Source organism: Procambarus clarkii, unplaced genomic scaffold, assembly GCF_040958095.1.
Source record: "Procambarus clarkii isolate CNS0578487 unplaced genomic scaffold, FALCON_Pclarkii_2.0 HiC_scaffold_118, whole genome shotgun sequence".
NCBI lineage: Eukaryota > Metazoa > Arthropoda > Malacostraca > Decapoda > Cambaridae > Procambarus > Procambarus clarkii.
The window spans coordinates 1-72089 of record NW_027189151.1 but is presented as its reverse complement, the minus strand read 5'-3'; the positions used below and the strand labels follow the sequence as shown (position 1 = coordinate 72089).

Sequence of the window (72089 nt, the reverse complement as noted above, 5' to 3'; positions counted from 1 at the left end):
TGAGGTGATTGGCCTGCACTAGAGGCCCACTCTGTGGCACAGCGTGTAAAATTGGGATCATGTACACCTGCCAGCTGATGTAAGTGGGCAGGTAGAATTTCCTTCACAAGGTCGTCGGATGCTGATAAGGAGGACAGGAAGGCTGGAACAGCGATTTGCGTTGCTGTTCGAACTCCGAGGCCCCCAAGTCTTACGGGAAAAGAGGCTTGTTTCCACTGTAGGTCATCGAGAGAGAGGTTAAGGGCTTTTTCTAGCATTGATTTCAGTAACCGGTCATACTCACTTAGTTTTTGGCTACTGTAAGATGGTGAACACCTCAGAAAGTAGGTTAACCTGGGGAGGGACAGACATCTGGTGATGAGGTAGAGTGCATCATGAGCATCAATATCCTCAATCCTCCCATCCATCCTCTTAAGGTCGGCGATTTTCTTATCAAGGACCTCATCGATGGCTTTCAACCCCAGGGGAGCTCCTAGGAGTGTGCTGCCTTCAGGTTTAGTTTTATGGATATTTGGCAGAAGACCCTCTATTCTCTCTACGATGCCCTGGTTGGAACATATTATTTCACATTTAGAAGGGTTCAGGGTGAGGCCTAAAACTGCACCTTGCTCCTGGATTTTTCTGATGTCCTCCAGGAGGGAGTCTTGGGAACCAGCTAGGGTACCATCTTCCAAGAACCAGATGTTAAGCTCGCTGGACAGGACCTCTGTGACTTGTTTGATGACTAAGCAGAAAAGGAGAGGAGCGAGGGGGTCACCCTGTTGGACGCCTTCTCGCGAGTCAATTTCATGTTCGCCAAAAAGTAGCTTAAGATCCATACTGTAGCATGAATGTACAAAAGGGTAGAGGGAAGGGAAATGACTATGAACCGCACGGAGTACAGCATCCCTCCGCACCAAATTGAAGGCATTTTTGAAATCTAGCTTGATAAGGGCCTTTTCGTCTGTGATGTTGGCGATGAAGGCTCGAGCTGCATGGGCTGCCGCCTCACACCCTTGTGGAATGCCAAACCCGAGCTGTTTGGGCTTCAGCATGTTGGCCGCTGCATCACTAACTGTTCTTGCAGCTGCCTTTGCGACGAGACGCCGGAGAGAATTGCCCACAGCTATTGGCCTGATCCCTCCATCCTTTTTCTTTAGAGCACAGAGAGATGCTCCAAAAAAGATAGGTCTTATGGACGATGGTATGTTGCCAGCTAGACATGTGTTGGTGAATCTGGTTAGTTCCACCAAGAGGTTCTTCGCAATGTCACCCAGTGCAGGGTTGAGCATTTGCTTGAGGTGGTTGGGTTTTAGTCCTGTGAACCCACCTGCTGATCCTGTAGGGAAGGACATGGCTGCTTTATGGACCACAGATTCAGCCACCCAGAGAGGTTCTGCTCCGGTAGCCCCCACTTGTACAATGTCGTCCTCACGCGGAGCCCTGGGTGGGTGTTTCTCCCTTAGGGCTTGAGCTGTTGCGGCATCTCTGTCGGCAATTGAGTCTTCACTGGTGATGACTCGTATTGCGCCAATAGTGTTTCCTTCTTCTATTTTCTTGGTGACTGATGTTCTGATTAGTAATGAGAGAGAGACGGAACACTCCGGCCAGCTTAGCTCAAGCAGCGCCAACATCCGGCTAACTTGGGGTCTAACCGGCTGCTATTAACTTGACCTAATAAAATGTAAAATGGCCTCATAAAATGTGAGGCCATTTATATATATATTTATTTATTCATTTATATATTTATAAAATATACCAACAAATAGGGGACACCTTTGTGTATATATCCTTGAATTTGTGTACGTTCTTCTCCTTTATGTATTTGCATAAAGTTATACAAATATATTATATGAAGTTATTTGTTTAAAGGCATTTATAATTATAATGGGTAGAATGTTCATTTATATATTAGTATCTTTTTTTGACGGGGTCGAATCGCTATTTCTCTACAGAAGATGAAAGATGATTTGATAACTTCTTAGATAATTCTTGTACAGTTACAAAACCAAGTCATTTTAATAATTGAGTCGTAAATACACAACAATTATCTAATTATCAAAATGACTTAATTATTGTACATTTACAAAACAAGTATCTAAAGGAGTTATGAAGTAAACACAAGTTTCACCACTATGTCCCCAGAATACTGTCCCAATACACAACTCTGTTAGGGGCTTAAAGTTGGAAACAAAAATTCAATATATTCAACTCCAAATCGATCTAAAAGCTAGATAATATAAAACTGTTAATTGGTGCTGGGCAAAGGGAGTTAGTTACCCCTGAAAATAGCAATGTGGGTTATCACAGAAAATGGGAATGCGGGTGAAAGGGTGGTCACAGAAAATGTCAACGGGGGGATGCCATAAAAAATAGCAATAGGGGAGATGGTAGAACCAAAATAGAAAACGGGGGTAACCACAGAAATTAGAAATGGGGGGTAACTACAGAAAATGTGGAATGGCCTCATAAAATGTGAATATTAGTAATGAGAGAGAGACGGAACACTCCGGCCAGCTTAGCTCAAGCAGCGCCAACATCCGGCTAACTTGGGGTCTAACCGGCTGCTATTAACTTGACCTAATTGTAACTTAGATTGGTTGCCTCCACCTATGTAATTAGTGCAACTGACATGTTCCTACGTAGACACAAAAATCTATCATGATTATTAACAATTATAAATATTATTAATTTAATTGTACCGATTTCCCCTCAATTTGCTGGAGAGAGAGAGAAAGAGAGAGAGAGAGAGAGAGAGAGAGAGAGAGAGAGAGAGAGAGAGAGAGAGAGAGAGAGAGAGAGAGAGAGAGAGAGAGAGAGAGAGAGAGAGAGAGAGAGAGAGAGAGAGAGAGAGAGAGAGAGAGAGAGAGCACAAACCAGACTCCACAACACCAACACAATACCTGGGTCTCTTAACACAAATGGTCGACAGGAATTTAATTTTGAATTTTAGGAAGAGAACACACACAAAAAATATTGCTCAGCTTTAATTATTATTTCCTGAAGCTGAGAGATTAGAGAGAGAGAGAATGAAATTTGGGAAATATGGATAGAGGAAAAAAAAATCTCGTAGAGCTTTTGTTTATGGGTTTCGATTGCTGTTGTGGATCCGTTGCTCCTCCATTGTTTCTGATCGTCTTTTGTTACATAGTAAATTAGTGTTTATGGTATTATGAGGATACGACCTATATCCTCATATAGCATATAGGCCAGAACTATACTGCCTATATGGCAGTATAGGCAGTATAGGAAAACCTATACTGCCAGACCATACTGCCAGACCTATACTGCCTATACCTATACTGTCTATACTGCGTATAGACCAAACCTATACTGCCAGACCTATACTGTCTATACTGCCTATAGACCAGACCTATACTGCCAGACCTATACTGCCTATACGGCAGTATAGGTCTGGCAACGGACGTGTCGAATGCTGATGACTTGATTAAATAAACGTTAGTTTTTGTATTTAATTGATAGTCCATTTGACTATGTTCGAAGCTATGACTTGAAACATGCTTCGTTCACTTTCAGCCTGTGTTGTAAATACTCCCATAAATCAACGCTCACTATCAGCCTATATATATTGTAAACGCTCCCTATATTGAAAACATTTTACAATACGATTATATATGAAACAATTGCGTTTGTTATTGACACTTAATATATCTTAGAAGCAAATATTCTTGTAGCCCTATGTTAGTGAATGTGATAGATAGGGTTAAATCAATCATCCTAGAACGATTCTGCTCATTATTGACTTTCTTCAAGAATTGGGAAGGAAGTTAAGACACTATATAACTCTCCAAACATCACTTTGCAGTTTTAATGGACTGGAGACAACGTGTCGCTTAAAGAACACGTTCCGCGGAAGTGATTGTGTTTACATCTTCAGAGACAGAATGAATATGAATGAAAATAGGCAGAAGTGGGGATATATAATCCAGATAGGATGTAGAGAAACGACTTGTTTGTCATACTGCACAAACACTAACCACACGCACAAACACACACCCCAAATACAATCACTCATCACACAAACACAAGCATACTCTACTCTTCACACACACACACACACACAAAGATTAAAACAAATATGTGTAAAATGTCTATGCGATGTTTATCTAAAGGAATGCCTAAGATGGTCCGCCCCACCATCTCTGAAAACGCCAAAGATATTTTATATTCCTTTCTTTTTGATGACAAGGCGGCGTTTAAAACGTAATTCCACTTTATAACATTAACAGACATTCATAGAACCTTTTGTATTTGTGATGACATGGACCAGGGCGCTCTCTCTCTCTCTCTCTCTCCCTCTCTCTCTCTCTCTCTCTCTCTCTCTCTCTCTCTCTCTCTCTCTCTCTCTCTCTCTCTCTCTCTCTCTCTCTCTCTCTCTCTCTCTCTCTCTCTCTCTCTCTTTCTCTCTCTCTTACAATAGCATGTAAATGAATAAATTATTAGTGTAATTACATTGGCTGGAGGCACAACGTTACTGGGAGTTATAATTTTAGTTTTGTTCGTAAAAATTGGAAGGTGGGAGGCTTGGTGGAATGCCAGAGATGGGAAGTGGGAGAAGAGGAATGGAATAGGAAACGTAGGAAGAAATGTAGGAGAGGGCAAGACTGCAGTGATGGTAGAGAGGAAGGGGAGCCACAGAGGAGAGAGAGATATGCGAGCAAGGAAACAGGGAAGGGATAGGAGAGAGAGAGAGAGAGAGAGAGAGAGAGAGAGAGAGAGAATCTATGAGTAGGTAAATGGGGGGGGGATAAGGAGAAGAGATAGTATGAATGGGAAGAAGAGATGGGGAGGGTTCAGCGTACAGGCCAGGAAAGGAAAGGAAGGGAGACTGGTAAAGAGATGAGGGAAGAGTAGGAAAGGAGAAAGGGAGAAATAAGGAAGAGAATGATGGTCATTTTCGCAGTACAGATGGCGGAACATCACTGAATGCCTCAGGCCAACATCGTACCACATAGCAAAGTGGCTAATCTGTGCCACAAAGCGAACTAGCCAACACACACACACACACCACGAAAGTGAACTAGCTAAGACACACACACTACAAAAGTGAACTCCCCAACGGTACAAACAACACAAAAGTGAACTCCCCAACACACACACACAACACAAAAGTGAACTCCCCAACACACACTCAAGACAAAAGTGAACTCCCCAACACACACACACCACAAATTGAGCAAGGTAACTCTCTGTAAATCCTATTAAACAATAATGCATTACATCAGCATGCAGCATGATTGCTCTGCCTCCTTTTCAAAAGATAAATTTACCTAAAAAGTTCATTAATTTAACAGTGCTTTAATACCCTATACATGTTTTGTACAAAGTGGTGTTAGAGCCGGCTTCTGAGGTCACTGGATTGTAATTATTACGGCTTATAAATAGTGCTTTGTGATGGACAGGGGAGCGTTCATTCGCTGGGATAGACAGGAATAGCTGTGTTGTGAATAGCTGTTGAATAGCTGTGTTGCAAATGCCACTTGATGTACAATAACGTAACCATTCGCTGTGGCGTAACTTAGTCTGTGATATTTTTCTTTGTTTTGCAATATTGCGTCATCAGTGGGCACACCTGTGTTCAGGTTAGTTCAGTATGCAGCCTCACAGCAAGGGTTGCTATTTTAGCTGTTTGTTATCGTGCCACTGGATTGACATTAACGTAATGTAAACTCGGTAATGTAGTAGTTAGTCTCTTGTTATTAATAAATTGTTATGTTATAGAAAACGGTCTTTGATGTCAACCCTTCAACCATATTATTCCACCATATTTCTGCATAATATTAAATGTTGATGTGATCTTGATACGGCGGCTGTTCTTGGGAATTCGAATTCCAATTCATAGCGCCACATCATATATAAATATTTGATTGTGAGAACCCGTCGGTTACCCTTTATTAGTTTTAACGTCCTGTTTAACTAGGAGGAACCAGCGGCCTATTGTGGACAGGTTTTCCTTGGTGGTGGAGGCCTGGCGGTTTGCTCCCGCTTTTTCTTTTTCTACTGGACTCATGCTTAACTGCCGTGAGCAGACTTTAAACTTGTAGTCCACCTCTTAAGGGAGGTAGGCGTAGAGAAAAATCTCACACTGAGACCCTGCAAACCACCTCACAGATCCTCTCACCGACGGAACAGCTTCCCACACCAGCAGAATGCTCGCCAAGAAAGGGACATGAAAATGAACAGAAGAAAGTGAGCTTCAAGGCGATGTACACTAACATAGATGGGATTTCAAATAAAACAAGTGAACTTGGAAAATGGGCACTAGAAGAAAACCCAGACATAATAGCACTCACAGAAACAAAGTTAGCGAAAATCATAACAAATGCAGTGTTTCCACAGGGCTACTATGTAGTGAGGAAAGAGAGAGAAGGGAGAGGAGGAGGTGGTGTAGCTTTGCTACTAAGAGAAGGTTGGAGTTTCGAAGAGATGGTAATTCAGAACTGTGAAGGTTTCAGTGACTACATATCAGGCACTATAGCAACTGGAGGACAGAAAATTATAATAGTAGTCATATATAACCCCCCACCGAATGAGAGAAGACCCAGACAGGAATATGATAGAAACAACTTGGCCACCATCAATATAATAGAGAGAGCAGCTTCTGTGACTAGCAGGAACGGATCCAGACTTATAATCATGGGAGACTTCAACCATGGGAAGATAGATTGGGGGAAGAGAGACCCACATTGAGGCCCAGACACATGGAGAGCTAAGCTGCTGGATGTGTCAACAAGAAACTTTCTAAGTCAAAACGTCAAGAGACCGATAAGAATGAGAGGAGGGGATGAACCAGCCTTGCTTGATTTGATATTTACCCTAAATGAGTCGGATATAAGGGAAGTTAAGTTGGAAGCCCCCTTGGGAATGAGTGATCATAGTGTATTGAGCTTTGAGTACCTGGTTGAGCTGGGAATTATCACCCCCAAAAAAGAACTGGGAACCAAAGGGCTGGCGTAAGGAAAGGGAAACTATGAGGAAATGAATAAATTCCTATGGGATTATACATTGGGACACAGAACTCGGAACCAAGTCCGTACAAGACATGATGGACTATGTCACCCAAAAAGTCAGGAGGCTGTAAGCAGGTTTGTCCCAGCCCGACAGGAAAAAACAGAGAAGCAAAGGAAGAATCCGTGGTTTAATAGGGAATGTATGAAAGCAAAGGAGCTGAACAAAAGGGCATGGAGGAACTTTCGTAATAACAGAACACCAGAAAGTAGAGAGATATACCAGAGAACCAGGAATGAGTATGGCAGTGTGAGAAGAGCAGCTGAGAAAAGGTATGAAAATGATATAGCTAATGAAGCCAAGACTGAACCAAAGCTACTACACAGTCACATCAGGAGGAAGACAACAGTGAAGGAACAGGTGATGAAACTTAGGGTGGGCTAGGACAAGTACACAGAGAATGACAAAGAGGTGTGTGAAGAACTCAACAAAAGGTTCCAGGAGTTCTTTACAATAGAACAGGTGACCTTGGATAGGTTCGAAATTACAAGAGATGAGGTCAAGAAGCACCAATTGGAGCTGGATGTGAGAAAAGCTGTTGGGCCGGATGGAATCTCGCCATGGGTATTGAAAGAGTGTGCAGGAGCACTTTGCTTACCACTCTCCAAAGTGCATAGTAGGTCACTGGAAACGGGGGACCTACCAGAAGTATGGAAGACCTTCTAATGTAGTACCAATATACAAAAAGGGCGACAGACAAGAGGCACTGAACTACAGGCCAGTGTCCTTAACTTGTATACCATGCAAGGTGATGGAGAAGATTGTGAGAAAAAACCTAGTAACACATCTGGAGAGAAGAGACTTCGTGACAACCCATCAACATGGGTTCAGGGAGGGTAAATCTTGCTTTACAGGCTTGATAGAATTCTACGATCAGGTGACAAAGATTAAACAAGAAAGAGAAGGGTGGGCGGACTGCATTTTTTTGGACTGTCGGAAAGCCTTTGACACAGTACCCCATAAAAGGTTGATGCATAAGCTGGAGAAACAGGCAGGAGTAACTGGTAGGGCGCTCCAGTGGATAAGGGAGTATATAAACAATAGGAAGCAGAGAGTTACAGTGAGGGGTGAGACCTCCGATTGGCGTGAAGTCACCAGTGGAGTCCCACAGGGCTCTGTACTTGGACCTATCCTGTTTCTGATATACGTAAATGATCTCCCAGAAGGTATAGACTCATTCCTCTCAATGTTTGCTGACGACGCCAAAATTATGAGAAGGAGTAAGACAGAGGAGAACAGCTTGAGGCTTCAAGAAGACCTGAACAAGCTGCAGGAATTGTCGAACAAATGGCTGTTAGAGATTAACCCAAGCAAATGTAATGTAATAATGATAGGGGTAGGAAGCAGGAGACCAGATACAAGGTATCACTTGGGAGATGAAATACTTCAAGAGTCAGAGAGAGAGAAAGACCTGGGGGTTGATATCACGCCAGACCTGTTCCCTGAAGCTCATATCAAGAGGATAACAGCAGCAGCATATGCCAGGTTGGCTAACATAAGAACGGCCTTTAGAAACTTGTGTAAGGAATCTTTCAGAACATTATATACCACATATGTCAGGTCAGTCCTGGAGTATGCGGCTCCAGCATGGAGTCCATATCAAGTCAAGCATAAGACTAAAATGGAAAAGGTTCAAAGGTTTGCCACCAGACTAGTACCCGAGCTGAGAGGTATGAGCTACGAGGAGAGACTACGGGAATTAAACCTCACCTCGTTGGAAGACAGAAGAGTTAGGGGGGACATGATCACCACATTCAAGATCCTCAAGGGAATCGACAGGGTTGATAAAGACAGGTTGTTTAACACAAGGGGCACACGTACTAGGGGACACAGGTGGAAACTGAGTGCCCAAATGAGCCACAGAGATATTAGAAAGAACTTTTTTAGTGTCAGAGTGGTTGACAAATGGAATGCATTAGGAAGTGATGTGGTGGAGGCTGACTCCATACACAGTTTCAAGTGTAGATATGATAGAGACCAATAGGCTCAGGAATCTGTACACCTGTTGATTGACAGTTGAGAGGCGGGACCAAAGAGCCAGAGCTCAACCCCCGCAAGCACAACTAGGTGAGCGCAACTAGGTGAGTACACACACACACACATACACGCACACACACACACACACACACACACACACACACACACACACACACACACACACACACACACACACACACACACACACACACACACACACACACACGCACACACACACACACACACACACACACACACACACACACACACACACACACACACGCACACACACACACACACGCACACACACACACACACACACACACACACACACACACACACACACACACACACACACACACACACACACACACACACACACACACACACACACACACACGCGCACACACACACACACACCTGGACAGGCAGGTGTGACGCTCCCACAGGACTTATTTTTATTACCACTGACCCGACCATGTTCACCTGCCTGAGCTGCTGCAGGTGAGAGGCACAGAGAGGGAGAGGAAAGCTTGGGAGAGGCGTCGAAGATGGAGAAGATGGGAAACAAGGAGGACAGTGATAGGAAACAATGACGACAGTGATGGGAAACAAGGAGGACAGTGATGGGAAACAAGGAGTACAGTGATGGGAAACAATGAGGACAGTGATGGGAAACAATGAGGACAGTGATGGGAAACAATGAGGACAGTGATGGGAAACAATGAGGACGGTGATGGGAAACAATGAGGACAGTGATGGGAAACAATGAGGACAGTGATGGGAAACAATGAGGACATTGAAGGGAAACAAGGAGGACAGTGATGGGAAACAATGAGGACAGTGATGGGAAACAATGAGGACAGTGATGGGAAACAATGAGGACATTGAAGGGAAACAAGGAGGACAGTGATGGGAAACAATGAGGACAGTGATGGGAAACAAGGAGTACAGTGATGGGAAACAAGGAGTACAGTGATGGGAAACAAGGAGGACAGTGATAGGAAACAATGAGGACAGTGATGGGAAACAAGGAGTAAAGTGATGGGAAACAAGGAGTACAGTGATGGGAAATAATGGAGACAGTGATGGGAAACAATGAGGACAGTGAGGGGAAGCAAGAAATGAAGGGAAACAAGGAAGAAAGTGAGGGTAAACATGGAAGCGCGTGGGAGAAAGAAGACAGAATGTGAGGGGAAACAAGATGCAGTGAAAGAAACAAGATTGGAGGGAGCAGTGAGAGAGGGATAAAGGAGTGGTGAGAAGTGAGGACTAAGAGAGGGAGGGAGGGAGGAGGGAATAAAAGAAGGGAAAAACAACGCTTATGCAATATTTATTGGATTTAAAAGAATTCTTTGGGTGTGTGAATGTGTCATGATGGTGGTGTTGTTGGGCTCCCATTATCTCCTCTCTCTCTCTCTCTCTCTCTCTCACACACACACACACACACACACACACACACATATATGTATATATATATATATATATATATATATATATATATATATATATATATATATATATATATATATATATATATATATATATATATATGTATATATATATATGTATATATATATATATATATATATATATATATATATATATATATATATATATATATATATATATATATATATATATATATATATATATATACTCCATACTCCCAGGAGCAACGCAACTGGTAACTACAGGGTGCCTTAATCCACTTGACCATCACGGCCGTCAAAAGGAAGTGATAGCCGAGGCTATTTGAGCCACTTCCCCGACGACAACTCGGATGGTAATCTTGGGCATAGCATTTCACCAAATCACCTCATTCTTTGGGGCACACGTGAGGAACACAAATGCGAACAAGCCTAAATGGTCCCCAGGACTATATGCGAATGAAAACTCACACCCCAGAAGTGACTCGAACCCATACTCCCAGGAGCAACGCAACTGGTAACTACAGGGTGCCTTAATCCACTTGACCATCACGGCCGTCAAAAGGAAGTGATAGCCGAGGCTATTTGAGCCACTTCCCTGACGGCAACTCGGATGGTAATCTTGGGCATAGCATTTCACCAAATCACCTCATTCTTTGGGGCACACGTGAGGAACACAAATGCGAACAAGCCTGAATGGTCCCCAGGACTATATGCGAATGAAAACTCACACCCCAGAAGTGACTCAAACCCATACTCCCAGGAGCAACGCAACTGGTAACTACAGGGTGCCTTAATCCACTTGACCATCACGGCCGTCAAAAGGAAGTGATAGCCGAGGCTATTTGAGCCACTTCCCCGATGGCAACTCGGATAGTAATCTTGGGCATAGCATTTCACCAAATCACCTCATTCTTTGGGGCACACGTGAGGAACACAAATGTGAACAAGCCTGAATGGTCCCCAGGACTATATGCGAATGAAAACTCACACCCCAGAAGTGACTCGAACCCATACTCCCAGGAGCAACGCAACTGGTAACTACAGGGTGCCTTAATCCACTTGACCATCACGGCCGTCAAAAGGAAGTGATAGCCGAGGCTATTTGAGCCACTTCCCCGATGGCAACTCGGATAGTAATCTTGGGCATAGCATTTCACCAAATCACCTCATTCTTTGGGGCACACGTGAGGAACACAAATGCGAACAAGCCTGAATGGTCCCCAGGACTATATGCGAATGAAAACTCACACCCCAGAAGTGACTCAAACCCATATTCCCAGGAGCAACGCAACTGGTAACTACAGGGTGCCTTAATCCACTTGACCATCACGGCCGTCAAAAGGAAGTGATAGCCGAGGCTATTTGAGCCTCGCCTATGAATCTATGCCCAAGATTACTATCCGAGTTGCCGTCGGGGAAGTGGCTCAAATAACCTCGGCTATTACTTCCTTTTGACGGCCGTGATGGTCAAGTGGATTAAGGCACCCTGTAGTTACCAGTTGCGTTGCTCCTGGGAGTATGGGTTCGAGTCACTTCTGGGGTGTGAGTTTTCATTCGCATATAGTCCTGGGGACCATTCAGGCTTGTTCGCATTTGTGTTCCTCACGTGTGCCCCAAAGAATGAGGTGATTTGGTGAAATGCTATGCCCAAGATTACCATAGGAGTTGCCGTCGGGGAAGTGGCTCAAATAGCCTCGGCTATCACTTCCTTTTGACGGCCGTGATGGTCAAGTGGATTAAGGCACCCTGTAGTTACCAGTTGCGTTGCTCCTGGGAGTATGGGTTCGAGTCACTTCTGGGGTGAATATATATATATATATATATATATATATATATATATATATATATATATATATATATATATATATATATATATATATATATATATATATATATAAATATATATATATATATATATATATATATATATATATATATATATATATATATATATATATATATATATATATATATATATATATATATATATATATATATATATGCGGAAAATCCACAGAGAAATATGAAATGAGGTGAACGTTTCGGCTTTGTTAAAGCCTTTGTCAACACCAGACTGACTGTCAGTCTGGTGTTACAAAGGCTTTAACAAAGCCGAAACGTTCACCTCATTTCATATTTCTCTGTGGATTTTCCGCATAAAATGATCAGTGTTTTGTGATCGTCAATTGCATATATATATATATATATATATATATATATATATATATATATATATATATAGCAACTAACATTCAGGTAAGTTTGTATAAACGCCGGCGGAGAGTTGGTAGTGATCATGTATTAAAGTCAACAGAGCAAGTAACAACCCCCCCACACAAGCGTTGGTAATGGTGGTGGTAATGGAGTGGTAGTAGTGGTGGTGCTGGTGGTAATAGTGGTGCAGCTAGAACTGTCAAACGAGGTGGTGATGGTGGCATGGTACGATATGGCGTGATGTATAACGACCTCGGGGAGATATTACAGTGTTTCAAGGTCTGATACTGTCAAGTGTTTAATCAAATGTGCATTCACACAGATATGTTTATACACATTTTATAATACATATATTTATATGCGTATATTTATACAGACAACACTGCGAGATTTTCAATACCCAACCACTTGGAATGGTCGGTACAAGTGACGGTCTGGCTTCTTGCATGGGTCGGCGTTCGATGCCCCAAAGATAGTCCAAGTTTTTTTTTTTTTTTATTATTTTCTACCACAAACGTGATTGGACAGTATACCTTAACTCTGTCCGACTATCCTAACTCTTATCCTGTCTTCATAACCCAACACTTAATCTATCCTAATATCCCACATCCTTCTCATAGGATTCCTTCCCATATGGTCATACTGGCAACACTGCCTCCTGGTCTTCAAGAGTCAACATTTTAGGAAGAAACATACAGACTCAGATTAAAATCTGGGGAAAGTACAGGAGAAGTCGGTCCAATATTACAGTTTACAAGCGTCAACTTGGTCCTTTTAAACGAGCCGGTGGGAGGCCAACAACAGCAGGAGACGCAGCAGTTTTAGAACTAACAGCAGCTGCAACAGCAACAACAACAACACCACTGGTAATAACACTACACATAGATTAGAGAGTAAAGCAACAATAGGACAACATTACCCTCGGCCCTTCCTGTGTCAAAGGCTTTCCCGACAATCCAAGAAAATACAGTCCGCCCAGCCCTCTCTTTCTTGCTTAATCTTTGTCACCTGGTCGTTGAATTCTATTAAGCCAGTCAGACAAGATTTACCCTCCCTGAACCCATGTTAGCGATTTGTCACGAAGGCCCTTCTCTCCAGATGTGATACCAGGTTTTTTCTCACGATCTTCTCCATCACCTTGCATGGTATACAAGTCAAGGACACTGGCCTGTAGTTCAGTGCCTCTTGCTTATTGCCCTTTGTGTATATTGTGACCACATTCGCCTTCTTCCATATTTCTGGTAGGTCTCCCGTCTCCAGTGACCTACTTTACACTATGGAGAGTGGCAAGCAAAGTGCCTTTGCACACTCTTTCAGTACCCACGGCAAGATCCCGTCTGGACCAACAGCCTTTCTAACATCCAGATCCAGCAGGTATCTCTTGATCTCCTCTCTAGTAATTTCGAACCCTTCCTGGCCGCTTGGTTTACTTCCCTTTTTCCTAGCACAGTGACCTCACCTTGCTTTTTTTTTTTTTTTTTTTTTTTTTTTTTTTTTTTTTTTTTTTTTTTTTGAGATATATACAAGAGTTGTTATATTCTTGTACAGCCACTAGTACGCGTAGCGTTTCGGGCAGGTCCCTGGAATACGATCCCCTGCCGCGAAGAATCGTTTTTTCATCCAAGTACACATTTTACTGTTGCGTTAAACAGAGGCTACAGTTAAGGAATTGCGCCCAGTAAATCCTCCCCGGCCAGGATACGAACCCATGACATAGCGCTCGCGGAACGCCAGGCGAGTGTCTTACCACTACACCACGGAGACTGTGTATGTATTGTTCTGTTGTGAATACCTCCTGGAACCTCTGGTTGAGTTCTTCACACACCTCTTTGTCATTCTCTGTATACCTGTCCTCGCCTGTTCTAAGTTTCACTACCTGTTCTTTAACTGTTGTTTTCCTTCTGATGTGACTGTGAAGTAGCTTTGGTTCGGTCTTTGCTTTGTTTGCAATATCATTTTCATAACTTTTCTCTGCTTCTCTTCTCACTCTGACATACTCATTCTTGGTTCTCTGGTATCTCTCTCTGCTCTCTGGTGTTCTGTTATTCCGGAAGTTCCTCCATGCCATTTTGTTCAGTTTCTTTGCTTCCATACATGCCCTATTATACCATGGATTCTTCTTTTGCTTCTCGGATTTTTCCTTTTGGGCCAGGATGTACCTGGTTACTGCCTCCTGACACTTTTGGGTGACATAGTCCATCATATCTTGTACAGACTTAGCTCTAAGGTCTGTGTACCAAGGTATTTCCCTTAGGAAACTTCTCATCTCATCATAATTTCCATTTCAGTATGCCAGCCTTTTGTTTCCTAGTTCTTTTTGGGGGGAGATAATTCCTAGCTCTACCAGGTACTCAAAGTTCAATACACTGTGATCACTCATTCCCAAGGGTACTTCCATCTTGACTTCCCTCATATCCCACTCATTTAGGGTAAATATAAAATCAAGCATTGCTGGTTCATCTTCTCCTCTCATTCTTGTTGGTTCCTTGACGTGCTGGCTTAGAAAGTTTCTTGTTGCCACGTCCAGCAGCTTAGCTCTCCATGTTTCTGGTCCTCCATGCGGGTCTCTGTTCTATCAATCTATCTTCCCATGGTTGAAGTCTTTCATGATTAGTAGTCCAGATCCATTCCTGCTAGCAACAGAAGCTGCTCTCTCTATTATCTTAATGGTCCGGCAACCAGGAGGCCTGGTCGACGACCGGGCCGCGGGGACGTAAGCCCCGGAAGCACCTCAAGGTATGGTGGCCATGTTGTTTCTATCATATTCCTATCTGGGTCTTTTGTCATTTGGTGGTGGATTATATATGACTGCGACTATAATTTTTTGCCCTCCAGTTGTTATTGTACCTGTTATGTAGTCACTGAAACCTTCACATCCCTGAATAACCATCTCCTCAACATCCCAGCCTTTTCTTACCAGCAGGGCTACACCACCACCACCTCTTCCTTCTCTCTCTTTCCCCATAACATAATAGTCCTGTGGGAACACTGCATTTGTTATAGTTTTTGTTAGCTTTGTTTTTGTGCGAGCTATTATGTCTGGGTTTTCCTCAAGTACCCATTCTCGAAGTTCATTTGCTTTATTTGTAATTCCATCTATGTTAGTGTACATTGCCTTGAAGCTCACTTTCTTCTGTCCCTTCTCAATTCGCCTCCTTGTTGAGTGTTCTGCTGGTAGGGGAAGCTGTTCTATGGGTGTGAGGATTTGTGAGGTGGATAACAGGGTCGCAGAGGATACTGGGATGAGGGGTGGGGGTTCAAGTGAAAGGGGAGGGACAGGGAGGGTATGGGGTGAAAGGGGAGGGAGGACAGGAAGGAAAGTGGGGGAGGAGGGGGACTCGGCAGGATGAGGGGAGAGGTAGAAGGGTGGGGATTAGGTGTGCGGGGAGGGAGATTTGGCCGAGTATTTGAGTAGTAGCAGGAAGGGTTTGGGGTAGGGGGTTTTCAATGCAGAGGGTGGTGGGGTTGCCTTCCCCGCTGGTGTTACTGGGTAGCTGGTTGTGGGTCCCCCCCCCCCTAGCCTCTGGGGATGATGTGTTGGGAGCTGTGATTTCCTGGTTTTCCCCTCTCGACCTGCACTTTTTCCTTGTTTCTGCAGCCATTGCCCTTTCCTCCCTCGTTGAGTCCCTCTGAATGAATACTTTTTTTAATTCTCCCACATGTTGCAGGTGGCTTTTCTTTGTTAGAATCATCTCCTTTATGTTCATGTTTGCAAACACTATCTTTAACACATGGTCTTGGTCATTTTTGTACCAGCCTAACCTGAAAAACTTCTCAATGCTATGCTCAGCCCCTTACATGTCTAGTGCCTTCAGTATTTCTTTCACTGCCGCTTTGTCCGTATCAATCCACTCTGTTCTATTAGATCCTTCCTGCTCATTAATACCCACAGCTACCACTGATCTTTTCCTTTCCAGCAGATGGCTAGTGGAGCGTGCTGCTTCCTGTGAGGTGGCTGCTTTCATGGCTACCTCCATCACTGCAGACATTACTTCAGAGTTGTTGTTTTTTAGCATTTCTGCAAATGTTGCTTCTATTGTGGCATTCTCTTTCAAAATACTGTTACCACCTTCTCCCTGGGTGGTTATCTGAGTCTCAGGAACGATACTGTTCTCTTTGAGGGCTCTAATCTCATCCTTTACTGCTGTCAGCTCTCTTTTTAGGTTGCGTATTTTATTCTTCATTTCCTGCATCGTTCCCTGCATCTCACTCTTGATGTCATCCAGAAACTGGGCGAAAATTTCCTTCATTTCGTCACCTGGACTTTTCCCTGTTCCCCTGTTACCTCTGGCTGTAGTTCTTGACCCTGTTCCTAGTTGTGCCATGATAGAATTTGTCAGAAGGGCAGAGCAGGGTGGGGGAGAGAAAGAGTGAGAGAGAGAGGGGGGGAAAGATAAAGAGAGAGAGAGAGAGAGAGAGAGAGAGAGAGAGAGAGAGAGAGAGAGAGAGAGAGAGAGAGAGAGAGAGAGAGAGAGAGAGAGAGAGAGAGAGAGAGAGAGAGAGATAAAGAGAGAGAGAGAGAGAGAGAGGGAGAGAGAGAGAGAGACAGAGAGAGAGAGAGAGAGAGAGAGAGAGAGAGAGAGAGAGAGAGAGAGAGAGAGAGAGAGAGAGAGAGAGAGAGAGAGAGAGAGAGAGAGAGAGAGAGAGAGAGAGTGGAAGAGAGAGAGTGGGAGACAGATAGGGAGTGGGGAGGGGTGAGAGAGAGAGGGGGAGAGTGTGTGTAAGGGGGATGCAGGGGACTGGGGGGTTGGGGGATCGGAGATGGCGACCAGGTCAGATCAGGTCAGATGGGGGGTAAGAGGGGGGGTGGAGTATAGTGAGGTCTTATCTCCTTTCTACAAAATGTGTTAATCCTTTCTTCCCTGACTGAACGTTTGTGTGTGTGTGTGTGTGTGTTTGCATGTGCATGCGTGTGTGCGTGCATATGTACGTGGGCGTGCATGCGTGCATGTGCGTGCGTGCGTGCGTGCGTGCGTGTGTCACGAGTTCCCGTAAGTGTTAACATCTACCTAAAATGAGCCACTTTGAGATTTTAAATATATATGATATCCTGAACAAGAATTTGATAATATTTTACCTCACTGTACACCTGATTAATTGACCAGAGAGGGGTACCTACCAGTCTGCCTACCACTCACACAACTAGATGAGTTATGACGATGTATGGACGACGATGGTGATCTGTCGTCGCCTCCAACCTGGTGATTCACTAAGTTCTAGTAGATGGATGATGACGGTTCCTCTCTATTTACACAAAGCTCTGGAGTCAGACACTGTACCGTTTTGTTACAGTTCACTAATTTACTGTACCACTGATCACTGGAGCCCAAATGTAAACAAAGCCTCGTGGACCCTCCCACGTGGCCTGTCTGGTGAATTCACTGTTTAACACAAAGCTCTAGTAATAGCACTGTATTTGTCTTTCCTATTCACGACGGTTATACACTTTTGTGTGTACCCCAAGATCTGTGATCCGTCACTGTAGCCTTAATTAACCCAAAAATATTGGCGTTTATCGTAGAGCGCGACCCATCGACCCTTCCACTATGGCTGGCTCGACTCGACTGTGTGTGTGTGTTTGTGTGTGTGTGTGTATGTGTGTGTGTGTGTGTGTATGTGTGTGTGTCTGTGTGAGTGTGCTCACGTAGTTGCAGGCACTAGTTGTGCCTGCAGGGAAGTTGAGCTGTGGCTCTTCGGTCCCAGCTCTCTCTCTCTCTCTATCTATCTATCTATCTATATATATATATATATATATATATATATATATATATATATATATATATATATATATATATATATATATATATATATATATATATATATGTATGTATGTATATTGTGATGGAAAAAAGAAGTGTAGGTGTTTCGCAGTCCTCCCAATGGCTGGTGTCAATGCTAATCACACTTAAAAAAAAGATGACTGCGTAGCTGTTGTGTCCTGTGGTAAAGTAAGGGAAAACAAGCAAAACAAATAGTATGAACAATGAAACTTTAATTAAATTGAAAACAAATTATGAATTAGACAATTCCTTGGCTATGTAAAGTGCAAACTCACAAGATTATAAATTCAAAAATAGCATAAAATAATATAGTGGTGACGTTACTCTAAAATGGATAAAGACAAAAATGAAATAAACAGGTGCTGAGAATAAAGTGCTGGCTGACGACATCCACTAATAGACAGAGCGTATATCAGATGGTTGTTTCAGCTTGAGAGCACAGGACATTCTAACTCCAATGGCTGGTGCCGGCCCAGACATCGGCTAGGTAGATGACGCTGAGGTGCAGAGGGTCAGTGGTGCATACGTCGATTCACCAATCAGAAGCGGGCAGGCTGGAAATGTAGTTTGGTGATTGGCGACGATGGAGGGGGGAGGTGGAGAGCGAGTGTCTGATACGTTTCCGCCTGGCAAAACGTATTTGACTAAATATGTACTACACTTGCTTGTAGTATCTAAATGTTGTAGATGTACTGAAGTAACATGACGATAGGAAAGAGCAGGCCAAATCTCTCTTGAAGGAGATTATCGTAACAGCTCTCCCCCGAAGCCTGCTCTTATGGGTTAAGTTACTTCAGTGGCTGGTGTAGAGGTAGTAGTAGCTGTCTCTACCTCGTAGACTCTGGAGAGGGCGTCGACTATGATGTTGTCCGATTCTTTGATGTAGAAGATCTCCAGATTAAAATTCTGCAAGTACAGTGCCCAGCGTAGATGTTGATTGCTGAATTGGGCCTGTTGTAGGAACCGCAGGGAATTGTGGTCCGAGTAGATGGTAATAGACCGATTCCCCAGTAGGTAAGGTTCGAAACGTTGCAGATTCAGCACGATGGAGAGGAGTTCCTTTTCGATAGTGCTGTAGTTCTTCTAGTGAGGTTTCAACTTGTAGCTGTAGTAGCTGACAGGAAGAATCTCCTTGCATCGTTGTTGCATCAGGACGCCCCCGATGCCGGTACCACTGGCGTCAACATTGATGATGAAGGGCTTCGTGATATCTGGAGAGGCGAGAATGGGATCAGAACATAGCAGAGATTTAAGTTGTTCAAAGGCAACGGTCTGTTGAATGGTCCAATTATACCGTTGCTTGGGGCTGGTCAGATTAATTAATGGTGTCGTTACCATACTAAAATTATTCATAAACCTACGATAGTAAGATGTAAGTCCAAGGAAGCGCAGGAGCTGCTTCCTGGTCGTAGGTTGTGGGTAATGCTGAATGGCTTCAGTGTGAATTGTTAAAGGAGCTATGCTGCCACTCCTTATCACATGACCCAGATGATGCACTTTACCTTTGGCAAATGTGGACTTGCCCAAGTTGATGGTAAGGCCGGCTGTCAGGAGCTTGGAGAACAGTCGTTGCAGCTGGAGCACATGTTCGCTCCAGGTGTTGGTTTCCACAACGATGTCGTCTAAGTAGGTGTAGGTGTGATCTTTGCCGTAGATGACGCGGTTGAGAGATCTCTGAAAGGTGGCCGGGGCGTTACACAGTCCAAAAGGAAAGCGTTCATATCTGTTAGGCCAAAAGGAGTGGTGAAGGCAGATATTTCCTAAGCTCTCTCTGTCAGGCTTATTTGGTAATAGCCTTTTAAGAAATCAAATTGGGATAAATATTTGGCATTATCTATCACGTCAAGGATATCATCTATGCGTGGTAAAGGATAAGCATCCTTGACGGTCACAAGATTCAATTTTCAATAATCGGTACAAAGGCGTACTTTACCGTGTGGTTTCGGCACCAAGATGCAGGGTGAGGCCCAAGGGGACTCACAAGGTGTGGCCAGCCCATGATCCAGAAGGTATTGTACTTCAGCACGCATAACTTCCTTTTTGTACGGTAGAAGGGTTGACGGTAGAAGGGTTGACGAATCGGCCGGGTAGCAGGAAGCATCTGGATGTCGTGCTGAACCACATTACACTCCTGGGGATCATCGTTGAACAACTTCTGATGTTCATGAAGAACTTTGATGAGAGGAGCACTATTACTGTCCTGTAAATAGGTAGGAAGATCATTAAGGATTTCCGAGTTGGAAGGCACTGACTCAGAGTCAGTGCTTTCCGGAGGAAAAGCAGGGAAGGTCTCACTGTTGAGGTATGGATCTTTGAAAATAGAGAGTGATATTAGCACAGTGGGGGGAATACCTTTATACTCCTTGAGAAGATTGACGTGGCACAATTGAGTCTTCCGCCGTCTATCTGGAGTCTCAAGAACGTAGGTGTGGTTGTTTCTGCACTCCTTGATGCGGTATGGTCCTGAAAACTTATTTACAATGGAGAACCTGGGATAGGAAAATATGCCAACACGAAATCTCATGGTTTAAATTTCCTGGTTGTGCTGCATTGGTCAAAATGAGTCTTCATCCTCTCTTGAGCTTTCAATAGATTGTCATTAGCAAATTTACGTACTCTCTCTAGAATGTGCTTTAAGTTTTGAAGAAACTGGGGCACATTCTGAGGGTCACTGAAGGTGGCATTACGTACAGAGTCTTTAAAAGCTTTCAGAGGAGTATGGCACTTACGTACGTAGATCATCTTATAAGAAGAGACTCCTAGAGACTCATTTGGGAAACTTCTGAAAATACGCATGATGATGTCAAGTTGTTTATCCCAGTCTTTCATGGTTTCACTGCAAAATTTCCTTAGGAGTGATTTAATCGTTTGCTGACTACGTTCAAGAGAACCCTGTGAAGCAGGATGATAGGGGCTGGACAATACCTGAGTGATGTTGAACTCTTTTAGTGTCTTCTTGAAGAGATCACTGGTGATATTGGTGCCACAGTCACTTTGAACCTCTCGTGGAAATCCGTATTGGGAAAAGATCTTCAATAGTTGTTTTACCACCGTAGCAGCCGTAATGTTCTTTACAGGAACTGCTATGGGGAATCTGGTGGTTGGACACATGATGGTTAGTATATAAGCGTTGCCAGAACTGGTCCGGGGTAAAGGACCAACACAGTCTATGATGAGTCTGTGGAAAGGTTCTGCAGGCACCAGGATGGGAATTAACGGAGCCTTGGGAATCGGGATGTTAGGTTTCCCTGCCACCTGACATATATGACACTGTTGGACGTAACTTTTGACGTCTTTAACCATACCTGGCCAGTAGTAGTCTTGTCTGATTCCGTGATAGGTTTTGTTAGAACCATAGTGAGAATGTGCTCCGTGGGCCAGGTGTAGAATATCGGGCCGTAGCCTGGTGGGAACCACCAGTTGTTCGACATTTGCCCAATCGTCATCCTCCGTCAGCTTACTGGGTCTGTACCTGCGGTAGAGCAACTGATTCTCTAGGAAGAACCCAGGGATACTGTCAGGTTGAGTCTCAGCCTGGAAGAATAATGGTGTTAATGAAGGATCCTCCCTCTGTAACTTACGGAACTCCAACATAGTAAGATTCGGTGGTAGGTTCTGATGATCTTGAGGGACAGCGGTTGCAGTAGAGTCAGCTGGTTGCGAGCGTGCAGCTTGTTCATGGGTGGTCACCAAAACCGGAGGAGAAACTTCATCACTTTCTTGAACCTCTGCTGGAACATACTTTAAGATGGGGTTGTCCACTACAGAGTCACATACCTGGGGTTTGTCCATGATGATCAGATTGGAAGATTGCAGATCTTCGGCCAAGTCATTGCCCAGGACAAGTTGCACTCCAGACATGGGAAAAGGCTTTTCCCTGATGGCGACTTGGACTTCACCAGTCACAAAAGGACAATCCAGGTAGACTCTGGCGAGTGGATACGGAGTGGTAGCATTGAGGTCAGTGATAAGGACGGTTTCCCCGGTGTAGGTGATGGTAGGCACAGCCGATTTCAATATTATTGACTGAAGAGCCGCTGTGTACCTCAAGTTCTTCAGTTTGAAACGTCCCTCCGAATTTGTACTGTTGGTAGAGACAGTTCCAGGATACTGGTGATTGCTGAAGAGAGAAAGATCATTAACAGGAACACCAACATTCATCACAGGCTTACCGGATTTTGGAGGAGTCGGTTTGTGTTTAGGAGTTTCACTATAGCCTTTGTTTTGACCTTTTGCACATTTATCTTTGGTATGTTCATAGAGCTTGCAATACTTACAATACAATTTGGAGCTCGCTTGATCGGTACTCACTTTGTCATGACTATACCAAGACTTCTTACTGGAAGGTGGGTCTGGTGTTAGCCGGTGTATGAGGCTGTAGGTGTCAGCCGACTTCGCACATCTGATGTAGTCGGTTTCTTCTTTGTCTGCTAAATATAAACGGATGGAAGGAGGAGCACGTCTAAAGAATTCCTCAACTAGAATGAGGTTGACGAGTTCTGAAAATGTAGAGACATGTGCTGCTTCCAGCCATTTCATGAAATATCTTTTCTTTGTATTGGCAAATTCTAAAAAGGTGGTGGTACTTGCCTTTAGATAATCACGGAATTTTCGTTTGTAGCTTTCGATGGAGAGAAGGTAGGCGTCTAAATCTGCTTGCTTCAGGGTCTGGTAGTCATTCTCAGACGCTAAGGTACTGAGAGTAACTGCAGCTCTACCTGTGAGATGCACTCTAAGAAGGGTAGACCATTGATCTTCAGGCCAGCTAAGTTTTTTAGCTAGGGTCTCAAAAGTGGTAAAAAACACGTCTATCTCTGTCTCAACGAATGGTGGCATTAACTTACTTGCATGGGAGACATTGAAACTTACTGGAAGACTAGCTGTAGCTTGTTGGCACTGAGTGTGGTGTTAAGTTTCCAAGGTGAATTCTTGTTGACGATATGCTAGAGCCATATCAGCTTGCTTCTTATCGTGCTGATGTTGCATCTCCAGGTGACGTTTTCTTGCTTCAAACTGTACTCGCTTACGCTCTTGGTGTAGGGCTGCCTCTTCTTTCTTTAGGGCCATCTCGTGTTCTTTTAAGGCCACCTCGCATTCTTGTTCTTCTTTCTTTGGGGCCATCTAGCGTTCCTTTAGGGCCACCTCCCGTTCCTGTTCTTCCTTCCTTAGGGCAGCCTCTCGTTCTCTTCGTTGTAGAGCTTCTTTCTCATATGCAGCATGTTATTGCAGTTGGTCACTGTGACGATAATCTCTTTCAAGAGAGATTAAGCCTGCTCTTCCCTACATCTTTACGTCGTTCAAGTACAAGATACTATATTGAAGATACGTCCACCAGTATCGCCAAACGTTTTGCCCAGGAAGCAAATCGTTCCATGCACACCCCGACACACCGGCTACAGCCCGCCGTAACCAGCAAACTGCTCATTCTTCGCCTGCCTGTTGCTGATTGGCTGGTGTCTCGCCGCACCTGCACTCACGCCACCACCAAGAGTCGACGTCTGGGCCAGCAGCACGCCGTACTCCTCAGAATATCTCTGTGCTCCTTGGAGTTGACATCTCTCGCAAGTAGACTAAGCCTTGGCTTTCGTGTACTAAGGGAGGTGGCAGCTTGAAGCCAGTATTCCAGCACCTCACTTATTTGATTTATTTTAACTTGCATTCTTGTCTTAGAGTAACTTTTCATTGCCAGTAATTATTCATGTTGTTTTGTTTGTTGACCTGTTTTGAATTCTATGAGATTGTCTTTATTCATGTCTTGTTTTCTAGAGTAATTAAAATTTCATTGCTTATATACTTTGTGTTTTGTGTGTCTTTCCATTACCTTACCACAGACGAAAGGACAAACTTCTCTTTTTTTTTTGTTATGTGACGAGGCCCTGCCCCCAGCTTTTGAAACAGCCGAACACCAACGCTTTACAGTCACGCTTTAGGGCAGGCCTCTCGTTCTTGTTCTTCTTTCTTTAGCTGGAGAGCTTCTTTTTGTTGTTGGAGAGCTTCTATTTGTTGTTCACGCTCGATTTTCGCTAGTTCGAGCTTTAGCTTCTTAGCTGCCAGAGCATGTTTGTCTGCAGTAGAATAGTTTTCGTGAGCATCAGAGTCTATAATTCCTTCATCTAAGAGGTGATCTAGTTGATACTCGTGTGCAAGAGTTTGTAATTCGGTCCTCTTGGCACGACTTTAGTTCCGTACTTTACTTGCTGGATCATTACGAAATGCTGAGAGATGAAACATTTTGAAATAGCAAATAAATGTACGAATATACCTGTGATATTCTAAGTGTCAGTAACAGGATGACGTGGCAACTGGTAACTATCCTGTGGAAATTTAATCGTTAACAATTCTCTTTAATATTAGTATGGTAAATGATTAGTCAATCAAAATCGCAGGAAATCTTGTACCCGGTACTCAATGTAAGAGAATAAGGGCAAGAAAATCCTACTAAATAAATGAAACCGATAGTTTCGAAAACAAATGAAACTTGTAGTTGTTTCAAAAGTGAAAAGGTAGTCCAAGAATGTAGGGATACCTTGCCGGGTCTCTATAAGACAGAAGCAAGGGATTTCCTACTTAACTATATGATACTTACAGAATTACAATTCCTTGTGCTCTGAAAAAAGAAAGCTAATTCCCTACCTGAGTAAATATCATCATCTTTGACGTATAGGGGTGCGAGTGTCAACTGGTGACGAGAACTGCTGTTGAGGTCCCAACTCAACAGCGTAGTCCGTGCTAGAGGAACTATGGCCCTCTGTATCCTCCTGTGGTCGGATTGCAGAAGATAGGGTGCTTTGGCCCGAAGACAAATCAAAGTATCAGGGTACCAAAAATGATGATCTGCCGTAATTTGAGAAATATCCTAGGGACAAAAAAGGTGGAATACACGAGTAATAACACTGAGTGAGGGATGACCAATTAAGAGAATGACTGAGGCCTCCAGTCACCACGTAATCCACAGTTATCCAACACTCACAATATGCTACCCTTGGAAAGCACAAAATACACAGCAAAATATAAATATTAAAAGTTATGAAAATATTGAAAAGCAACTGTATCAAAGCCAAGTACACTTACCACAAATTGATGTTTTAGTACTAGTACCTGAGTGAGGCTCCTTGGACAGGCCCCCATTATATGTGATGGAAAAAAGAAGTGTAGGTGTTCGGCAGTCCTCCCAATGGCTGGTGTCAATGTCTATCACATTTAAAAAAAAAAGATGACTGCGTAGCTGTTGTGTCTTGTGGCAAAGTAAGGCAAAACAAGCAAAAAAATAGTATGAACAATGAAACTTTAATTAAATTGAAATTTTTGTTTGAATAAGACAATTCCTTGGCTATGTACACCCCCTCCCCGCTCAGCTCGTTGTCGCCGTGTGGGGGCTTAGTGGGCGGCTGCCGGAGTGTGATGCTCCTTGGGACAGTCCTCTGTCCTTTTCTAGCCTTGTGCTCCTGCTGCCGTCCTCTCCAATTTTGCTGGGCATCTTTTCCTTTTCCTTCTGTTTCGTTTTTCTCCCCCCCTCTTCTCCTATCTGCTTGCCGTTTCCTGCCGACCTTTTGCTCGTTCTGGTTCTTCCATGGACTTCTTCTATTTTGACGCCCGGGTGCTTGAGGAGGCATACTCATGCACCCGTAGAACTGCAGTACCCGACGTCGAGAGCGAGGGGAACCTTTTATTGTCAATCCCCACTTCGTTACTGAACCCGATCTCGACGGACTGTCAGTTTCTTAAGGTGGCGTTTGTGGGGCGTATACTCACGACGCGCCCCTAGGAGGCCCCGACAAGATCGGCGATAGCTTCTTGTTGGGTGTCCTGCCTCTAATTGTGGCTCCATGGTGGGTGTGGGGGCACATTCGTGAGTGAATTCTTCATTTCGTCAAGATGATAACCCCTGTTTCGGCTGCTTCTGGCTTACCTTCTCAGGCTCGTGGGGTGGGCGACCAAGCCCCCGAGTCGGTCCGTATTGGAAGACCGGGCTCTGTAGCCTCCGCTGCATTGGGCCCCGACCTTGCTCCTCCTTTGGCCTCTCTGACTCCTTCCCCTGGCTCCCCTCCCTCCTCTGTGGTTGGGTCGAGCCCCAAGCCCCCAGTGGTGACTACCTCGTCCCCTGGCGCGGCTCCTTCTCTAGTTGTAACTACTGCGCCTTTTAACCCCTCTCTCTCTGGGGGTTCTCACCGCCGTCCTCGTCACGGCCGCCCTCGCTCGATTCCTTCCAGTTCTGCTACCTATCAAGCCTTGTTTGGTCCCGCTTCGTGGGCCAAATATTTTGATCTCCTCCCTCTTGATTCTGCGCCTCCTGACGATTTCTCCCTTCATCGACATCTCATTGATTCCGTGGATGCCTCCATTACTTTCAACCCCACTCGTCTCGGTACACGTGACGTTGCTGCTCCTTCTCAGGATGCTGCTTCCCGCTTGGCTGCCTTATCCTGCCTTGGCGAGACCCCCGTTCGGGTCTCGAAGAACGCTCAGTTGAATGCCAGTGTTGGCACTATTTTGCTCCCGCCCGATGTTGCAACCGGTGTTCGGGACCTGCGCGACTGCCACGACGATATTCGCCATATCCTCGCTGCCCAGGGCCATTCTATTCTCCAGGTGGACACGTTTACTCGTCCCCCTCGTGGTAGTCGCCGTCAACCCCTCCGGGTTGTGAAGATTACCTTTGATGGTAGGACCCTTCCACCCTCTGTCATTCTTGCTGGTGCCAGGTGCTCTGTCCAGGAGTACATTCCTTCTCCTCGGCTCTGCATCAAGTGCTGGAGGTTTGGGCATGGTGCCCTCCGCTGCTCCGGGACTGTCTCTCTCTGTCCTTTGTGTGGTGGCGGAGGTCACTCTAAGTCGGAGTGCACTTCTCCCCAGGCTCGTTGCCTCAACTGCGGTGAGGCCCATCCTACCTTCTCCCGTGCGTGTGTCCATTACAAGCTTGAGGCAGCCGTCCTCAACCTGAAGCACCGGGAGCGTTTATCTTTTCCTGAGGCGAGGCGCCGGGTTCGCCGGCTCCCGCCTTATGCTAATATCTCTTATGCTCGCGTGTTGCGCTCTTCCTCTCCTCGTCCTTCCCGCCTTCCTCAGACTCACAACCGTTTCCGGGCCTTGGACCCTGATGCGCCCACTGCCCCCTCCTCTGTTCCTTTGGGTTCTCTCCCGAAGGATCCTCCTCCTGGTCCTCTGTCTGGGGTTCCCCTTCCTTCTACCCGGTCTGTGGGTTCTTCTGTGTCTTCTTCCTCGTCCCCCTCTGATCCTCCTTCCCATCCTCTTCCTCCATCTATTGGCTCTCCCCACCGCCTGTCGGTGCGGGCGGATGTCCATCGCTCTCCTAACGGCCGTCGTGTGTGCTCTCGTTCGGCTTCTCCTGTTGAGACACTGGAATCCGTTGCCCGGTACGTAGTTGCTGGGACACCGGTCTCTTTAAGTCAGAAGCGTAAGCCTGGCTCCTCTCCTTCCTCTTCCCCGGCGGGTAAGAAGGCTTCGCTTTCTTCCTCAGCTCCTCCTTCTGGCTCTGTTGCTCCTTCCCCTCCCGTTTCAGTGCTTGCGCCCCCTGTTCCTGCTATGGAGGTTTCTTTGGCCCCTGCTTCCCTTTCGGTTGCTGCTCTTGCTGGGGTGCGCTCCCCTCTTTCTACTCCCCCTCCTCCTGCTGCTGTCCTTGACGGCTCCTCTCCGTTGTCTCCTCCTCTTCCTTCTCCTCCTCCTCCTCCAGACCCTGCCCGCCCACCTCTGCTCTGTTCTCCCGTTTCCTTCCCTCCGTCTTTGCTCAGTTTACCCATGCCCCCTAACCCTGACTTTGCTGACCCTGATCCCGACCCTGATATTCTTTAACGTGCTCTGTTGCTCTTTCGCCTTTGTTTCTTCCTTGTTCTCTGTTTTTGTCCTTTCTCTTCTCGTCGTTGTCCATTCTTCAATGGAACGTTCGAGGTTATTACGCCAATTTCCTCGAACTCCAACTTCTGATTTCGCGGTTTTCGCCCCATTGTGTCTGTCTCCAGGAGCCAATGCTTGGTGCTCGTCCTGGTCGTTTTCGTGGCTATTCCTTTCTCTCCCCCCCCCCCCAGCCATTGCTGGGGCTTCTAATTCTTCTGCTCTTTTGATTCGGGCTGATGTTCCCTTTGTTCCTTTACTTTTTCCTTCGCCTCTCCATTGTTCTGCTGCTCGCATCTTTGTGGGGAAATGGTACACAGTTTGTTCCATTTATCTCCCCCCGAGTGTCCCGCTCTCTCTTCCTGATTTGAAACACCTCCTGGACTCCTTGCCGGAGCCTGTGCTCCTGCTGGGTGACTTCAATTGTCGTCATTCTCTTTGGGGTGACGTTCTGACGAATACCCGGGGTCGCCTCCTTGAGCCGTTTCTCCTCTCTTCTTCCCTGTCTCTTCTGAATTCTGGTGAGCCCACTCATTTGGACTCTCGGACTCGCACCCTTTCTTGTCTTGATCTTTCTCTCTGCTCTTCTTCTCTTTACTTAGATTTCACGTGGCAGGTTCTTGATGACCTCCATGGAAGTGATCATTTCCCCATCCTTGTTTCCTTTTTCTCTTTTCGCCCTTCCCTCTCTTTCCCTAGGTGGCAGTTTGCTAAGGCAGACTGGACCCTATTTACCCTCAGTGCTGCTCTCCCTGACCTCTCCCTTCTGCCTCTCTCTCGCGCTCTCCTCCTTTTTCATGACACTGTCTTCAACGCTGCCCTCCGCTCTATTCCTCGCTCTTCCTCTCGGGGTCCACGGAAGTGCGTTCCCTGGTGGAATGCGGACTGTGCTCGGGCTGTCCGCTGTAAGCGTGCAGCCTGGAAGAGGCACCGCCGTAGGCAGACGACCGATTCTTTTCTTTTCTTTCGGAAATCGAGTGCGGTGGCCCGTAGGGCCATCCGTACGGCTAAACGTGAATGTTGGGCATCTTATGTCTCAACAATTACGTCCGAGACCCCTCTGGCCCAGATCTGGAAGCGTATCCGCAAGATAGCGGGTAAGTTCGTTCCCGATGTTTCACCGGTCCTTCACCTCCATGATACTCTTGTGGCGGACCCGTTGCAGGTCGCTTCCGAACTGGGTTCCCACTTTTCTTCTGTTAGCTCTGGTCTTCATCTTCCCCAATCTTTCCTTCTTCGTAAACCTGTCCTTGAGTCTCGTCCTTTAGATTTCTGCACTCTTCTTCAGCTTCCCTATAATGATCCCTTCTCTCTCTCTGAACTTCGTTCTGCCCTGGCCCTCTGCGGTTCTACGGCGGCGGGCTCCGATGGTATTCATTATGAGATGCTTCGCCATCTCCCTCCGAGCACGTCTCAGTATTTACTGAGTCTGTATAATCGGATCTGGCAGTCGTCGTCAGTCCCTGAGGACTGGCTCGATGCCGTTGTCCTCCCTGTTCGCAAACCGGGGTCTCTGGGTACTTCCCCTAAGGACTTTCGCCCTATTGCTCTCACAAGTTGTGTCTGCAAACTCTTTGAACGTATGGTTAACGTTCGTCTGATGTGGTTCCTGGAACACCATCACCTCCTCTCCCCTTCTCAATTTGGTTTCCGCAAGTGCCGCAGCATGACAGATGTCCTGGTGAACTTGGAGGTCTATATTCGTACTGCTTTTGCTGCGAAGACCTCCGTTGTTGCCGTCCTTTTTGACCTAGAAAAGGCTTACGACACCACTTGGCGTTATCATATCCTATCTCAACTTCATTCTTTTGGCCTTCGTGGTCATCTCCCTCTCTTTCTTCGCAGCTTCCTCTCTCGTCGTTCCTTTCGGGTGCGCCTTGGTACCGCTCTCTCTCCCTCTTTTCAGCAATACGAAGGTGTGCCCCAGGGTAGTGTTCTGAGCACTACTCTTTTTCTTGTTGCCCTCAATGGTCTTTTTTCCTCTCTTCCTTCTGGTGTCTTCTCCGCTCTCTATGTCGATGATCTTACCCTTTGTTGTCAGGGTGATGATTCGCCTCTCCTTCAACGCCGGCTTCAACTTGCAATTGATGCCGTGTCGTCTTGGGCCACAGGTCATGGCTTCAAGTTCTCTACTTCTAAGACTTGTGCCATGACTTTTACGCGGAAACGGGTTGTTCTTCGTCCCTCTTTGTCACTTTATGGTCATCCCCTTGAATACAAAGATTCCGCGAAGCTTTTGGGGTTATTCCTTGACACTCGTTTGTCTTGGTCTCCCCATATCTCTTACCTCCGTGTTGAGTGCTCTAAGGCCCTTACCCCCCTTCGGGTCTTGTCCCATACTTCTTGGGGGGCAGATAGGCGCACTCTCCTTGCTTTACATTCCTCTCTCGTCCTGTCTAAGCTCGATTATGGTTGCCCTGCTTACTCGTCTGCTTCTCCTTCTACTCTTCGCCGTCTTGATGCTTTGCACCATACTGGGTTGCGCCTCAGTTCTGGTGCCTTTCGTTCGACTCCCATCCTTAGCTTGTATGTTGACACTGGCTTCCTGTCTCTCCAGGACCGCCGTGATCGCTACTGTCTTCGCTATCTTACGCGGTCCTTGCAACATCCTTCCTCTCGCCTCTGTCGTGCTTTAACTTTTACCCCTCCTGCGGTTCCTGTTCCTCTTCACCACCTCCCTCTTTCTGTCCGGTTATCTCGCCTACAGGATTCTCTCTCCGTTCGTATTTCTGATGTTTCTCCTCGTGTTGTTCCTTCTTTGCCCCCGTGGAGGGTCCCTCTTCCGCGGTTTTGTACTTCCTTGACCCGTATCACTAAAGCTTTTACCCCTCCTACGGTTCTAAAACGCCTTTTCCTCGAGCACTTTTCTTCTCACTCCCGCTCCGTTTCTGTCTTCACCGATGGGTCTAAGTCAGCGGACGGTGTTGGCTACTCTGTTGTTTTTCCTGATCGCACTTATATGTGTCGCTTGCCTCCGGAGACTAGCATCTTTACAGCAGAACTTTATGCTATTCTCTATGCTCTTCGTCTCCTGCTTTCTCGTTGTCAGTCTTCCTTTGTGGTTGTTGTTGACTCTCGTAGTGCCCTCATGGCTCTCGGGTCCTTTAATCCGGTTCATCCAGTAGTTGTCGAGATCCAGCATTGGCTGTTTCTCGTTCACAGTAAATTTAAGTCGGTTGAGTTTTGTTGGGTTCCCAGCCATATTGGTGTGTCTTTAAATGAGCGTGCGGATGCTGCCGCTAAGGAAGCTGTCCGCTCTTGTCCCATCTCTCGTAAAGGCATTCAGTATTCCGACTTTTACCCAGTTATCCATTCCTCAGTCCTTACCCGTTGGCAGGCTTCTTGGTTGTCTGTTACTGGTAACAAGCTACGTACTCTTAAATGTTGTGTTTCCTCGTGGCCGTCCTCCTTCCACCGTAACCGGCGGTGGGAAACGGCTCTGGCGAGGTTGCATATTGGCCATACTCGCTTAACCCATGGTCACTTGATGGAGCGCGCCCTGCTCCTTATTGTCCTAGTTGCATTGTCCCTCTTACGGTCGTGCATGTCCTTCTTGAATGTCCTGACTTCCAGGACGAGCGTGTGTCTTGCTTTCCGACCGCCCCTCGCGGTCACCTGTCCCTCGATAGAATTCTTGGTGACTCGGATACTTTTGATATCGTTCGCCTTATGCGTTTTTGTTCTCGTATTGGCATCCTTGGTGATATTTAGCGCCCTCTGATTATTTTGCGTATTTGATGGTGCTACATAGCCTTCCCGGTTTGGTGCCTTCTTTTGATAATTACTTACTTACTTGGCTATGTACAGTGCAAACTCACAAGATAATAAATTCAAAAAATAACATAAAATAATATAATGGTGACGTTACTCTAAAATGAATAAAGACAAAAATTAAATTAACAGGTGCTGAGAATAAAGCGCTGGCTGAGGACAGAGCGTATTCAGGTTGATCAGACCAGCAACCAGGAGGCCTGGTCAGACTGGGCCGTAGGGACAGTGATCCTCGAAATCATCAACAGGTAGAGGGTTGTGCAAGGGGGAGCTTGATGAGCCAAACACGACTCAAGTCCCAGACACTGGTATACCAGATATTAAAGACTGAACTGCACCATGATAAATGTAAACAATGATTCAGACGTGAGCCAAGAGAGCAACAGATGTGAGCTGGGACATTGTGAGCTGGGAGAGTAACACATGTGAGCTGAGAGAGTGACATGTACCTTCCTCCCCCTCCTCCCTACAGGGCCAGCCAGAGAAAGGTGCCATACAAGGTTGTGTGTCGACGTGAGGGCGATGTAGCCACCATGGTGGCCAGCTGCACTTTGGCCCAAGACCAACTGGGATGGACGGCCACCCGTGACCTGCACCAGATGTGTACGTCTATACCAGCTTCTACTCAACTTCCTACTTTATACTTGGTCCTTCCACATCTGTTCATCAATGTGTTCTTCCACATCTGTTCATCAATGTGTTCTTCCACATCTGTTCATCAATGTGTTCTTCCACATCTGTTCATCAATGTGTTCTTCCACATCTGTTCATCAATGTGTTCTTCCACACTTGTTCCACTGTATGTTTTTCTTAACTCATGGCCCTGCACATATGCCTCCCTCCACTCCTGGTTCAAATTACTTCCCTCCACACCTCCCTCTCCAACACCCCCGCCCCCACCCCTCCCCTCCTCAGCACTCTCCAAACTACTCTCAAGACCCTAGCTTAAGTTAATACTTTGAAAATACTTGAGCAACTCTCCAACTCTCTCCAATGTAAACTTCTTTGTCACCCGTTATGTTGGTGGTTTGTATTTATTTTCCCCGCCTCATAGAATCTTAAGTTCATTTTAGTGAAACACATCAGTCCTACTGTTAGTGTAAAATAAACTTTAACACCCTCGCCCCGCACTTCGCAAGCGATTTGTCCTGGGTTGACATCCTGGCCAGGGTGGATGGAATTGGTGCAAGTCCTTAACTGTAGCCTCTGTTCACCCAGCAGTGAATGGGTACCTGGTTGTTAAACAATTTGGCGCGTTGTATTCCAGGGAAAAAAAATTAAGATTAAGGACCTGCCCGGAACGCTATGTGTGTTAGTGGCTTTACAAGAATGTAAGAACTCTTGTATATATATAAATAGATCAAAAAATCAAAAATAATTTAGACTTTAGAGGGAAAGCACAGGTAAGCCTTTACCCTTATAATGCGCAGTTATACCTGGCATTGTTTACAAAAATAATACAAAATCATGTATCAATTTTTCTTCCACCAGGTGTGGATGCTTGGAGGTGGCAGAGTCAGAACCCCAATGGCTATGAGTAGCAGCAGGTGTGGGAGCAGGTGTGGCAGTGGCATCATCAGTGACTACTACACTGTGACGCCTACAGCTGACACTCGCATCAGCTGTACAGGAACGACTTCATCAAAACAACCATCAGCTGATCAAACTACAATGCCAACTGTACAATGACAGTGTTGCTGTGATCACTGTACAATGATAGCCCTACCTTGCGGTTACCTTGTGATGATTTCGGGGCTTAGCGTCCCCGCGGCCTGGTCCTCGAGGGGGCCTCTTGTGATATAATGACAGTACTACTCTGACAATTGTGCAATGATAGCATGATAGCACTATGCAGACAAATGTTCAGTGACAGTGTTGTGGAGACAATGACAGCGGTGCTGTGACAGCTATACAGTACAATGACAGCTGAACAGTACAATGACAGTTGAACAGTACAATGACAGTTGAACAGTACAATGACAGTTGAACAGTACAATGACAGTTGAACAGTACAATGACAGTTGAACAGTACAATGACAGTTGAACAGTACAATGACAGCTGAACAGTACAATGACAACACTGCTCTGACAACTGAACAATACAATGACAACACTGCTGTGACAACTACACAATACAATGACAACACTGCTCTGACAACTGAACAATACAATGACAACACTGCTGGCTCAACTACACAATACAATGACAACACTGCCGTGACTAAACAATGAGTGATATGATGCAGCGGTTAAACATCAACAATGGTACAGGTGCCTGGGAGTGTGTCGCACATGTTATCCTATAAATATATTTGTTAATATAAAAGTCTACAATAGTACGTGTTTAATTTCTCTACCTTCCTGGGACTCCCAGCCCAGAGCGCCCTTACACCCACAGAATGGGTATTGGGTTCAATACTACCAGCACATGTACTCTGTACTCCACCTACATGTACTCTGTACCGCTCTGTATCACCACATGTACTCTGTACTCCACCTACATGTACTCTGTACCGCTCTGTATCACCACATGTACTCTGTACTCCCCCTACATGTACTCTGTACCGCCCTGTATCACCACATGTACTCTGTACTCCCACATGTACTCTGCACCCCAAACAGCCGATGGGTATTGGGTAATATGTGGAAAACTATTGATAATTGCCAAAGCAATTTATTTATTATAGTTTTTTTTTTATTTATATTTTTACATGCAAGCATGCGATTTAAATTACAATATAAAACATAAAATTAGAAACATAACAGAACAAAACAAGAAACCGCCGGCCAGAAGGACCGACAGAACAACACGTACCAAAACTAGAAAGGGTACAGGAAATGCAGAATAAATACACAAAAGGTTACAAAATAGAGAACAAAACAGAAAATAATCACAAACAAGCATGCAATGCAAGCAAAACAAGAACATAGCAACAAGTTAAAACATTCTAGCAGTATGAAACAAAACAGAAGCGCCGGCCTGAAGGACCGACAACAAAGCACAACAGTATGAACAAAATGAAATATAATAAAAAATACAATAAAATAGCACACCACACAACCAGCCAATAACAAACAAAAAATATATAAAAAAGATACAAATAAAAGACAAACAACACGTAAGCATAGAATAAAACACATAGGGCAAGGTAATAACACAAAATAAATACATGAAGACTAACACACACACCAAACCACCCGTCTCACCACAAACAAAGGGAGAGTCACGGGCACAAACTACCGAAAGGCAAACAAACAGCCAGAAGGGCACACAGCACAAAAGTAGAAAATCATCAGACATACTTGCCCGGAAACACGTCCCGAGGGAATCGTACATGGAACGCCTCCCATCGTAACCACTGCCAAGGGCCCTGACCATCCACCGGGGACGCCATATCATCCGGGACATTGGCCACAAACACCCTCAAACAGGGCACCCAAATGGTATCACTCCTGATCCGTGTGACCGGCACACGCTCCCACACCAATGGAACTGCCCCACCCTGAAAGTCCAGCGCCTCCTCGCAGATCGGTAACAGAGCAATCCGCGCCCAGTGACCCAACGGCATCACAGACTCCGGTAACACAGTCCCTAAGTCCCCAACGGACATCCTCAGAGGAGGGAGCCGGACAGAAGGCACCATCACAGGGGCACCAGCGTCCACGGGCACACCACCGGACGACCGCCGGGATACCGAACTGCGCACATCCTTCCGCAAGGTCACCACCAGGCCACGCCCAACCCCTTCATCCCCACCATCCCTGGCAGCGGAGGCCACCACGCCCCACCGCGGAGAGGCCCCCGGTGGAGAAGAAACATCAGGCACACCCGAGACACAGGCACCAACGTCAGCAGGCACATGGACTTCCGCCACCACTAACTGCGGAGCCAATGACGCATCCGGAACCACTCCATCCACACCCGAAGACCCGCAGTCACTAAATTCCCCAACATCAGCCCAGGCAGACGACGAACACCGGGAACGTTTCGGCACCGGCCTGAGATCGTCAGAGCCGGAAGCTGACTCAGAAACAAGGGCCCCACTAGCCGGACGAACTGACGCCCGCCGCAGAACAGCAACAGCCTCGACCACAGGGGGAACCGAACCACACACATCAGGGGCCCCCACAGCCACCCCAGCACCCAGCACAGCCGGGACCCGAGGCGAGGATGCAGGGCCAGGCGCAGCAGCTGAAGTCGGGTGTGCACACGGCGATGCCTCACAGGGAGCAACAGGAAGGTCCACGGGAGCAACAGCGACAGGAGCAGGAGTAGCATCCGACGGCACCGCAACATCCGGAGGAGGGTCGATGACAACCGGGGGAACGTCGGGCGACGCAGGGGGAGCCTCAGCAACGAACGGGACGCTCACCTCCTCACCCCCGGAGTCCTCGTCCAGAGGGAGCGGCGGGAAATCCTCTTCCCGGAACAAGTTGACTTGAGCAACCGGGGCCGCATCGCACCCGGCAGCCTGATGCCCCAACAGGGCACACCGGAAACAGGTACGAGGCTGCCGGGCATAGTATACCCGGACGAAGTACCCCAGAAGCCGGACCGAAGATGGAATATCCGACCATAGGCGCATCCCGAGGTGCGAACGTTCGTCAGCCTACCTGCATACCTCCCAGAGGAGAGCGTGTTGACCCTCACACTGATGACCGCTCCAAACCGCTGAAAGTAACGCCGGAGAACGTCCTCGGGAAACTCCATGGGCGCCCCATGCACACTGACATACGTCAGTGCACCACTACGGTCCGAGATGGATACAGAGCCGGCACCACCCGGCAGCGACAACGAACGTCCCTCGTAACGACGGAGAAAATCACGGTACACCACCTCCGTCATGAACTTGATGACAACCCGGTGGGCAGTTACAAGCTCAATACCGTAAACGGCCATCACAGGGACACGGAGCATGTCGCACATGACCATGTCAATAGCCGCATATCCAGCACGACCAGTGAACTCCAGGCCCACGGAGTTCACGCGCTTAACAGAAGGAAGGGGACCACCCATGGCAAGCTCGCCACGTCAACACGCAGCCAGCAACAACAGCAGGGGGGGAGGGGGGCAGAGACGCCCACACCCCCTGGTGACGAAGACAGCGGACACCCCAAACTACCAGTGGCCAGACGACACGTCTGTACCCCACGGCAGCGCCAGGTGGACTCCAATTTATTATACAGTTCGTGCATTTCTGGCAATGGTCAGTAATTCGACCTTGTGGGACTGAGCACAGAGGACAGGGCGGAGACCTTGTGGGACTGAGCACAGAGGACAGGACGGAGACCTTGTGGGACTGAGCACAGAGGACAGGACGGAGACCTTGTGGGACTGAGCACAGAGGACAGGACGGAGACCTTGTGGGACTGCAACCCGTTCTCGCAAATTCGTAAAGTCAATATTGACTTATTAACTACGTGCATAGGTGATATACTAAACATAATAGATACCCTTAAAAAGATTCATAGAAAACACCGACCTTACCTAACCTTGTTAGTATCTTAAGATAAGCATCTTATTGCTTCATAATTACAATTATTACTTAACCTATACCTATTATAGGTTAGGTAATAATTGTAATTACGAAGTAATAAGATGCTTATCTTAAGATACTAACAAGGTTAGGTAAGGTCGGTGTTTTCTATGAATCTTTTTAAGGGTATCTATTATGTTAAGTATGTCACCTATGCACATATTTAATAAGTCAATATTGACTTATTAAATTTGCGAGAACGGGTTGGGGACTGAGCACAGAAGACAGGACGGAGACCTTGTGGGACTGAGCACAGAGGACAGGACGGAGACCTTGTGGGACTGAGCACAGAGGACAGGACGGAGACCTTGTGGGACTGAGCACAGAGGACAGGGCGGAGACCTTGTGGGACTGAGCACAGAGGACAGGACGGAGACCTTGTAGGATTGAGCACAAAGACATTGTAGGACTGAGCACAGAGACCTTGTGGGACTGAGCACAGAGGACAGGACGGAGACCTTGTGGGACTGAGCACAGAGGACAGGGCGCAGAACTTGTGGGACTGAGCACAGAGTACAGGACGGAGACCTTGTAGGATTGAGCACAAAGACCTTGTGGGACTGCGCACAGAGACCTTGTGGGGCTGAGCACAAAGACCTTGTGGGACTGAGCACAGAGACCTTGTGGGACTTAGCACAGAGACACCTGGACGTTAATAGTTATTATAAAGCATAAATTTTCACTCTTCAATAAGTTAAAATCACTTAATTTGTCATTAACGAGCAATATCTTAAGTCAGTTGAGAGCAAATATTTAACATCATCCTGTGTTGTGTCAGGAACTTTGGGTTGTTGGCTTTGTTAGTCTGTAATTGCATATATCGTATATTGTAGTTGTGGAGCGGCCATTGACTGTTCTTGACTGACAGACGAATACTTATTAACTGCCGCTTCTATTGCAAATGTTGCTCTGTTGTGCCTGTTGTTCTGTTGCAACATTTACAATAGAATGTTGTATTTGGTTCATTAGAGACTCGTTCCAATTTGTGGAAGTGAAGGAGTGGTTGTTGGCCATTGTTAATTGACACTTCAGACTCGCAGAATGTTAACCAATGGGGGCGAGTTTCAGAGTGAATGTCAACCAATCAGCGGCCGGGTTTGGTTGGTTGCCGGGTATAAAAGTGACGATGTGACAAAAAGCACTTCAGTGTTGTTTTACCTCACTTTTGGTATACGATTCAGCCTCGTCTCTTGAGGTTGAGCTGTATGGTGAGGATCCCCCCCTCCCCCTTTGTTGCGCCGACCCCTCCCTCCCCTGCCCCTTATTCAGTCTCCCTTTTTTTGGGGGGGTGGGGGGAAGTACCATTATTTCAGATTTGCCTTGACTCGAAGACTGGATTAAGTGCGCATAATACTGCGTCTGGCACTATAACAGACCCTAAACTGGCCAGTGACGCTTGTCCTATTTACATCGCAACTGGCTAGCCCTTAACGCAAATAGTTCTAATGTAACAAGTTGACGAAATAGTCCTGACCATTGTACCTAAGAGTTAACTACCGGTTCGTAGAGGTGTAATTGTCGGCGCCCCGGGGGTTTATACAAGGCAGTCGAAGCTTGACAAATGCATTTTAAGTAGAATTCCAATGGTAGTCTACGGACGTTTCACCACGGTGGATTGCTCTAGCGGCTCGTAAGTTGTAGTTTAGAAATGTACAGTATGACCATGCACGTTGACTGTTTATTCCAGGTACTTGGGAGGACAATGTTATCACTTAATCTGTTAAATGTACACGGTTGATAAGCTTTTACTTTAGTGCAAAAAGTAAACTGACAGTTCTTGGCAGTCACTCTTATTACAAAGGTGTCATTAATGCGTCGTGTGCGTGCAAAACTGTTCTAGTTTCGGCTTCTGTTTGAGTCTTCTACAGGTTATCTAAAACACTAGCTTGAAGCCCTTTACTTCATAAAGAGCGTTATTGCCAAGAGTGTACGTGTTAGTGTTTAATACTTAAATTATTTAAATCCATGACTAAAGTTTAATGGTCATAATGCTGGACTAACTTTTACTAGAGGGCAAATTTTTTTTTTATAAACATTTGTCAGGTGGGGTCCAGGTCATGTGGACAAGCGGCAAAGAGCGAGGTATGACGACCTGGCGGTGGTCATCTGGGTACTTATCAAGCAGATCTCACTGAAGGGGCTGTAGGGCTTGTTTGCCTGTCATAAATCTCAAATGGTAAAGACACAGGGTGTTCTGTAAGTTTAAGTGCAGGTTACTCGTAAGGGCTTAAACGGCTGTAAAGGTCTCAAGTCAGTCTTAACTTAACAAGATTTCTTAAAATATTTCATTAAGGAATATAATTGTGATAGCTCTTCCCTCTCATCCCCAGGCTCGGGCGACCACATCCAGGCAACATGGAAGACAACGAGGACTCTGTACTGAAGAACATCTATATTGACGGCATAGTGACACAACATTGCCTGTCACCACTTCATATATTAAGTGACGCCAGCCTTTGATATTTTTTTTCCAGAAAATGACTTTACTAAATGTTAGTTGTAAAATATTAAAATTGAAACCAACTCACTCTTCTTGAATACCTTAGCCTGGAGGTCTGTTGATGCTTTGTCTACACAAATTGCCACTAAGGATCTGTTTCTCAAAACTAAACTTGTAGCCTTCAATAGAATGTAACTGATCAATGATGTTAGAATAAGATGTTAAATATTACATAAATTCCACCTTCAGAAACTTGTATAAGGAATTGTTCAGAACCTTGTATACCTCATATGTGGGACCAATACTGGAATATGCGGCTGCAGTCTAGTGAACATCTAGTCAAACATAAACCGAAGTCAGAAAAGGCTCAGAGGTATGCCACCAAGCTAGTCCATGAGCTGACAGGTATAAGCTATGAGGAAATATTGATGGAACCAAACCTCATGATAATGGAAGACAGTTAGGGGAGACATGATCACTATCTAAAAAATTCAGATGAATTGACAGGGTAGATAAAAATAATCCCACCCATACCTTTAGCATGGGTGGGACACAAACAAGGGGACATGGGTGGAAAAACTAGTACCCAAATGAGCCACAGGAATGTTGGAACTTTTTCAGTGACAGAATAGTTAAGATGGAATGCATTAGGCAGCAATGTGGTGGAGGCAGATTCCATACAGTTTCAAATGTAGATGATACTTGGGAATCTGTACACCAGTTGGTAGTCCAATTTAGTCCCCATGGTGTAGTGGTAAGATGCTCACCTGGCGTTTCTTGAGCACTTTGGCCTGGGTTTGTATTCTGGCCAGGGAGGATTTACTGGGTGCAAATACTTTACTGTAGCCTCTGTTTAACCAGGTGCTCCATTTTACTATTGGGTAAGACTTGGTGGGGATTGTATTCCGGGGAATATCGGGATTAAGGACTTGCCCGAAATGCCATGCATGCTAGTGGCTGTACAAGAATGTAAAAATGCTTGTATATGTAAATAATAAGTGGGACAAAGGAGTCAAAGCTCAACCCCCATAAACACAACTAGGTGAGTACATTAGATATGAGAATGGAAAATTACAAGTAAATATCAAAAAAAGGCACAAAACCTGGAAAATTAAAATTATCGTTCAAATTTGAGCAAACAGGCTGTTCTGTTCAAGGTGATGACTTTTTTATAGTGATGTTCATTCAATGGGTTGAGGCTTTTTTTTTAACCCAGCAGTGATTTGTACTGGTTAGCTTTCTAGGTGCCTTCCCTGGTGAGGTGGAGTGTTGCCTGCTCCCTACGTTTCTTCTGAGGGGAACCAGGTTTTGGCTCTTGTACCCGGTAAGTCGAACTGAACTCCACAGCTGAGATCTAGTAATGGAGCAAACTTGGTGAGATAGCCACAAGGGGCTCCCCCCAAGAAAAGTGACACCATATGTACTTGGGACAGAAATGACTCAAATTATATTCTGTACAAATTTTAATTTAAAAATTTTCTTAAATTTAAAAGATTACATATGAGTTGCAATTCCTTTTTATATTTATAATAAGCTGTATCATACAATAAGCTGAGGTAACACTTCCCCACAGCGAGCATTGACATGGAGTGAGATATGTTTGTCAGCACGTGTCGGCCCAATGTTGACTGCACCAATACGAATTCCTGACTGCTGCTTGCAGAATAAACCTGTTGGTAATGATACATATATACTAATTATTGAATGAAATGAAATGCTAATAACTGGGTGAGCACCAGTGGCTCCCTGAAGCTACTAACTCTGATAGTGTGCCATACTGTTGAATTATACTACTGCGTCCCATTGGTCACAGAATGCTATTGGCCTACTGGAGGCCAGAGCCAGAACTGGGCCCTCTCAGAGGCAGATAGAAAGGTGGATTGTATGTACAATGACACCTCGGCTTACTAATGCCCCTCTTTACGAACTTTTCAGGTTACGAGCCCAATTTCTTCGTAAAATCTGAATTGGGTTACGAACTTTGCATTGGCTAACGTTTCCCCCTCCCCGCTCAGCTCGTTGTCGCCGTGTGGGGGCTTCGTGGGCGGCTGCTGGAGTGTGATGCTCCTTAGGACAGTCCTCTGTCCTTTTCTAGCCTTGTGCTCCTGCTGCCGTCCTCTCCAATTCTGCTGGGCACCTTTTCCTTTTCCTTCTGTTTCGTTTTTCTCCCCCCTCTTATCCTATCTGCTTGCCGTTTCCTGCCGACCTTTTGCTCGTTCTGGTTCTTCCATGGACTTCTTCTATTTTGACGCCTGGGTGCTTGAGGAGGCATACTCATGCACCCGTAGAACTGCAGTACCCGACGTCGAGAGCGAGGGGAACCTTTTATTGTCAATCCCCACTTCGTCACTGAACCCGATCTCGACGGACTGTCGGTTTCTTAAGGTGGCGTTTGTGGGGCGTATACTCACGACGCACCCCTAGGAGGCCCCGACAAGATCGGCGATAGCTTCTTGTTGGGTGTCCTGCCTCTAATTGTGGCTCCATGGTGGGTGTGGGGGCACATTCGTGAGTGAATTCTTAATTTCGTCAAGATGATAACCCCTGTTTCGGCTGCTTCTGGCTTACCTTTTCAGGCTCGTGGGGTGGGCGACCAAGCCCCCGAGTCGGTCCGTATTGGAAGACCGGGCTCTGTAGCCTCCGCTGCATTGGGCCCCGACCTTGCTCCTCCTTTGGCCTCTCTGACTCCTTCCCCTGGCTCCCCTCCCTTCTCTGTGGTTGGGTCGAGCCCGAAGCCCCCAGTGGTGACTACCTCGTCCCCTGGCGCGGCTCCTTCTCTAGTTGTAACTACTGCGCCTTTTAACCCCTCTCTCTCTGGGGGTTCTCACCGCCGTCCTCGTCACGGCCGCCCTCGCTCGATTCCTTCCAGTTCTGCTACCTATCAAGCCTTGTTTGGTCCCGCTTCGTGGGCCAAATATTTTGATCTCCTCCCTCTTGATTCTGCGCCTCCTGACGATTTCTCCCTTCATCGACATCCCATTGATTCCGTGGATGCCTCCATTACTTTCAACCCCACTCGTCTCGGTACACGTGTTGCTGCTCCTTCTCAGGATGCTGCTTCCCGCTTGGCTGCCTTATCCTGCCTTGGCGAGACCCCCGTTCGGGTCTCGAAGAACGCTCAATTGAATGCCAGTGTTGGCACTATTTTGCTCCCGCCCCATGTTGCAACCGGTGTTCGGGACCTGCGCGACTGCCACGACGATATTCGCCATATCCTCGCTGCCCAGGGCCATTCTATTCTCCAGGTGGACACGTTTACTCGTCCCCCTCGTGGTAGTCGCCGTCAACCCCTCCGGGTTGTGAAAATTACCTTTGATGGTAGGACCCTTCCACCCTCTGTCATTCTTGCTGGTGCCAGGTGCTCTGTCCAGGAGTACATTCCTTCTCCTCGGCTCTGCAACAAGTGCTGGAGGTTTGGGCATGGTGCCCTCCGCTGCTCCGGGACTGTCTCTCTCTGTCCTTTGTGTGGTGGCGAGGGTCACTCTAAGTCGGAGTGCACTTCTCCCCAGGCTCGTTGCCTCAACTGCGGTGAGGCCCATCCTACCTTCTCCCGTGCGTGTGTCCATTACAAGCTTGAGGCAGCCGTCCTCAACCTGAAGCACCGGGAGCGTTTATCTTTTCCTGAGGCGAGGCGCCAGGTTCGCCGGCTCCCGCCTTATGCAAATATCTCTTATGCTCGCGTGTTGCGCTCTTCCTCTCCTCGTCCTTCCCGCCTTCCTCAGACTCACAACCGTTTCCGGGCCTTGGACCCTGATGCGCCCACTGCCCCCTCCTCTGTTCCTTTGGGTTCTCTCCCGAAGGATCCTCCTCCTGGTCCTCTGTCTGGGGTTCCCCTTCCTTCTACCCGGTCTGTCGTGTCTTCTGTGTCTTCTTCCTCGTCCCCCTCCGATCCTCCTTCCCATCCTCTTCCTCCATCTATTGGCTCTCCCCACCGCCTGTCGGTGCGGGCGGATGTCCATCGCTCTCCTAACGGCCGTCGTGTGTGCTCTCGTTCGGCTTCTCTTGTTGAGACACTGGAATCCGTTGCCCGGTACGTAGTTGCTGGGACACCGGTCTCTTTAAGTCAGAAGCGTAAGCCTGGCTCCTCTCCTTCCTCTTCCCCGGCGGGTAAGAAGGCTTCGCTTTCTTCCTCAGCTCCTCCTTCTGGCTCTGTTGCTCCTTCCCCTCCCGTTTCAGTGCTTGCGCCCCCTGTTCCTGCTATGGAGGTTTCTTTGGCCCCTGCTTCCCTTTCGGTTGCTGCTCTTGCTGGGGTGCGCTCCCCTCTTTCTATTCCCCCTCCTCCTGCTGCTGTCCTTGACGGCTCCTCTCCGTTGTCTCCTCCTCTTCCTCCTCCTCCTCCGGACCCTGCCCGCCCACCTCTGCTCTGTTCTCCCGTTTCCTTCCCTCCGTCTTTGCTCAGTTTACCCATGCCCCCTAACCCTGACTTTGCTGACCCTGATCCCGACCCTGATATTCTTTAACGTGCTCTGTTGGTCTTTCGCCTTTGTTTCTTCCTTGTTCTCTGTTTTTGTCCTTTCTCTTCTCGTCGTTGTCCATTCTTCAATGGAACGTTCGAGGTTATTACGCCAATTTCCTCGAACTCCAACTTCTGATTTCGCGGTTTTCGCCCCTTTGTGTCTGTCTCCAGGAGCCAATGCTTGGTGCTCGTCCTGGTCGTTTTCGTGGCTATTCCTTTCTCTCCCCCGCCCCCAGCCATTGCTGGGGCTTCTAATTCTTCTGCTCTTTTGATTCGGGCTGATGGTGCCTTTGTTCCTTTACTTTTTCCTTCGCCTCTCCATTGTTCTGCTGCTCGTATCTTTGTGGGGAAATGGTACACAGTTTGTTCCATTTATCTCCCCCCGAGTGTCCCGCTCTCTCTTCCTGCTTTGAAACACCTCCTGGACTCCTTGCCGGAGCCTGTGCTCCTGCTGGGTGACTTCAATTGTCGTCATTCTCTTTGGGGTGACGTTCTGACGAATACCCGGGGTCGCCTCCTTGAGCCGTTTCTCCTCTCTTCTTCCCTGTCTCTTCTGAATTCTGGTGAGCCCACTCATTTGGACTCTCGGACTCGCACCCTTTCTTGTCTTGATCTTTCTCTCTGCTCTTCTTCTCTTTACTTAGATTTCACGTGGCAGGTTCTTGATGACCTCCATGGAAGTGATCATTTCCCCATCCTTGTTTCCTTTTTCTCTTTTCGCCCTTCCCTCTCTTTCCCTAGGTGGCAGTTTGCTAAGGCAGACTGGACCCTATTTACCCTCAGTGCTGCTATCCCTGACCTCTCCCTTCTGCCTCTCTCTCGCGCTCTCCTCCTTTTTCATGACACTGTCTTCAACGCTGCCCTCCGCTCTATTCCTCGCTCTTCCTCTCGGGGTCCACGGAAGTGCGTTCCCTGGTGGAATGCGGACTGTGCTCGGGCTGTCCGCTGTAAGCGTGCAGCCTGGAAGAGGCACCGCCGTAGGCAGACGACCGATTCTTTTCTTTTCTTTCGGAAAGCGAGTGCGGTGGCCCGTAGGGCCATCCGTACGGCTAAACGTGAATGTTGGGCATCTTATGTCTCAACAATTACGTCCGAGACCCCTCTGGCCCAGATCTGGAAGCGTATCCGCAAGATAGCGGGTAAGTTCGTTCCCGATGTTTCACCGGTCCTTCACCTCCATGATACTCTTGTGGCGGACCCGTTGCAGGTCGCTTCCGAACTGGGTTCCCATTTTTCTTCTGTTAGCTCTGGTCTTCATCTTCCCCAATCTTTCCTTCTTCGTAAACCTGTCCTTGAGTCTCGTCCTTTAGATTTCTGCACTCATCTTCAGCTTCCCTATAATGATCCCTTCTCTCTCTCTGAACTTCGTTCTGCCCTGGCCCTCTGCGGTTCTACGGCGGCGGGCTCCGATGGTATTCATTATGAGATGCTTCGCCATCTCCCTCCGAGCACGTCTCAGTATTTACTGAGTCTGTCTAATCGGATCTGGGAGTTGTCGTCAGTCCCTGAGGACTGGCTCGATGCCGTTGTCCTCCCTGTTCGCAAACCGGGGTCTCTGGGTACTTCCCCTAAGGACTTTCGCCCTATTGCTCTCACAAGTTGTGTCTGCAAACTCTTTGAACGTATGGTTAACGTTCGTCTGATGTGGTTCCTGGAACACCATCACCTCCTCTCCCCTTCTCAATTTGGTTTCCGCAAGTGCCGCAGCACGACAGATGTCCTGGTGAACTTGGAGGTCTATATTCGTACTGCTTTTGCTGCGAAGACCTCCGTTGTTGCCGTCCTTTTTGACCTAGAAAAGGCTTACGACACCACTTGGCGTTATCATATCCTATCTCAAATTCATTCTTTTGGCCTTCGTGGTCATCTCCCTCTCTTTCTTCGCAGCTTCCTCTCTCATCGTTCCTTTCGGGTGCGCCTTGGTACCGCTCTCTCTCCCTCTTTTCAGCAATACGAAGGTGTGCCCCAGGGTAGTGTTCTGAGCACTACTCTTTTTCTTGTTGCCCTCAATGGTCTTCTTTCCTCTCTTCCTTCTGGTGTCTTCTCCGCTCTCTATGTCGATGATCTTACCCTTTGTTGTCAGGGTGATGACTCGCCTCTCCTTCAACGCCGGCTTCAACTTGCAATTGATGCCGTGTCGTCTTGGGCCACAGGTCATGGCTTCAAGTTCTCTACTTCTAAGACTTGTGCCATGAGTTTTACGCGGAAACGGGTTGTTCTTCGTCCCTCTTTGTCACTTTATGGTCATCCCCTTGAATACAAAGATTCCGCGAAGCTTTTGGGGTTATTCCTTGACACTCGTTTGTCTTGGTCTCCCCATATCTCTTACCTCCGTGTTGAGTGCTCTAAGGCCCTTACCCTCCTTCGGGTCTTGTCCCATACTTCTTGGGGGGCAGATAGGCGCACTCTCCTTGCTTTACATTCCTCTCTCCTCCTGTCTAAGGTCGATTATGGTTGCCCTGCTTACTCGTCTGCTTCTCCTTCTACTCTTCGCCGTCTTGATGCTTTGCACCATACTGGGTTGCGCCTCAGTTCTGGTGCCTTTCGTTCGACTCCCATCCTTAGCTTGTATGTTGACACTGGCTTCCTGTCTCTCCAGGACCGCCGTGATCGCTACTGTCTTCGCTATCTTGCGCGGTCCTTGCAACATCCTTCCTCTCGCCTCTGTCGTGCTTTAACTTTTACCCCTCCTGCGGTTCCTGTTCCTCTTCACCACCTCCCTCTTTCTGTCCGGTTATCTCGCCTACAGGATTCTCTCTCCGTTCGTATTTCTGATGTTTCTCCTCGTGTTGTTCCTTCTTTGCCCCCGTTGAGGGTCCCTCTTCCGCGGTTTTGTACTTCCTTGACCCGTATCACTAAAGCTTTTACCCCTCCTACGGTTCTAAAACGCCTTTTCCTCGAGCACTTTTCTTCTCACTCCCGCTCCGTTTCTGTCTTCACCGATGGGTCTAAGTCAGCGGACGGTGTTGGCTACTCTGTTGTTTTTCCTGATCGCACTTATATGTGTCGCTTGCCTCCGGAGACTAGCATCTTTACAGCAGAACTTTATGCTATTCTCTATGCTCTTCGTCTCCTGCTTTCTCGTTGTCAGTCTTCCTTTGTGGTTGTTGTTGACTCTCGTAGTGCCCTCATGGCTCTCGGGTCCTTTAATCCGGTTCATCCAGTAGTTGTCGAGATCCAGCATTGGCTGTTTCTCGTTCACAGTAAATTTAAGTCGGTTGAGTTTTGTTGGGTTCCCAGCCATATTGGTGTGTCTTTAAATGAGCGTGCGGATGCTGCCGCTAAGGAAGCTGTCCGCTCTTGTCCCATCTCTCGTAAAGGCATTCCGTATTCCGACTTTTACCCAGTTATCCATTCCTCAGTTCTTACCCGTTGGCAGGCTTCTTGGTTGTCTGTTACTGGTAACAAGCTACGTACTCTTAAATGTTGTGTTTCCTCGTGGCCGTCCTCCTTCCACCGTAACCGGCGGTGGGAAACAGCTCTGGCGAGGTTGCGTATTGGCCATACTCGCTTAACCCATGGTCACTTGATGGAGCGCCGCCCTGCTCCTTATTGTCCTAGTTGCATTGTCCCTCTTACGGTCGTGCATGTCCTTCTTGAATGTCCTGACTTCCAGGACGAGCGTGTGTCTTGCTTTCCGACCGCCCCTCGCGGTCACCTGTCCCTCGATAGAATTCTTGGTGACTCGGATACTTTTGATATCGTTCGCCTTATGCGTTTTTGTTCTCGTATTGGCATCCTTGGTGATATTTAGCGCCCTCTGATTATTTTGCGTATTTGATGGTGCTACATAGCCTTCCCGGTTTGGTGCCTTCTTTTGATAATTACTTACTTACTTACTTGGCTAACGTTTGTTGATACGCGTATGGCCGACCTAGCACATGGTGGCATGGCGATCGCACCTCAGTTTACCAGTGCCTCTATTGACATCCTTGGTGATATTTAGCGCCCTCTGATTATTTTGCGTATTTGATGGTGCTACATAGCCTTCCCGGTTTGGTGCCTTCTTTTGATAATTACTTACTTACCAGTGCCTCCTGCCTAGTGATAATTGCACCTGAATTTTTTGTAAAGAATTCCAGATTTTTGGAAATTTAATTACAAGTAACTTTTGTAATTATCATGAAGTCTGAAATTGGGATTGTATTTTCTGTAGAGTTTTCAGCAGTTTTTCAATGTTTTGTAAAATTAGTTTTTGAAAGAAACAGGGATAGGGGAGAAGGATAAGAGAAGAGAAGGAAGAGATGTTGTGGAGAGGGGGAATGTTTGGGTAGAGGGGAGGAGACAATGAATGTTGGAGAGGGGGAGAATGCTGTATGGAGAAAGGAGGAGAGGGGAATGTTGGGGAGAGGGTAGGAGAGGAGAGGGGAAATGTTAGTGGAGAGAAGGAATGTTGGGGGAGAGGAGGGGAAGAGGTGTGAAGGGAGAAACCTGAGCACAGTGGGGTACCCCATCCACTGGCTAACATGCAAACTTTACACTAGCACTTAAAAGTATACAATGTCACACTCAAAAATTTACTTTACTACTTTACTCAAAAAAAGAAACATACCTGTAACCTGAATAAACAAACAATGATGATCCAAGTTCTAACAGACCATCACAGGTGGCCAATTCTTGCTGAATTTCGTTCGCACGACTTCTTGGAACATTATCACCAAAGAATACTATATCAGGCTTCATGATTCCTCCACATTGCTCACAAGGAGGTACTTGAAAATTATTTACTTCTTCCAGTAAAATTTCAGAAAACAAATATTTTTCACTACTTCATACATTTAAAATAGACTAATATAAAATTACCCTCTAAGGAATTAAATTGGATGAAACCCTCATAAGCAGGCATAAAAGAGAATTCTGCAAAACTTAAAATATCTAGTGAAGAATTCATAAAAGTTGAATTGCTCTCACAGAGCTCGTGAGAAGAGTGGGGAATTGCTGTGAAGATTTATAATTCATAAAAATTCACTGTGTTGGGGACAGGAAGCCAGAGTGTATTAACACATGTTAGACTTTTATCGAGATCCCCCCCCTTCCCAAAGGCCAAATTATTGACCACACCCAGGATGCAACCCCACAACAAGCTGAATAACTCCTGGGTACCTGCTCACTGCTAGGTGAACAGAGGCATTAGGTGAAAGGAAATGTGCCCAACCATTTCTGTCCCACCAGGGATTTGAACCTGGAATTCTCGATTGTGTGTGTCAAGAACGAACCTGACTGTACTACCAGGACGTGTATCTTCGTGACTGATGAGGAATATTTAATTTTATTAGGGATGTGATTTGTGATAAGAAAATGCTTAATTTATCTCTTATATACTAAATAATGTGAAGCGGAATGAAATGCACTTTTCTTTGTGGCCACTGATTGCTATTCAGAGCCATAGTCACAACTGACATTCAGAGCAACAATCTACTTGCTAATGGTCCAGGACGGACCAAAACATCGTTGTCTCTTCATTTTCTGGTGTGTAGTTTGGTCATCACATCTTCAGCCACGTTAATGTGACTCATCGCCTGCGCACACAGCCATAGCCCACTATACAGTTACTAATATGCTAGGCTCTTATTGACTTTCTGCCCCACCCAGATAAATAACTTGTCAAATGGTCATGTTACATTGTCCAGGGGTGAGAGGCAGTGGAGAACGTACCTCAGTCCACCACAGTTTAAAAGCGGCTTGCTAACACCAAAAGAACACATCGCACCACTCAAAAACCTTTCCAAACAATTTCTTAGGACCTCTAAGAAAGCCAATGATATTTCTGAAGTACAGTACCTAATTAGAAACTACCTAGCAGGCACCATTGGTTGAAAATAACTAAAGTGACTGTTACGGCCCTACTGGGACGCAACCGGATTCTTCTCTGATGGTAGTAGAGTTTGGGAATCCGGCCCCAAGTTAGTAGAGGCTTTCAAGGGGTGTGTTCCGTAACGCAAGTTAAATTAAAGGGGGAGAGATACAAATGTTCCAGTTCTTCTGTTATATATTTCCACCACCATGTATAAATAAATAACCATCACACACGGGGATTATAACTACACAATTATGTACAGGTGCGTCTACCTCTGAAGACGCTGGATGCTCAATGGTGCTCACTCCGGGTAGCCCTGGTTCCTTCTTCCGTGGCCCACGATGAATCCACTATGACTCTATGACGAATCTACCCTGGCCACAGGCCAGCTAAATCCCAGTCCCACTGGGTGCTTCGTCGTGGAGGCCTTCAACCACAATCCAGCCTGTAGCTGGCAGGTACCGATCAGCTCCGCTGTATAGGCCACTCCACGACTAATACTAGGGTTGCACTAGGGTTGTGAGCCCTAGGCAGGAGCCTCGTGTGACACGCTGATAACTCTCCTCACTAAGCACCACAGTGGCTAGTCTCTTCCACCAGCCAGCCCCGGATAAGGCGATTCCCGACACTGCCACGCCACAGGCAGGCTAATACTCTCAACAGAGTTCGTCCGGGAGTGACTCACAGCTTCTTCAAAGCAGACTGGTGAAGAGACCTTGGCTGCCTTGGGTAGACTGATCCATCATCCAACACAGCAGTACCAGGTTGACTCTGCAATCAGATACGTCATTAATACTGGGACGCTCTAGGGAACCTCACTTACAAGCTTAGACACAAACGTCCACCTCTTCACTCCTTAGATGGCATTGCTGTCTAAGCGCCACCTCACCAGAGGTCAGCAGTGGCTATTCCACGAGCCAATTAAGACGGGAATCCAGCACATATTGCCGGCGTCTATCGTCATCACTAGATGGCGTCGTCCATTTGGAGGGGTTTCGGGAGCGGACTCACAGATGGCATTATCGTCACTGCTCCGTGCTCCGACGATGGACTCGAGTCCGTAACAGTGACATACTACCCAGTGTGCAACATCAGTTGTTTTCAACCAATGGTGCACACTGGGTAATGTTTACATTAACAACCAAATGACAGCACTAGGGGGTGCTGGTGGCTGAGTGGACAGCACACTGGATACTTAGTCCTCTGGTCCTGTGGTCCCGGGTTCGATTCCCGGTACTGGCATAAACAGATGGGCAGAGTTTTTTCACCCTGATGACTCTGTTACCTAGCAGTAAATAGGTACTGTACATGGGAGTTAGTCAGCTGTTATGGGCTGCTTCCTGGGTAAGGTGTGTGTGTGTGTGTGTGAGGAAAAAAAATAGGTAGTAATAGTTGAGAGATGAGCCGAAATAGCAGAGCTCAACCCCTGCAAGCACAACTAGGTGAATACTAGCTAGTACAACTGGATCGAGGATGGTGGCCATCCACACTTCAAGACCCAGCCCCACAAGCAAACAAGGAAGAAGTACTGCTCAGAAAAGGTCATGTCCTTCCACTTAACACCAGCAAAACTACATCACTTCGACAACATGGGAAGTATCATGTGAAAAGGGAAAAAATTAACTGTTGAATGGAATGGATAGTGTCCAAACCTATCATGCGCCACCACCAGGCCTCGTATATCACTCGTTCATGAAGTGATACACGAAATTTGAACAGATAAAATACACACATCCCTGCAGGACAGAGTCCAAAAAAGATAACCAATACTTATCTGTGTTACGGCCCTCTCGGGACGCAACGGGGTTCTTGCTCTGATGTTGTTAGAGAAAGATATATGTATCCGTTCCCGAGCCAGTAGTGGCTATCAAGGGATGAGATCCGTGACGCAAGTAACTTAAAGGGAGTAGGGAAAGAAAGCTAAGAACTTAATATTATAATTATTACCACCACCTATTAAATATATAAAGATCAAACGTGCACAAGGGGAGGGTATTAACACTATACAAGGGGATCGTGCACAATCTAGTCTTCTGCTGAAGACTCTTGATTAAGAAGCAAGGTGCTGAGTCCGCGGTGCTTTCTTCGTGGCCTCAAGACGTGTCTTCTGGAACGCCGAGCCTACCCTGGCCACAGGTCAGCCAAAACACAGGTCCACTGGGGGCACCGTCGTGGAGGCCGTCAACCACACGTCCAGCAGGTCGGCTGGCAGGTACTGAGCCACCAAGGCTGGTACGGCCACTCCACGAACGATAAAAAGGGTACGCCCTAGACAGGAGTCTCGTGTGATATCACCAATCACCCTCCTGTCCTCAATACCCCAGTGGATTATCGTCTCCAACCGTCGGTCCCGGGTAAATCCTTCCACTGCCACTCCACTGGCAGGCTTAACACACCACAGTGTTCTTCCGGGGGGACGACGTCACAACAGCTGCAGCAAACTTCACAGTATGGAGACTGGCTGCCTCGGGTAGACTGCCTTCACCTTCAACACCATGGTCCCAGGTCGGCTCTGTAAGCAGACACGTCATCAATAACCGGGACACTAATACACCACACTCACAGGCTCAGATACTAACGCCTGACGTATCCAGCCCATAGATGGCGCTGTCGTCGGAGCACCACCTCACCAGAGGTCAGGAGCGGCGGTGTTGAGCGCTGAACCAGACTGGAAACTGGTCCTCGAGGCCAGTACACGCTGTCCTCACTAGGTGTCGTCGTTCGTTTGGCGGGGGTTTCGGGAGCTGACCCACAGATGGCGTGTTTGTCACTGCTCCAGGCTCGGACGCTGAATCCGGGTCCGTAACACCTCCCCACCAAAAAGAATTTGGTTTGGGGTTCTATAAAAAGAAACACAAACCAAATTAGTACGACGACACAACTCCAAATGGACACGCATGCTTTATGATCTGGAATTGCGAGGCTGTCTCGTCTACAGAATTGTCCTAATTGCCATTTCCGGCACAACGGGAGCTTGCAGATAGAAGGCAATGATCTGCCTGACGTAATCTTCCACGTCTCCCACATCTCCACTGCGATGTCAAGCAGGGGCATCATTTCACATCTCTCTAGTAAGGATCCGTGTAGACACGATCTGGGGTGACTCGACACTTCTCTGCGTCGAGGCACCGATGACGGCTGATCACAGACGGCATTTCTGGTACCGGTCCGATGGTCCTTCAGGGAGACAGGAACCTGGAATACAGGGGTCTGATAATTCAGAGTGATAGCGACAATGGGCAAGTCAGTACTTACTATACACTCCTCTACTAGGCCCACACCTAGTTCCAACAGGGCTGCTTGCTCACCGAAGATGGCATTCGCTCTGCCCCCGTCAGGTCGACCAACGTTCCGTATAACGCTGTGTTGAGGCTCAGCAGTCACGCGGGGGGTGTCAACCTGTCGGAAACAGTCACTCACATTATCACATATCGTACCTCCTGTATCATCTATTACCTCCCAGGTCCCTTCTTCAACTGCAACACTTGCAGTGCAAATCTCTAATCCCAGGGACCTCTTCTCGATGTTCACGGGAGCCATCATCCTTCGGGTCGTCCACTGATCCTTACTGAGAACACAGAGAGCACATAAGAGAACAAAACAAAATACTGCTAAGAAACATGGGGTCAATTGAGGGATATGCTTCCCGCGCCAGTCATGTCCATAGCCGGCAACATCCACTAGCCTGGCTTGGACCGAAGAGGGCACTAGACCTTTTGAACACACCTCACATACCTCTGAAGTCTGGGGAATCTCTGGCTGGTTCAATACACGCTGTACCTTGCCATACCGCAAGTACACATCCGCCTTCGCTCCAGACTCGTTGGTATCCGTGGGTGTCTGCACACAAGGCCTCTCTTCTAGTTCAGGTACTTCTGCCATTGTAACCTCATGTTCCTTGTCAAGAGAAGAATCAGGAGACACTGCTAGATAACTGTCGATCTCAATCTGTAGGCGAGAGGACAAATTAAACATAGTTACATCCGGGTCTGTCTTTACCTGGACATTACCATTGCCTGTAGACACCTCAGACCTTGCTGTTCTGGTAGACTCGTCCGCAACCTTGGGATGATTGATGCTCCAATCGGTCACCAAGTCGTTGGCTAGAACCACGTCAATCCCAGCCACAGGGAGGGTATCGACTACTGCCAACTCACTTGTGCCGCTGAAATAAGGCGAGTCAAGATGTACTGGCACTAAGGGGGCGATATACTGCGTTCTCGGAAACCCAACCAGGACAACCTGTCGTCTCCCGTCCACACTTACTCCCTCGGGTAACGAGCTCTTCACGATCAGGGACTGGGCTGCTCCACTATCTCTGAGCACTACAACTGATCTACCAGTATGATCACTCGTTACATACCCGCATGAAGTGTGAGGGGCAAACAAACTTGGTCCTTCCTGCTTCATCGTAGACTGGTTTCCTGCTGGTGGTGTAACACAGCTCATCAACATCACCTCCCTTCGTACGCTGCCACCTCTTCTGCCTCGGCACCTAGCAGCTATGTGCCCTTTCTGCCCACAAGTCCAGCACACCATATTCCTCCTCGGGCTCTGGTGTTTCGGACTGCCAGGACTTGTTCTTCGGGGGCTACTTGGGGGAGTCTTCTTAGCACTTCGTGGGACGGGTCTTTCTTCTTCTTCGTCGTGAGGTCTGTCAAACCGGCGCTGGTAATTCCTCGGGACGTACTTAGCAGACGGCCTATGAGTCAGGATGTACTCTTCAGCCATGGTGGCTGCTGCACTCAAGGTCTCTACCTGCTGTTCCTCCAAGTACGTCTTGAGGTCTCCAGATAAACAATCCTTGAAGTCCTCGAGCAGAATCAGCTGTTCGAGGTCTTCCCTGGTCTCCACCTTCCGAGAGGCACACCATTCCTGGAAAAGTCGCTCCTTGATTGTGGCGAATTCGGTAAAAGTGTGCTCTGAGGTCTTCTTCAGGTTTCTGAACTTCTGCCTGTACGCCTCAGGTACCAATTGGTACGCCATGAGCACAACTTTCTTCACCTTGTCATAATCGCTGGAGTCGTCAAGGGATAACGTAGAGTAGGCAATTTGGGCCTTCCCAGTCAAGACTGACTGTATCATGATGGCCCAATTCTCCCTTGGCCACTCCAAAGAGGCAGCGACTTTCTCGAAGGCTGCAAAGAATTTTGACACCTCCTTCTCATGGAATTTGGGGACCATTTTGATGTTGCGTACCGGATCGAAGCTACTGGTGTCCGTTGTTTGCCTCCGACCACCGCCTAATCGCAAAACTTCTAGTTCATGTTGTCTCTCTCTTTCCTCTTTGTCTCGTTCTCGTTCTTCTCTCTCTCGTCTCTCTTCTCTTTCTCGTTCTTCTCTCTCTCGTTCTCGTTCTTCTCTTTCTCGTCTCTCTTCTCTTTCTCGTTCTTCTCTCTCTCGTTCTCGTTCTTCTCTTTCTCGTCTCTCTTCTCTTTCTCGTTCTTCTCTTTCTCGTTTCTCTTCTCTTTCTCGTTCTTCTCTTCTTTCTTCTCTTTCTCTCTCTTCTCTCTCTCGTTTCTCTTCTCTTTCTAATTCTAAACGCCTCATCGCCAATTCCTTTTCTTTCATCTCCATTTCTTTATCTTTTAATTCTCGTTCCATTTCTAACTTCTTCCATTCAATTTCCCGATTAATTTCTAAGGCACGCATCTTGACTGTTAGGAAGCTGATATTAAGCTCACCTGCATCACTGTCAATGTCACTGCCCTTATCTTCCTTTTCCGTGGAAGCTATTTCCTCACCTTCCCTTGTACTAGGAGTCTCGCTTCCCTGTTTCTCTTCTGCCTTCAGGTGCCGGTGAACCTTGGACAAGATCTCCACACGGGAATCACTGGCACGGATCTTGATCTCCAGGTAGGCGCTCACTAGTACAAGTTCCGGTTTGCTCAGATATTTTAATCTGGCAAGACAATCTTCTCTGTTCAGAAAAGCCTGAACCTCGTCCAGATCATCAATGGTAGCTTTGTCTGCCATTGTCACAGGTGGAACACTTAACGAGCACTTAACACACCGAGCACTGTTCTACGTCAATATTGCACTTTATCGCACCAAACACTGCACTTGCCAATATTGCACGTAATCACTTCGGGCACCGCACTACCCAATATTGCACTGAGTCCAAGCGAACACTTCGCTCTACAATATTGCACTGAGTCCAAGCGAACACTTCGCTCTACAATATTACACTAAATCACTGAGCACCGCACTAGGCAATATTGCACTTAATCGCTTAATCACAGCGAGCACCGCACTGCACAATATCGCGCTTAGTCACTCTGAGCACCGCACAGGACGTATAACGTCACCATCGTCACACAGGGGGAATTATATACAGGGATTACGCCACTTCACCACCCCTGTCAAACATACTTATCAAGGGGACGGATCCCGCTGGGGATGCCAATTATGTTACGGCCCTCTCGGGACGCAACGGGGTTCTTGCTCTGATGTTGTTAGAGAAAGATATATGTATCCGTTCCCGAGCCAGTAGTGGCTATCAAGGGATGAGATCCGTGACGCAAGTAACTTAAAGGGAGTAGGGAAAGAAAGCTAAGAACTTAATATTATAATTATTACCACCACCTATTAAATATATAAAGATCAAACGTGCACAAGGGGGAGGGTATTAACACTATACAAGGGGATCGTGCACAATCTAGTCTTCTGCTGAAGACTCTTGATTAAGAAGCAAGGTGCTGAGTCCGCGGTGCTTTCTTCGTGGCCTCAAGACGTGTCTTCTGGAACGCCGAGCCTACCCTGGCCACAGGTCAGCCAAAACACAGGTCCACTGGGGGCACCGTCGTGGAGGCCGTCAACCACACGTCCAGCAGGTCGGCTGGCAGGTACTGAGCCACCAAGGCTGGTACGGCCACTCCACGAACGATAAAAAGGGTACGCCCTAGACAGGAGTCTCGTGTGATATCACCAATCACCCTCCTGTCCTCAATACCCCAGTGGATTATCGTCTCCAACCGTCGGTCCCGGGTAAATCCTTCCACTGCCACTCCACTGGCAGGCTTAACACACCACAGTGTTCTTCCGGGGGGACGACGTCACAACAGCTGCAGCAAACTTCAGAGTATGGAGACTGGCTGCCTCGGGTAGACTGCCTTCACCTTCAACACCATGGTCCCAGGTCGGCTCTGTAAGCAGACACGTCATCAATAACCGGGACACTAATACACCACACTCACAGGCTCAGATACTAACGCCTGACGTATCCAGCCCATAGATGGCGCTGTCGTCGGAGCACCACCTCACCAGAGGTCAGGAGCGGCGGTGTTGAGCGCTGAACCAGACTGGAAACTGGTCCTCGAGGCCAGTACACGCTGTCCTCACTAGGTGTCGTCGTTCGTTTGGCGGGGGTTTCGGGAGCTGACCCACAGATGGCGTGTTTGTCACTGCTCCAGGCTCGGACGCTGAATCCGGGTCCGTAACAATCTGAAAATCAGGACCTGAAGGATAGTGGTGAACGGAAAAAGCATTACTCACACCAGATGAATGACTGAGGGTTATTGTCGGTTGACCCTCCAGGCTTCCTGGAGCCCTGTCTGGTGGCAGGGAAGAATAACTAATGGCAATAGCTAGCAGTGGTGACAAGCGGCGGCAATAGCAACAGTAGCTAGCTTATGATCGTTCTCATATTTTTTCAATTGTGCTTATATTTCTTATGTTTGTTGTGTTTATATTATTTGTATAATATTCACCCTTAAAGTTGCTTGTTTTGGAGTGTTCTACCTTTCTTGTTGTTTTTCTCTTGGCGGGAGTTCATCTAGTATCCCAGACTCTGCATTTCTATTGAGTGACCAGATTCTGTTTCTGGTCTCCAGTAGGCTTTTATGACTTGTACAAAAACCAGGTGGGGAATGGTATGCTGGAAGCTAATTACATAGTTATCTTCTGGAAGTCAAAGAGTGACAAACCCAGAATATATATATATAAACTGGAAATAAAGTAGAAATAAGTACTGTAATAAGGAAAAAACAAAAAAGCAAGAAGAGTGATTATACAGTATACCATAGTGAGTTCAACATCTCCATCAGGTCGTATTTCCAGGGACACCGCAGACATATGTTGGTTACTTTCTCTCAATTTACTTTGGTAGGTGTGACGAGCGACCATATGGTTGCAGGTCATGCATATCACGTTGAACGCTGTACCTGTTGGCAAAAAAACACCATTGAATGTAATGACACACCATTTTCTGGGTGAGCCCTGGAGGCTTCCTGAGGCTATTGAATCAATATATGATATATTAGTCTGGGGGCATCAGTCAATTGGAGTTCAACCTACCGGGGACCACGAGCCAGAACCTGGCCCCCCTCAGAGAGGCACAGGGAGCAATGGCCTATGGAAACCCCCCCATGTGGTTGGGAGCATTCCATGTCTGCCATCAACCGTGGTTAGGCACCCAGACAGGTAGGCTTGCTTTTTTCTTTGGGGGAAATTCTGCCTCTTTGTTCAGTCTTCGGTTGCAATTTCTTACCAAGTGTGGGTCTGTTTTATTATGCCTACCTTTCTGGGCGCCTGATCCCGGTTGATGGCAGACATGGAATGCTCCCAACCACATGGGGGGGTTTCCATAGGCCATTGCTCCCTGTGCCTCTCTGAGGGGGGGCCAGGTCCTGGCTCATCTTCTCTGGTTGGCTGAACTCCAATTGACTGATTCTCCCGAGTAATATTTCGTATATATTAGCCTGATAGCTCCAGGGAACCGACGGGGCTCTCCACAGAAAATGTCCCTAACTGAGATTTAATGTAAAATAGCATTTTCTGTTAAATCATTAACATCACATTTGTTAATGTAATGCCATATACATAATTCCTAACAATTGTCTCTTATTTAATTCCTATCTCACTTTCAATAACATGAGTGGTAGCTGAATATAATGAGTCGATGCTACAGCTGGGCGTTGACACATGCTGCAGCTCTTGCATCAGTTATATGACCTCTGTCCTATATATATTTAAGTGCTATAAATTGCTATAAATGAACAACTGTATAATCTGACAATTTCAAATTGACAAACTAGAGCCCTTTCCTGATGACTCCAAAGCACCAGAGCAAAATACCAGAAGGCATACAGGCCACAAATAGAGATGTACAATATTTTGAATATATGCACCCATTCTTCTACACGTGCCAATATTGAAATCTTCACTACAGTCAGCTACATCTTATTTAAACACTGGTATCTGAGAGAATACACAAACCGACAGGGAATTTAAACATGCCACATTAAAAAAAAATTACGCCGCAAATTACTATGAAGTTCATGAACCTTGCAACTTCCTGCCTTGTGATGTAATCGATCAACATTCTGGGTTACAATACAGTGAATTTTTCCTCTCCACTCCCACTCAGCTAGAGTTGTGTGTGATATATTTGGTTTAAAGGATGAGAATCGTGGCCATCCCATGTAATTTCTTGCCCAGTAGCTCTGCCGAGCTTTAGATGATTCCATGAAGTGCTGGAAAATTTATAATTTTTAGAGGTGAGGAAATATACTGCACTTTTCTTTCATAAAATAAACAACTGATCTACTAAGAACAGAACCTAGCGAAATGAAATGCCTCTTTCTGACATTACTGTGCTAGCCCCCCTTAACATTGCCACTGAAACCTCAAGGACAATGTTAAGGGGGGGCTAGCACAACTAACTAAATTCTTAACGTAAACTTAAACTAACTAAAGAAAGATACCGAAGAAATATAAGAAAATTCACTTTCGCAAACAGAGTGGTAGACGGTTGGAACAAGTGAGAAGATGGTGGAGGTCAATACCTTCAGTAGCTTAAAAGAGATTTTAGTAGCTTAAAAGAGATCAGTAGCTTAAAATATGACAAAGAGTGCTGGGTAGACGGGACACCACGAGCGTAGCTCTCATCCTGTAAATACACTTAGGAAATTACAGTTAGGTAATTAAAAAAAATTATCCTTAATTTTGAAAAATACATAATATCCAGGGGGGTTTCACAAAAAAACAGCATTGAATGTAATGAAACACCATTTTTTGGGTGAGCTCCATCAGCTCCCAGAAGCTATTGGACTGATATATGCTACATTAGTCTGGGGCTTCAGTCACATGGAGTTCTTACCTACCGGAAACCACGAGCCAAAACCTGGTTCCTTCAGAGAGGTGCAGGGAGCAATGGCCTATGAGAACACCACTCTTTGAGAGTATATTCGTGTCTGCCATCGACCGGGTAAGGCACCCAGAAAGGTAGGCATCGCAAAACAAACCACTACTGGTAGAACGAACAGAGTCCAAGAACTCTCCCCAAGAAAAACTATGCAACAAGCAAAACGTTATCAAACTGATGCACTGCTCGTTTGCACCCCCCTATCACCCGGGAGAGGGAGGGGAGCAGCTCCCCCCCCCCCCCGAACTGGGGGGGCTGCTCGCCCCTCAGTTCGGAGACCGAGCAAACAAAAAGAAAAATTGGCAACCGGAGGGTGTCAGGGAGCCTCCGTGGCTCACCCAGAAAATGGAGTTTCACTACATTCAAAACAAAGGTTTTCTGTGGGGAGCTTTGTTGGCTCCCTGAAGCTAGATACCCACAGATAAGTAAGCAGGAACTTACCCGGGAGGCGGCCGTGCCGTGTCCCTCAGGATGAAGACGAGACAGCTGGCCACGATAGGCACCCCAAAGCCACACAGGCTCACTGAAGACCCAGAACATTAACCAAATAATGGGCGGCCAGGATCCTGTTCGAACGCCAAAACCCCCGTGCACGAATGTCAACCCAAGACATGTTACCAATGACCGCAGCAAGAGCTGCAAACTTCCGAACATCATGGGCACGAGGGTAGACTGCAGGCTGGCTAGACTTAATAACCCTGAGGACAACCTGAGAGACCCGAGCCTTGGAACAGAGAACAAAGGAAACCAGGTCCATCTAAAGTGCATCCACAGACACAGAAGCAGTGGTACGCAGGTAGCTGCAAAAAGTTGCCACCGGACACAAAACATGAAGCACCCCCGGCATGACCAACCAAGCATCGACAACCCACGGACCCCTTTGGAAGCCAGCCATCTCATTCTTCACCAGAAAAGAAGAAGACAGCTGCATGAAGCTCACCGACCCATCCCCCAGAGACCAAAGCCAACAAAAACAAAGCAGGCTGTCCCTATCTCTCATCTTCATCCAGCTTATATGCAGGATGTCCCTTACTCTCTCATCTTCATCCACCTTATATGCAGGATGTCCCTTACTCTCTCATCTTCATCCACCTTATATGCAGGATGTCCCTTACTCTCTCATCTTCATCCACCTTATATGCAGGATGTCCCTTACTCTTTCATCTTTATCCACCTTATATGCTCACTGTCCACCTCTCACTTTCATACACCTTATGTGCAGGCTGTCCTTTCCTCTCTCTCCTTCGTGTACCTAATGGGATCTTTGGGACTGCAAACTCATAAACAAATGGTAGTTCAGTGTCAATGCACATTTTCCACATCTAAAATATTAAAATAGTAAATAAAGTCTGCTGAGACAAGGCTATGTAACCTTATTTCTTTGATGGAATAAGAATGTGCTATGATAAAGCTTACCTTAATCTGCACAGGTCTTTTGGTGCTAGTTGCATATAAACCTACTCTTTCTGAGCGGTAGTCTGGAATGCCACTCTCTGTCGAGATGCCTGCTCCAGTCAGCACAAACAACTTCTTAGTACTGTTGATAAACTCTTGCATCTGGGCAAGTGCCCAATCCTGACATAGGCTGTGCTTTGGAACAAAGCCATACTGGGCACACCCCCTCCTGAGGATTCTATATTGTTGAGATCCAACCAAAACACTGCTTTTCTTGAACATTTTAGTCACTGACTTTAATATGATGTACAGTATTGTCATACAGTACTGGAAGTGGAAGTTACAGGCACATATAGCAGCTTAGAATACAGCGAGTTACTTCCATCTTCATCTAGATATCCCAGTTCTTTACCTATACATCACACCTGGCCTGGAAACAACTAATTTTAGAGCATAATCAGGATACATTAAATTGACAATCTAATACTGTTCAAGCAATATACACCAAGAAGCAATAGCCTGCATCTTTCATACTGGTTGGTTCTCCCGGCGGGGTGACGGTGTTCGGGGGCCGGCTTGGCCGAGAGGTGCCGGGGGTTGGCGGGTCGAGGTGGGCTCCTGGTGGGCCCTCAGTCGTGGTGGGGTCCAGGTGTGCCCTCAGTCGTGGTGGGCTTCTGGTGTGCCCTCAGTCGTGGTGGGCTCCTGGTGTGCCCTCAGTCTTGGTGGGCTCCTGGTGTGCCCTCAGTCGTGGTGGGCTCCTGGTGTGCCCTCAGTCGTGGTGGGCTCCTGGTGTGCCCTCAGTCGTGGTGGGCTCCTGGTGTGCCCTCAGTCTTGGTGGGCTCCTGGTGTACCCTCAGTCGTGGTGGGCTCCTGGTGTGCCCTCAGTCTTGGTGGGCTCCTGGTGTGCCCTCAGTCGTGGTGGGCTCCTGGTGTGCCCTCAGTCTTGGTGGGCTCCTGGTGTGCCCTCAGTCGTGGTGGGCTCCTGGTGTACCCTCAGTCATGGTGGGCTCCAGGTGGGCCCTCAGTCGTGGTGGGCTCCTGGTGTGCCCTCAGTCGTGGTATGCTCCTGGTGTGCCCTCAGTCGTGGTGGGCTCCTGGTGGGCCCTCAGTCGTGGTGGGCTCCTGGTGTGCCCTCAGTCGTGGTGGGCTCCTGGTGTGCCCTCTGTCGTGGTGGGCTCCTGGTGTGCCCTCAGTCGTGGTGGGCTCCTGGTGGGCCCTCAGTCTTGGTGGGCTCCTGGTGTGCCCTCAGTCGTGGTGGGCTCCTGGTGTGCCCTCAGTCGTAGTCTGCTCTGCCGGAAGACACTGGATGACTGCGTTTTAGTTGGGGGCAGAGTTTTGGTTTTGCTACTTGGTGTTCTCTGTGTGGAGCGGGGCCGGTGCTTGTCACCCTGAGGGACTCCTGGGACTCCCCAATCATCTGCCTGACTGTGCGTTTATTTGCCGTATGGCATATTAGTTTCTAGTGATTGGCGTCACTCGTTTCGCGATTAGGCTTGGCGTTTCACTTTTCCTGGCTTCGGGATTCACCCTTCACGGGTACGCCGGGACCCATCCGATCCCTCGATCGTCGTCGCCCCTAAATCATCAACAACAACATATATCGCTTTGGGTCGCGGGATTGTTAATAGGTTTTTTTCACGTGTTCAAAATAAATAAATATGTAAAAAGCCCCTAAAGATTTCCACGAATCATTTGGACTGTCGGAAGCAGCCAGCGAGCTTCCCATGACAACAAATGATGATCAAATTCCCAAACAGAGCATCAGCCAAAGCGTACATCTTGAACCAGCCGTAGTAAATACTATTATAGAACCCAAGATCAATGAAAAGGATGGCACCTAAGAAATCAAGAACCTTCATGTCCCTATCAATGCAACTAGGGAGGCCTTCCCTTAAAAATATTTAATTTTTTTAATTTAATCCTCGGACACTAAAGACAACGAGCATTTAATAGTTTAAGAGGGACTGTTTTTACTTATGAATTTGGAGATATTTGAGATATATACAAGAGTTGTTACATTCTTGTACAGCCACTAGTACGCGTAGCGTTTCGGGCAGGTCCCTGGAATACGATTCCCTGCCGCGAAGAATAGTTTTTTCATCCAAGTACACATTTTACTGTTGCGTTAAACAGAGGCTACAGTTAAGGAATTGCGCCCAGTAAATCCTCCCCGGCCAGGATACGAACCCATGACATAGCTCTCGCGGAACGCCAGGCGAGTGTCTTACCACTACACCACAGAGACTGTTGAGACTGATTACATATGAATGTAATTCATATGTAATTCACACCATACTCCTCCTGTGAGTGGTAGTTTATAGTGCACCCCATACTTCTCCTGTGAGTGGTAGTTTATTGTGCACCCCATACTCATCCTGTGAGTGGTAGTTTATTGTGCACCCCATACTCCTCCTGAGAGTGGTAGTTTATTGTGCACCCCATACTCCTCCTGTGAGTGGTAGTTTATTGTGCACCCCATACTCCTCCTGTGAGTGGTAGTTTATTGTGCACCCCATACTCCTCCTGTGAGTGGTAGTTTATTGTGCACCCCATACTCCTCCTGTGAGTGGTAGTTTATTGTGCACCCATACTCATCCTGTGAGTGGTAGTTTAGTGTGCACCCCATACTCCTCCTGTGAGTGGTAGTTTATTGTGCACCCCATACTCATCCTGTGAGTGGTAGTTTATTGTGCACCCCATACTCCTCCTGTGAGTGGTAGTTTATTGTGCACCCCATACTCCTTCTGTGAGTGGTAATTTATTGTGCACCCCATACTCCTCCTGTGAGTGGTAGTTTATTGTGCACCCCATACTCATCCTGTGAGTGGTAGTTTATTGTGCACCCCATACTCCTCCTGTCAGTTGTAGTTTATTGTGCACCCCATACTCCTCCTGTGAGTGGTAGTTTATTGTGCACCCCATACTCGTTCTGTGAGTGGTAATTTATTGTGCACCCCATACTCATCCTGTGAGTGGTAGATTATTGTGCACCCCATACTCCTCCTGTGAGTGGTAGTTTATTGTGCACCCCATACTCCTCCTGTGAGTGGTAGTTTATTGTGCTCCCCATACTCCTCCTGTGAGTGGTAGTTTATTGTGCACCCCATAGTCCTCCTGTGAGTGGTAGTTTATTGTGCACCCCATACTCCTCCTGTGAGTGGTAGTTTATTGTGCACCCCATACTCCTTCTGTGAGTGGTAATTTATTGTGCACCCCATACTCCTCCTGTGAGTGGTAGTTTATTGTGCACCCATACTCATCCTGTGAGTGGTAGTTTATTGTGCACTCCATACTCCTTCTGTGAGTGGTAATTTATTGTGCACCTCATACTCCTCCTGTGAGTGGTAGTTTATTGTGCACCCCATACTCCTCCTGTGAGCGGTAGTTCATTATGCTCAAAAGACTTATCCTGCGAGCAGTAGTTGAGGGCCACAGATCTTAGACCACAAACCAGACATGACAGAGCGGATCTCATCAACACTTTCAAAATACTGAACAATTTGGTGGATGTTGATCCGGACAATGTCTTCAGAAGGTGAGATGTAACACAAACAAGGAGTAACAGTCGTCAGCTCAACAAGCCACAATGTTGGACTGACAACAGGAGATGTTTCTTCACCCACAGGGTCATTAACCCATGGAACCGCCTACCCGCCCAAGCCGTCAATACCAAAACACTGTTGAACTTTAAATCCCAGATTGAAAAAATTCATCAGAACAAATGAGGGGACCTTCGACAAGCCGCCGGCTTCCTATCCTCGTCGAGGCCACTAGAGTGTTAGTGGCCCTGAGGTAAATTCAGGTAAATAAACTGTTGGACTGTTGCTAGGACCGCTGCCTTCATACTGTAATAGTTTATGTTTCTCATAGACTATTACTCTCCCACAGCTGGCAGCAATTAAATTTAAATTTTGCCCCGAGGGGCGAGTTTATTGGGCAGCGCCACTCATCTTGTGAGTGGACACACCGCCTTAGTGACAGTATTGGGCAGCGCCACTCATCTTGTGAGTGGACACACCGCCTTAGTGACAGTATTGGGCAGCGCCACTCATCTTGTGAGTGGACACACCACCATAGTGACAGTATTGGGCAGCGCCACTCATCTTGTGAGTGGACACACGGCCATAGTGACAGTATTGGGCAGCGCCACTCATCTTGTGAGTGGACACACCGCCATAGTGACAGTATTGGGCAGCGCCACTCATCTTGTGAGTGGACACACCACCATAGTGACAGTATTGGGCAGCGCCACTCATCCTGTGAGTGGACACACTGCCATAGTGACAGTATTGGGCAGCGCCACTCATCTTGTGAGTGGACACACCACCATAGTGACAGTATTGGGCAGCGCCACTCATCTTGTGAGTGGACATACCACCATAGTGACAGTATTGGGCAGCGCCACTCATCCTGTGAGTGGACACACTGCCATAGTGACAGTATTGGGCAGCGCCACTCATCTTGTGAGTGGACATACCGCCATTGTGACAGTATTGGGCAGCGCCACTCATCCTGTGAGTGGACACACCGCCATAGTGACAGTATTGGGCAGCGCCACTCATCCTGTGAGTGGACACACCGCCATAGTGACAGTATTGGGCAGCGCCACTCATCCTGTGAGTGGACACACCGCCATAGTGACAGTATTGGGCAGCGCCACTCATCCTGTGAGTGGACACACCGCCATAGTGGCAGTATTGGGCAGCGCCACTCATCTTGTGAGTGGACACACCGCCATAGTGACAGAATTGGGCAGCGCCACTCATCTTGTGAGTGGACATACCGCCATAGTGACAGTATTGGGCAGCGCCACTCATCTTGTGAGTGGACATACCGCCATAGTGACAGTATTAGGCAGCGCCACTCATCCTGTGAGTGGACATGCCGCCATACTGAAGGTATTAGGCAGCGCCACTCATTTTGTGAGTGGACACACCGCCATAGTAGCATGTACAACACTCCCCAATAGGAAGAAAACCCGCTGGGTTGTTCATCCTGTCACTTGTACCCAGACACAGCTGGGACTTGCTTAACTGTCTCAAGTGAACAGCTCATCAAACAAGAAGATTAACATCTATCAAACCTTAAAATCTTACGTTATCTTGCGGGTGCAAAATGGGGGAATCTTTTAAGAACAGCGTCAATATTTGACAAATGGTGTTTTCCTAACTCAAACAATGTAGGATGCATTATTCTACACATACTTCTGATGTCTCTCAGGTGTTCACATTCCCGTAGATAGTGGTCAAGGCGGTGTCCATCACTCTCACCACAGATTTTACAACTCCGCTGCTCAACTGTTGTTTCCATTCCATATCTCCATGGATATTTGTATCCAAGACGGATTCTCCCTATTACTGATTCTCTCCCTCGTCCTCCTCCTCTTCGGCCATAATGATTGGGATTGCCAGCTGCAACCATGTTGTACAGTCGTAAACATTCACTGGTTTGTGCTTCTATCCTCCTTTCCTCAGTTACCTTGTCACGGTGATGTTGCCTGACAATACCTCTAATTTGTAGTAGAGTCTTGGGTATGAAGTATTCAATATGGTCTCCTTCAGCGCCTTCAGCAGCCAGCACATCTGCTCGTTTATTTCCACATATTCCAACACCCTCCCACTGCTGGCAACACCCTCCCACCACTAACAACACCCTCCCACCACTAACAACACCCTACCATCACTAACAACACCCTCCCACCGCTAACAATACCCTCCCACCACTAACAACACCCTCCCACCACTAACACCCTCCCACCACAAACAACACCCTCCCACCACTAACAACACCCTACCATCACTAACAACACCCTACCATCACTAACAACACCCTACCACCACTAACAACACCCTCCCACCACTAACAACACCCTCCCACCACTAACAACACCCTCCCACCACAAACAACACCCTCCCACCACTTACAACACCCTACCACCACTAACAACACCCTACCATCACTAACAACACCCTACCATCACTAACAACACCCTCCCACCACTAACAACACTCTCCCACCACTAACAACACCCTACCACCACTAACAACACCCTACCATCACTAACAACACCATACCATCACTAACAACACCCTACCATCACTAACAACACCCTACCATCACTAACAACACCCTACCATCACTAACAACACCCTACCATCACTAACAACACCCTCCCACCGCTAACAACACCCTCCCACCACTAACAACACCCTCCCACCACAAACAACACCCTCCCACCACTAACAACACCCTCCCACCACTAACAACACCCTCCCACCACTAACAACACCCTCCCACCACTAACAACACCCTCCCACCACTAACAACACCCTCCCACCACTAACAACACCCTCCCACCACAAACAACACCCTCCCACCACTAACAACACCCTCCCACCACTAACAACACCCTCCCACCACTAACAACACCCTACCACCACTAACAACACCCTACCATCACTAACAACAAGCTTCCTACCGCTAACAACACCCTACCATCACTAACAACACCCTACCACCACAAAAAAGACAGGAAAGGGTGCGAGTCCGGGAGTCCACATGAGTGGGCTCACCAGAATTCATAAGAGATAGAGAAGAGGCAAGGACGAACGGTTCGAGAAGGCGGCCTTGGGTGTTTGTCAGAACATCACCCCAGAGGGTATGTCGACAGTTGAAATCACCCAAAAGGAGCACCAGCTCTGGCAAGGATTTCCAAGAGGTGCTTAAGATTAGGAAGGGAAAGCGGGACATTTGGGGGGAGATAAATGGAACAGACTCTATACCATTTACTCACAAACACACGGGCAGCAGAACAATGGATAGGTGACAGAATAAGGAGGGGACGAAGATAATATCAGAGCGAATCAAGAGAGCAGTACAGTTATGAGCCCCAGCAAGAGCTGGGGGAGGGGGGGGAGAGAAGAAAGGAATAACCACATAAGCGACCAGGACGAGCACCAGGCATGGGTTCCTGGAAACAAACACAAAATGGTGAAAACTGTATAATCAGAAGTTGGAGTTCATAGAAGTTGACATAAAATCCACGAATATTCTACAACAGGCAAAAGGTCGACAGGAAATGACAATTAGAAAGGAAAAGGGGGGGGGGGGGGGGAGAAAAATGAAACACAAGGAAAAGGAAAAAAAAAAAAATAGTTCTGGCCAAAATTGGTAAAGACAGCAGCCGGAGCATAAGGCCTCAAAAGGACAGAGGACTGACCCAAGGAGCATCACACTCCGGCAGCCGCCCACCAAGCCCCCTCACGGCGACGAGCCAGAAAGGGAGGGGGGTGGATAAAACAAGTGCAAGAGATGAAGAAAAAATTAATGGGCCTCCAGATAGTACTGTCAGCTTGATTGTAGTACAGTATTCCCTCTTGTGAACCCACAGGATTAAAATTGAAAGAATGTGTATCATTCCAGAACTTTAATCAAATCTCCCTTATATATACTGCAGAACTCTCCAACAGATATGTGAAAAGTAGCTCACAAATGTTCATATGGCAAACTGTTAACTAGGCGTAATTCATGACAATTTTTAAAATTAACACTTTATCAGTAAGGTCCTATACAGTACTTTCACAAGTGTAAAACTAATTAAATCATTTCCTTAAGGATTGGTATAATGTTCTTCATTTTGTGGTACAATGTTACATCCTCTGAGCAGGAAGTTTCATCAAAGCTTTGACCTAACAACACTTTCTCAGTATATACTATAGACAGTAAAGCAACAACGGACTAACCCCCTCTGATTGCTAGAAGAATCTTGTGCATGTCTTGGGCTCAATGTTCCCAGCATGACTGCAATGCCAGCTCATGATACAAGATAAAACCTTCTGGCTTAAATCACACACTATTCTTACCCAACTTCAGTTATTTAAAATGTTCTGTGGTTTACTTTTAAGCTATAAAATATTAATACATTACTGTATGTTTCTACATTCTAAAAGGTCATGATTTACATTCAAACACAGCCATGAGTACTCCATGACAATTCATACAGAAACTTTTTTTTATATAAAATACAGTAATTATAACTATAAATTTTTACTAGCAAAAGCAATTAATAAAGTAAAAATCAGTGTAAATAAACAGGTGGCATATACTGTATACTGATCAAATAATATCCATGTTATCAAAGTACAATATTCCTAGTCAGTGACAAGTCTAAATATAGCCTGCATTAATAAAGAAAAACATATAGTATGAATAATGTATTTTGCATTCACCAAAACCTGGAAATTAACTAAAAAAAATTTTAACAAATTATGTACTGTTATTTCCAGCAAGTTTTATTATATAAATTCCCAGCTGGATGAGAGTACTGCAGTGAAAGAAGGAAGTGTCATTCATAATATTTCATATTATATTTGATCATTTTAGGCTATCTTAGTCTGGTATTTTATGTTAATACATAATCTATTCAATCTGAAACAAAGAATTATGCTTTATCAAATACAATTTAAAATAATTGTTTAGAACAGGTAAACAATACAAATGGAGAGAAGTGAACAGTATTTGGATAATGACAAGCAAGTTTTTTTTTACATATTGTGAGGAGAAAATAGGTATCCTAATTATCTGAAGAGATGTCCATGACACCAATCTTGCTTTCATATTTTGAACATACTAAAAAAAAAAGTTTAATCACATGCACATACAAGTGGAATTGCCACAAGAAGTCCAGTCTTGTGACCAACAAACACAACTATAAATCCACTCGCCTCAATCTTGCGTATATTTTAATTCTTGGTAATATTTATAAAAGAATAATGTAGTATATAAAGATAAGTTTTTCACTGGGGTTCATAGATACACAAACTACAACTAAAAAACAATAAAATCTCTATTCTTGAGATGACCTGACTGACAGATACCTAATAGTCTAGAAAGAATTTGAATATTATAATTTATCAGGTTCTTGCGATTTTCTGTACGTACGAGTGAATGCATACGTAGACACGAACACACACACTCCACACCTCATATTATGTTCATTATTCATGAAGATAAATAGCAGTGAACTGTATGAATGTGAATACAGTATGTGTGTGTGTGTGTGTGTGCACATGGGCTGATTGTGTGCACACATTCGTGGGAGTCATGTGAGGTGGGTTGTGCTGGCAAGTCACTACTCGCTGTTCTTACAATATTTTATATCATACGTTATATTGATGATAATGTCAACGTTATGTAAAATTAGAGTATTATTTTTCTAAAAATATGATTGACATTAAATAAAGCATACTTTATCAATGATACCCAATTCATGTAGTACTGTACATAAAGTACCAGAACTATATATTATACAGTAATACATTTATAAAGTACAGTACTGCATAAACTTACATAGTACTGTGTAAAGTATTATACAGTAAAACATTTATGAGATACAGTACTGTAAAAAGTAATATATTTTTACTAGTTGATAAGAGTAGTAAAAATGAATCTAGTATCATGAGGTCGATTATATATATATATATATTATAATCAACTCATGATACTATATTATATATATACTGTATAATATATATTCACAAGTACATACTTAAAAGCATATATAAATATACAAAAACAAAAAACATAAAAAATTAACATTATAGCTGCAGAAGAAGATAATGTTACTAGTACATCACAAATACGTCTTAAGACCCGGGCTCATAACTAAATTCCTACTCTTAAGGACACCGTGCTACCAAATTGAGGTATCTACCTTAAGAAAACCTACTACAATAGCAACAGATTTTTTTAAAACAAAATGAAAACTATATTTAACCCTACTAACATACAAACTGTTTTCAATGTAGGATATTTGCCAGCTCTTTTAAGTTTTGTTGACTATGTTATATAAAAAAAGGTAAGCATGCATAAACTTGCATTAGTGGGGGGACCTAGCTAATCCACTCTAATGCTTTCTCCGAGGCTGTGATCTCCTCCTCCCATGTGTTTATATATGCTGCCACCAGTAGCGTCTTTTGAGGGAAAATTGAAATCTAGGAATTCTCCTCCTTTAAAATCAGCAAAATATTGCAAGATTTCATCCAGTTTCAATTACATACTTTTTATAGTGTACATTGTGAAATACCCCTACAGACTAAGAGCAAACTCTTATACGGTGTTCCTTTTTGTCACTATCCCAAATTTATTGGGAACAGTTAGGACAGTAAATCTGTATCTTTTTTTGTTTAGAAGGATAGCCATTTTTAAGTTTATAGATATACATCATGGATATCAAATTACAATTTTAAAGAAATTAATGTAAGTAATATATCAAAATTACATGTACAAA

At 46.3% G+C, this 72089-nt stretch overlaps 1 long non-coding RNA gene and 1 pseudogene across 1 annotated transcript; one reads left to right on the top strand and one right to left on the bottom strand.

The window, feature by feature from the left end:
• Positions 1-38784: 38784 nt before the first annotated feature.
• Positions 38785-40092, top strand: LOC138360793 (uncharacterized). Its single transcript, XR_011226657.1, has 2 exons — positions 38785-39199; positions 39900-40092. It is a non-coding gene; the product is annotated as an uncharacterized lncRNA (long non-coding RNA).
• Positions 40093-41548: 1456 nt separating this feature from the next.
• On the bottom strand, positions 41549-62215 carry LOC123752274 (NAD-dependent protein deacylase Sirt4-like; annotated as a pseudogene).
• Between the last annotated feature and the right edge of the window lie 9874 nt (positions 62216-72089).